At 43.4% G+C, this 67,261-nt stretch overlaps 2 protein-coding genes and 1 pseudogene across 10 annotated transcripts in view; 2 read left to right on the top strand and 1 right to left on the bottom strand.

The window, feature by feature from the left end:
- The window catches only part of ASL (argininosuccinate lyase), an 8,951-nt gene extending 2,412 nt beyond the window's left edge, over positions 1 to 6,539 (bottom strand). The window contains exons 1-10 of the mRNA XM_019718520.2: positions 6,443 to 6,539; positions 6,200 to 6,254; positions 3,189 to 3,383; positions 2,746 to 2,829; positions 2,413 to 2,469; positions 2,169 to 2,266; positions 942 to 1,019; positions 784 to 861; positions 330 to 382; positions 1 to 35 (exon numbers count right to left, since the gene is read on the bottom strand). The exon at positions 1 to 35 is cut by the window's left edge and continues 28 nt beyond it. Of these exons, the coding sequence (XP_019574079.1) occupies positions 1 to 35; positions 330 to 382; positions 784 to 861; positions 942 to 1,019; positions 2,169 to 2,266; positions 2,413 to 2,469; positions 2,746 to 2,829; positions 3,189 to 3,383; positions 6,200 to 6,211 (690 nt within the window). The 5' untranslated portion in view covers positions 6,212 to 6,254; positions 6,443 to 6,539. The remainder of the gene's footprint in view (positions 36 to 329; positions 383 to 783; positions 862 to 941; positions 1,020 to 2,168; positions 2,267 to 2,412; positions 2,470 to 2,745; positions 2,830 to 3,188; positions 3,384 to 6,199; positions 6,255 to 6,442) is intronic.
- A 16,525-nt stretch (positions 6,540 to 23,064) lies between these two features.
- On the top strand, positions 23,065 to 58,278 carry CRCP (CGRP receptor component). 9 transcript variants are annotated; one of them, XM_019718515.3, is made up of 6 exons: positions 23,117 to 23,407; positions 32,279 to 32,315; positions 34,763 to 34,861; positions 37,845 to 37,939; positions 50,771 to 50,828; positions 56,264 to 58,278. In XM_019718515.3, exons 1-6 carry the CDS (start codon positions 23,400 to 23,402, stop codon positions 56,411 to 56,413), a joined length of 447 nt encoding a protein of 148 aa, XP_019574074.1. In that variant the 5' UTR covers positions 23,117 to 23,399; the 3' UTR covers positions 56,414 to 58,278. The 9 variants fall into 9 exon arrangements, with proteins under 9 accessions (XP_074184589.1, XP_074184590.2, XP_074184588.2 ...); XM_074328490.2 differs by having other exon boundaries at positions 23,128 to 23,407; positions 34,763 to 34,965; XM_074328488.2 differs by lacking the exon at positions 50,771 to 50,828 and having other exon boundaries at positions 23,065 to 23,407; positions 56,245 to 58,278.
- On the top strand, positions 46,651 to 50,762 carry LOC141570459 (DAZ-associated protein 2 pseudogene; annotated as a pseudogene).
- Positions 58,279 to 67,261: the final 8,983 nt, after the last annotated feature.

Genomic DNA, 67,261 nt, shown 5'->3' with positions numbered 1-67,261 from the left:
CATGCTGTTGACAGTGATGGCCCCAAAGTTCAGTGCTGGATGAGGGGAGGGTGGGGAAGCAACAGGGCTGGGCTGGAGGGCAAGGAGGAGCCTCCTCTACCTGACCCAGCTGCCCAGCGCAGCATGGAGAGGGGCAGGTGGGGGAGGGTCTCTGGTGCAGGTCCCAGGAGGGAGGCAAGAGCCCTGAGTCTACCCAGGGCCATCACCCTGCCACAGGCCTCCCTGACCTCTCAAACTTCAGTGTCCATAGGTAATAGACGGAGGTTTCACCCAGACCCCTGCCCTCTCTACCAGACCTGGTGGGATCTCCCAGGGGGGCGGGGGCTCACCTGCTCGGAGCAGCTCCCGATCCACACCCAGAGGATTGCCTGCAATGGCCCCGCTGCAGGGACAGGGGTTCTGAGTGACCAGGGCTTCGGGCAAGCAGGCCCTGGTACACACACACATTCACACCCAGAGCTGAGCCCAGTCAGCTTGGTGCCCGAAAATTTGTCCCCATGCAGGGGACACGGCAGGCTATGGGCAAATGGCTGGCTGTCTGGAGAGCTCTGACCCTGCTCTGACACACTTGTTAGCTCAGTCATCCACATTGTAAAGAGAACTGGGAGTCCATACAGGGTCCTGTCTGCCCATGTAGAAAACCCCTGGATGAGGAGGCAGGTTACCTGGTTTTCTACTCCCCTCTGTCCTTCCTGGCGCCTCTTCTGTCAGTCCCCAAGGGCCATGCTAACTCTGTGGCAGCAACCCTGGCCCCCACCCTTGGAGCACTGGGACCTCACTCACCTCCCTAGAGGCAGAACATTGATCCGCTTCTGCACCTCCAGCAGCCTCTCAGAGTCTCTGGTCAGTGCCACGGCATGGCTGTGGGGAGCCAGGGACAGGAAGGTCAGGGCAGCCCAGGGGCCCTCCGTCCACAGTCCCTCCATCAGGGCCCGGCTCACCTCAGGATCCAGTGGCTCCAGCGGATGGGCTGAGCCCTTTGCAGGTGTGTGTACCCTGGGAAGAGGATGTCACGTTCCCTGTGGAGGAAAAGTAGGGGTAGGGGACCTGAGGGGTTCAGGAGGCTCGAGTGAGGTCTGCCTGTGACACCTGGACCCTGCAGGCTTGGGCCCCTCCAGGGAAGAGCAGGGCAGGCCTAAGAAGGATCGGCCTGCACGAAGGACCGGTGGTCTCCTGGGGACAGACACGTTGTACGGGAAGAGACCAGAAGTGGGGCAGTGTGATCCAAGGCCTGGGTCAGAGCTGTGGGGCCTCCGTGGAGCGAGGCCTGGCCAGTACCAAGCATGGATTACACCCTCAGCTTGGGTGTCTGCATCTGCAGCAGCTCTCAGCAGGGGCCAGGGTGGTGGGGGGTAGGGAGAAGGAGGCACCCGGTGGGGCTGTTTGTGAGCAGGTGGGAAGCTCCCCAGAAAAGCTGGGGGCACTTCAAAGTAGGTAGGGTGGAGGCAGAGGGGCTGTGGTGGTGGTTCTGGTCTCTTTTTTTTTTTTTAAGTCAACAGCTTTACTGAGATATAATTCACCCATTTAAAGAGTATACTTCAGTGTACAACCATCACATCAATTTTCGAACATTTCACTACCCCCAAAAGAAACCCTGTCCCATTAGCAGGCACTCCTTATTCTGCCCGCCCCTCCCCAAAATGGTGCTTGTGCCCATTTCCCCCAGAGGGTGAGGTCTGTGAGACACGGGTCATGGGGAGTAAGGGAGGAGGTGGGGTCAACCCTGTCTCTGACAACAAATAGGAACACCTCAGCAGTCGGGGCACAGAAGCCAAAGCTTAGAAGGAGGCTGGTGGGAGGCGTACTTTGGCTGTCCTTTCCTGGCCATGCTGGGTGGGGTGGGGACGTGGGGCACATGCGGCTGCCCCAGGCACCGGCAACCCCATCTTCAGGCTTCAGAACACCTGCCAAGTGCCTCGGCTTCTTGCTTGTGGATCCTCGTAGTGGGGAGCTTGCCCTGCCTGGCTAAGCTGGCACAGGGGAAGGGGACATTGCAAGAAACGCCCCACTCCCGGATGCTCTGCAACTCCGTACCCCAGGCCTGGCTCCTCTACCCTCTTCATCCCTGCTACTGAGGTCTGGCACTCAAGCTGCCTGTATCAGGGGAGAGGAAACCCTGGCTGCCCTCCTGGCCTGCTCTGCCACCGGGGTGTCCGCAGGGGACTCACGCCTCTGCCCGGTCCACCATGGTTCTGATGAGCTCCCAGAGGAGAGCAGAGAGTGTGGAGCAGTTCTGCCGCATCCACAGCCTGAGGTCTGTGACCACCTGTGGGAGGAGGAGGTGGCACTCAGGGAGACAGAGGTGTGGCTTCCCTGGAGAGCCAGGACCACTGCACAGCTCCAAATCTGCTATCTGAGACCCCCAAGGTTGGGAAGCACTGGGCGCGGGGTAGGGAGGGGGGCTGGCAGCACCTGGTCATTCCGACTTCGTCCTGTGTGCAGTTTCCCAGCAGTTTCCCCAATGAGTTCCTAGGGGTGGAGAGAGGCATGGGTTGTGGTCTGCTGCTTTAAGCCCAGAGGGGTCTGCTCAGGTGAGTGCACTTCCTCCCTCCCTGTGTGTAGCCCCCTTCCCTGCCCCAGGGCCCCTGGTCCTGCCCAAGCCCTGCCATCTCTGTCGAAGCCTCTTGTTCTGAGTTCCCACCTGTACTCTGCCACTGACGAAGGGAACAGAATGATGGTGCCTATGCTCAAAGTGGCCCAGGGCAGGCGGCGTGGGCACGCCAGGGGAGCGGGAGGGGGTCGTACCTTCAGACGCCGCTCATTGGCCGTGTGGATGTCCTCATCATTGGGATTTAGCTTGAAGGTGCCCTGGGCCCACTCCTCAGCCACCTGTAGCCGATGGCAGTAACCTGGGGTCAGGTGGGCAGGCACAGACAGCCGAGAGGGCCCTGTCCCCACCCTTGCCCTGGTCCTGGGAGAGCCACAGGAGGATCCCATGCAGCCCACATCCGAGGAAGCATTTCAGGCCCGGCGCACTTCTGCCCATGAGCTGTGGGGCCATGGGGTGATAAAGGACACAGAGAGACGGTGAGCACAGCACGTGGGTAAAGGGCAGCTCTCCAGGCACACAGACACCACAGGGCAAATGAAGGGCTTGCAATGACACTGCAACATGCACCTGGGGATCTGGTGGGAGCTGGGGGCCACAGGGAGGGGCCGCTGGGTGGGCGTCGAGGCACGGGAAGTACCTTGTCCAGGCCTCGGAGTATCTGGTCCGTCTCAGTCTTGGTGAGGAGCCCTGCCTTCTCCAGGCCCCGGCTATAGGCCTTACTGCCCTGAATGTCCACTTCCCACAGGTGCTGGTCGTAGGTGATGGACGAGTTGAACTTCTCCATGATGGGGTCCACGGCACCCACAAACCGGCCGCCCCACAGCTTCCCGCTCTGGCCAGGAGAGCAGGAGCAATTAATCTCCTTCTACCCCGCGAGGACAGTACCCCTCACAAGGGGCCCTCAGGAGAATGATCAAGTGTGATGGCAGTGGGAACCAGCAGACAGAAGGAAAGTGAGGCTCAGAGTCAGGAACTTGCCCAAAGTCACTCAGGGAGTGAGTGTGTGAATGTGGGCGTGCACTGAAATTACGGCTCTTTTCCACCACAAGAGACTGCCCCAGGGAGATGGTAGCAGGGTACAAGGCACTCTGAGACCACAGCAGAACTCCTGGAGCCTTTCCTGCCACTGACAAGGTGGGAAGTCACTCCAGAACCCAGAGTCTGAATCCAGCTCTGATGTACTAGTGATGGTAATACTGGCTATCACGCACTAAAGTCTCCCAGCTTGCTGGGCCCTTTTTCATCGCTTGCATGTACTGACAGCAGCCCTCTGAAACAGATACCAGTACTCTGCTGCTACAGAGAGGGAAGCCGAGCCCAGAGCAGCTCTGTAGCTTGCCCTCTCAGGGAGGGAGAGCCAGGACTGCAGCCCAGCCGTCTGAAGTCAGAGCTCACGCTCTGAACCCCACATGCTGCCAGGACCTCTGTGCTGGCTCTTCTGTTCTGAACTTTTGCTGTAGGGACAGGCAAGGAGGCATCTGAGGGGCCCCATCAGGCTCAAGTTACCTGCACTGCCCTCCCATAGCTTGGGGCAGAGCATGCAGGCTCAACCCCCACCACTCCTTTGGGGAGCTCTCCTGACACACCCGTGATCACTAGCCTTCTAGGAGGTGACTAGCTGACCCTCTGCCCCCCAGGAGCCAAGGGCAGAGGGATGAGATAGAGTCACCTCTGTTTTGAAAGAGGGCATAGGCCATGGGACAGATGGGGGAGGGGTGCAGAACTCGTGCGGAGCAGTCTAAGCACCCAGAGTGCCAGGGACTAGGAGAGTAGAGTGCGGCATGGAGAGTGCATGGTACTTCACTGCATCTCTTTGTGGAGGGGCATTTAAATGGCCACTGGGGACTGTTCTCCTCTGTCCCCCTGCAACATCTCATACCTCTGTTAGCCTCCGGCCCATGGGCGTGTTATACAACCTCTCCAAGCCTCAGGGTTGCATCTCTGCCCATTTGATAAAATTTGCTAAGTACATACATAGCACAGTGCCTGGCACTCAGTAAATTCTAGGTATTACTAAGGGAGAGGCCGAGGGCTGCTGGGGCCGGGAGTGCACCACGAGACCTCCACCACGCTCCAGCCACAGGCTGTGAGCTGACCACTCAGTGCCCAGCATTGGCCACCAGAGGACTCTGCCCTGCATCAGCAGCCTCCACCCCCCTCAGCCTTTGAGTCAGGACTGCCCTTAGCCCTCTGCTGCCCCAGCAAGCCCAGATCTTCAGCAAAGCACCACTTGGGTTCCCGGTCCTGACTACTGGGGCCACAAGGTCAGGGCCAGCCAGTAAGGATAGGGAGCCAGTCTGCTCCTCAGCCAGAAGCCTGGCATTCTTCCCCCAGCAAGACTCCCTGCCTGGGTTGTTAGTAATAACTACCTAACGAGCGGGACCGTAGCCAAACCAATTAGTGCCGACACACAGGACAGCCTGGGGGAAGCAGAGCTCACCTGGCGCCCCATTCTGCATTGGGGCCAAGCTCCCACCCCCCTAGCAGGCTTAAAAAGACCCCAGGAAGATGTCAGAGTGAGATGCCTCCACCTGGGCACTGAGGTGATGGGGAGGAACAATGTGGTGGGAGAGGGCACTGCTCCAAGCCAGGGCACACCTGGGCCAGAACAATCCCTTTGGGGCAAGAGGCAGGGGCACGGGGCGGGGGGCTGAGATAAACGAGCAATAGCCCTTGAGAATGCACAGAGAATACCCTTTGTTGCTGTTGGTACCATTAGCTACCACTTACTGAGCACCTACTATTGCTTAGCCCTGTGGGAGACATTCTATGTGTTGTTACAGCCTCCTATGAGGTGGGCACTGTCACCCCTATTTTACAAAGGAGGAAAGAGGTCCAGGGTGTCAAGTGACTGCTTCAGAAACCAAGTCTGTTTGACTCCAAAGTCTAGGCCCTGCCCCTGGCCCTCCACCATGACCCACGCTAGCAGGGCAGGCATTCTTATCCCATTTATTCAGATGAACAAACTAAGACCCAGAGAGAGGAAGTGATTTGCCAGCTAATGAAAGCCAGAAGGGACTGGAACCCAGACCTACTGCTTTCCAGGCCGGTTGACATCAAGCAAACAGCCCCCTTTTTACTCAAAGGCTTCAAAGCAATGACCTCATGACCCAGTACTTTACAGAGGGAGGCAAACAGCTATTATTATCCCCATTTGCCAGATAAATCAACCCAGGCCCAAGAAAAGCAACCTGTGCCTCAGACTCTCGCCACTCAGTGGTCAGGAAGAGAACCCAGGAGTCCTCGGTCTCTAAAGAAGAGAGGCCAGTGAGACAGGAAGCTTCTGGGCACTAGGGCCACAGGGCACAGCCTTCTACCTCCTGGATCTTTCCGCACAGCACAGTTATATGGACTCTGCTACACACAGACAATTGCTACAGCAGGAGGTCAGGTCAGGACCACCTTCCCCAGCAGAATGCTTTGATGGGTTTGCCACACTGACTGCCTGGGGAAGAGAGGGAGACGGGCAAAGATCTCTCCCGGGAGTGCCCACCGCCTGGAGCCAGGAAGGACAATCACCCGGAAGGCGGCCGGAGGCAGGTCTGGCACCAGGAGATTCCGCGCAGAGTCACGACCCGGCTGGCCCCCAGGGCGCACCACCCCTTGTTTGGAAGCTCGGAGGACCGGCGTCCCTGAAGTCCTACTTACCTCCGATGCCATGCTGGGTGGTTCCTAGTCGTCCGGGAGCCTCGATCCTCCGGGTCTGGAAGACAAGACCAGACTGAAGACCTCTTCGGCCGCCGGGCGGGGTCCCCAGGGCGGGGCCAGCCTCCGGCGCCAGCACCGCACGTGGCGGAACACCGCCGGTGGGGAGGCGGACGTGGGCAGCGCCTCGGTCCTCCGCGTCCTGCGCTCCCGCCAGTCCCCAGCGTCAGGCCGCCGCGCACTTACCACCCCTGGCCGCTCTGTCTGTCACGCCAGCCAGCCCGCGGGGCTTTTCTGGCGGAGGGTGCGTCAGCGGCAGCTGGACCTGTCCCCGCCTCCTGGCGACGGCCGCACCAATCCCAGGAGGCCGGGCGAGGTGGGCTTTGCCTCCGCCCTTCAGCCTCGGCTGTGGGCGGGACGGTCTTCAACCCGGCTTCGCGCCGAGCGGCCCCAGGGGGTGCGTAGGGAACGCTGAGGGTGCTGCCTGGGAGCAGCGCTCTAGGCAGCAGATGCTCCGGGCGCTGGACACACTGACGAAGGGTAGAGGCGAAGACGCCGGGCCGGGCCTGGCGGGCCCACAAGATATAGTACAATGTGAAATGGCATGCCCGGTCATTCATTCGTTCATTCACTCATTCAACAAACACGAACTGGACACCTCCTATGTACTAGGTACACAGATACTGAAGAAAAAGAAATAAGCATTAGAAATGACGCGTGCCTCAAGAAGCTTTAACAAAGCACGGACAAGGTGTGCGGGTGGGTCACAAAGAGCAGCGCAGAGCAGACGGGGTGTCTATCTAGAATACTCAAGGAAGATTTCCTTGACATGATTTATTAAACAAAAATAGCAGACTGTGTTCTACACACTGGGGGGGACAGCCTCGAACTCCTGCCATGGAACGGCTTCTGGTGGAGATCCAAGATGGGGACTTGGAAGATGAGAGGGAGTTAGCTCAGTGGAGATTAGCATATTCCCTGCAGAGGGAGCAGCCTGGGCAAAGGCCTACTTGGAGAATTCCAAGCCTTTTTTAATGTCCTTCCCTGTGCCTAGAATGCCCTTCATTGCTGTCTGTCTTGCTACCTCCCGTTCGTCCATCAGCATTCTAGCCAAGCATCATCAATGTTGGGAAGCCAGTCAGCTGATCCAGGTGGATCCTGGATCCAGGTGCCCCCAAGGGATCCTGAGCACAGGCGCATCTAGCAGCCTTTTCCTCAATTGGGAGCATAGCAGTTGTGTTTCTGGGTCTTCTCCCCTACCCAAATGTGAGTTCCTTGGAAGCAAGACCTCAGACATTTTACCCCTGTGACCCCCAGCAGGCCATTAGGTGGACAGGAAAACCAGTGAGATCAGCTATGAGCCATGTATGTGGTCCTGAAAACTGAGAGCATATGGCAAGTCCTTAGGCTCTACCTGTTAGTGTATGAGGCCAGACATCCCGTCCTGAGAGGCAGTGTGAAAGCCAGTAGTACTCTGCAAAATGAGATCACACTCCTGAATATTAATATACAGGAGCCAAATCCTTTGGCAAATGAATTCAGATTCGAAAGGGAGTTGGGGAAGATGTTTGAGAGCAGGGCTGTAGCAACAATACCAAATGCAGGTTCCAGGCTCTGCGCTAAAGACTTCACATGATTAATCTTATTTCATCTTCAGGACAGTCCTGTATATAGATGAAGAAACTGAAGTTGTAAGGGGTTAGGAGTTAGAGGATGTGCCTATGGGCACCCAGTTAGAAGGGGACAGTCTGGCTGCCCACACTGCACCACATGACAGAAGTGTCACCCCAGTTTTGCTTGCGGCAAATAGCAAGCTTGGCCTGCATGGTGGCCACTGCATGGTTGGGAAAGGGAACTCAGGAGAAGGAGGAAGACAAGGAGGCAGTATAAAGGCTTGTAAAGAAAAACACCAGACAAATCAAAGGAGTCTGCAGCTAAGGCCCTGACAGTATACACTAAAGTGGGCATGCCCCTTAATCTTGAAGAAATGTGCTTAGCTTTAAAGACTCATGGGAGCTGATTAGCCAAGTTCCCTCTGAAAAGGCCGAAGCTCCTGAGCCAAAACCTCTGGGAGGCTATGAGACACTGGGAAAAGTGTGCCTGCCAGTGGTCAGTCTGTTACCAGTGCAGGGAAGATGGGCAGGTCATCTCTAACCACCAGGAGGGCACCCTTTGTTGTCTGTAGTCCATGGAGAGGTCAGAAAAAAAGGCTGTCTTAGGCTTTCAAGAGGCAACACTCAGCCCATATAACAATTTAGTGCTCCTGCTCCAAGTGGAGGTTTAGGTGGATGCTGGATTTGTTGTGGGAGGACGACTGGAAGGAAGACTGGGCTCTCGGCCACTGTGGGAAGCAGTTGCAGGTATCTCATTTTCAAGGACCTCTTTGATCACCATCAGACCCAGTTCCTCTTCAGATTGTCAAGATGGGGCTGCTGGGATTTGGGGACTGGGGTGAGTCTATTCCCAGGGAATTGCTAGAAATGTCTGAATCCTATAATGCAGCAGAAATGGTAGATGGGATTGAGTCAAATTCTCAAGACTTATTAAATGACAGATGGCCAAATTCATTGCCAGGAGACCCAAACTGCAATAAATGCTGAGGAAGCTCTTCAAGCTGAAGGGAAATGACATCAAGAGGAAGCTTGGGTCTACAGGAAGAAATAAAGAGCATCAGAAAAGACAACTCTGTATAGAAGACTTTTTTCTTTCTTCTTAATTTCTTTAAAAAACAAATGACTATTTAAAACCAGTACAATGAATTATTAGTTTTATAACAAGTGGAGAAGGATACTAATGGAATTATACTGTTGTAGGGTTCTTACATTGTACATGAAGAAGTATAATATTAATTCAGGGCAAACTGGGATAAGTTAAGGACTCATATTGTAATTCTTAGAGCAACGACCAAAAAAAAAAAAAAAAAAAAATCTATGTCTAAAAACCCAATAGAGAACATAAAATGGAATTTTAAAATATTCTCAATCCAAAAGAAGTCAGGAATAAAGGACACAAGTATAGATAGAAAAACATAGCAAGATGATACAAAAACAACTACAGTTGACCCTTGAACAATGCTGAGGTTAGGGGTGCTGACCCCAACACAGTTGAAAATCCACATATAACTTTTGACTCCCCCAAATCTTAACTCCTAATAGCCTACTGTTGACTGAAAGCATTACTTATAACATAAAGTCGATTAACACACATTTTGTATGTTGTATTATATACTGTATTCTTACAATAAAATAAACTAGAAAAAATAAAATGTTATTAAGAAAATCATAAGGAAGAGAAAATACATTTACAGAACTGTATGTATTTATTGAAAAAAATCTTCATATAAGTGAACCCCCGCAGTTCAAACCCATGTTGTTCAAGGGTCAACTGTATATCAATAATTCCACTAAATGTAAATGTATTAAACACTCCAATAAAAGACAGAGGTTGTCAGACTGCATTAAAAAAGTAAAGTCCAACTATATGCTGTTTGTAAAAAATCCATTTAATACATAAAGACAAGTTAAATGTAAAAGGATAGAAAATATACCATGTAAACACTAATCATAAGAAATCTGGAGTGGATAAATTCATAACAAAGTAAACTTTAAGGCAAGAAATATTAACAGAAATAAAGAGGATCATTATATAATAATAAAAGGACCAATTAATCATTAAGTTCTAATAATCCTAAATGGGTGCGCTCCTAATTACACAGTTTCAAAATATATATGAAGCAAAGATTAACAGAACTAAAGGGATAAATAAATAACCCAAAATTACAATTGAAGATTTTAACATCCCTATCTCTATAATGACAGAACCAGTACTCAAAAAAAAGAAAAGAAAAATATAAAAGATCTAAACAAAATCATGATTCAACTTGACTTAATTGATATTTATACAACATGTCACCCAACAATTGCAAAATAAATTCTTGGTGACTTTTGCAAGCAGCTGATAATGATAATAAGCTTTGGATTTAAAAATGATCCATAAAAAATATTACAGCGTAAATATATACCATGGACATAGCAGTGATAAAAAGAAATGCAACAACTTGGCTGAATCACCATGAAATTTTGTGCTTAGTGGGAAAGAAAAAAGACAATCCCAAAAGAAGCAAGTAAGATTGATTCTACTAATGCAACATTTTTGAAATGACAAAATTTTAGAAATGGAGTACAGAGTAGTGGTTGCCAGGGATTAAGGGTGGTGGGGCGAGGCAGTTATAAAAGGGCAACGTGAGGGGTCATTGTGGTGTTGGAACTGTTCAGTATCTTGATCATGATGTATCTTGATACATGAACCTACACAGGTGATTAAATTGTGTAGAACTTAATACATATATAGCCACACACATAAAAAGTGTACAAGTAAAATAGGGATATGTTAATAAGATCAGTTGATTTTACCAATGTCAATTTCCTAGTTGTGATATTATACTATGGTTTTGCAAAATGTGACCATTGGAGGAAACTGGGCAGATGGTAAAGGGATGTCTCTGTATTATTTATTACAACTGCATGTTAACCTAAAATTATCTCAAGAAAAATGTCAATAAAAATATATTACAAAAGCCATTTACATTCACTCTAGAAAATAACTACAATAGATAATGTCATAAGGTTACGTTTTTTAAAAAGTTCTTATCTTTTAGAGATTCATATTGAGGAATTTTTTGGGTGAAATTATATGATATCTGGGGTTTATTTTAAAATGCCACAAAGACAACAACAAAAAGGAATGAAGTGGGTAAGATAGAAGATTTGTAAAATATCAATAGTTGTTGAAATGGGTATGTTTGAATATTTCCAAGTGTTAAAAAAGTGTTAATAGGAACATTTGTGACAACATGGATGGATCTTGAGAGTGTAATGCTGAGCGAAATAAGTCAGACAGAAAAAGCAGAGAACCATGTGATTTCACTGATATGTGGTATATAAACCAAAAGCAACAAAAGAACAAGACAAACAAATGAGAAACAGAAACTCATAGACACAGACAATGGTTTGGTGGTTGCCAGAGGGTAAGGGGGGTGGGGGTGGGGGGTGGGAGATGAGGGTAAGGGGATCAAATATATGGTGATGGAAGGAGAACTGACTCTGGGTGATGAACACACAATGGGATTTATAGATGATGTAATACAGAATTGTACACCTGAAATCTATGTAATTTTACTAACAATTGTCACCCCAATAAATTTAATTAAAAAAAAAAAGTGTTAAAAACAGTCCCACTGTTAAAACCCTAATGGACCCAAATGAACCTATATGTGTATGTGTGTATGTATACATATGAGTATGATACATATCAGCTGTATTGAGATATAATTGATACACAATAATATACAAATATTTAAAGTATACAATTTGATGTTTTAACATATGCATACACCCATAAAACTACACCATAATCAAGATAGTGAATGTATCTATCATACTTAAATGTATCCTTGTGCTTCTTTATAATTCCTTCCTCCTGCCTCTCCCCATCCACCCCCAAGAAAATACTAATATGCTTCTTGTAACTATAGATTTGCATTATATTTGTATCTATCTATATAGATATAGTTTATACATATATGAGTATATGCATGTCTGGCCTTCCTCAGCATAGTTACTTTGAGACTTATCCATGTTATTACATGCATTAATAGTTCATTCCTTTTTATCCATAAGTAGTATTCCATTGTATGGATATACAACTTTTTTTTGTCCAACTGCCTATTGGTGGAAACGTGAGTTGCTTCCAATTTTTGGCAATTACAAATAAAATATGCATGTACAAGTCTTTCTATGGACAAATGCTTTCATTTCCCTTGTGTAGAGTAGAATGGCTGGATCATATGGTAAATGTATGTTTTACTTTTTAGGAAATTACCAAATAGTATGCCACAGTGGTACAATTGTACTTTTCCCATCAGAAGTGCATATACAATAGTTTAAGTTCTGCACATCCTTGCCAACACTTAGAATGGTCAGTCTTTTTAACTTATTCACTCTTTTTTAAAAATATTTTTTATTTTTCAATTATGGTTGGTATTAATATATTAGTTTCAGGTGTACTAACTTATTCACTCTTACAAGTGCATACTGGTATCTCGTTATTGTTTTAATTTGCATTCCCTAATGACTAGCTGAGCTTTTTTTTTTTTTAAAAAAAAAAAGGGGGACGCAGCTCACAATGGCCCATGTGGGGATCCAACTGGCAACCTTGGTGTTATCAGCACAGTGCTCTAACCAACTGAGCTGCAGCTGAGCTCAAGGTGCCATGTTCAATCTTAGTTGCGGGGGGGGGGGGGGGGCGGGGGGGCGGGGAGCCCACCATCCCTTGGGGGACTCCAGGAATTGAACTGGCAACCTTGTGGTTCAGAGCCCACTGGCCCATGTAGGAATCTAACTGGCAGCCTTCGTAGTTAGGAGCACAGCGCTCCAACCGCCTGAGCCACTGGGCCGGCCCCTCCCTCAGTAACAATTTCTTGAGCTCTAACTGTGTGCCAGGCACTACGTATACCAAACATCTTATATACAAGGTGTTGTTTACCTCCTAATATCCTCACAACTGCCCTTTGTGGTCAATGTTGTAATTACTGATGAGGATACTGAGTCTGGGAGAGACCAAATGACCTGCCCAACAACACCCAGCTAGGAAGTGATGAAGCTAGGAATTGAACCTAGCAGCCTGGCCACAAAGCCTTGTTTTGCCCAGGGCACCAATAACATCCATATTGGTGCATGCCAAGAGGTTGATTTATCAGAAATTAATTACCCGAGGGATCAAATTAAGAACAACTGGCTAAAAGCATCATCACTGAATCTCACGTCACAATCAACTTTCCAGTCCTTGTGGTGAAAACAAAAGTTGGACAAGGGGTCTTGAGGCTATGTGGGTTGCTATACTTTTTCATACGCTGAATTAAGATTGAGAGTGCAGAAGCTATCCTGGAAGAGTGTTGCAGGGGATGGCAAGAGCCCCAGTCCTGTTAGTTATTCATGGAGACAGTTCTTGGTGACTCAGCCTGGGTAGAGGTCTCACAATGGGCTGGCCACATTTTAGAAGGGCTCAAGCGACAGTTACCATACTGAAGTATGCTTCCTGACAGGCTCTTAGAGTCGTAGGAGCCAGGGCTGAATCTCAGCCACATTTTTTTGGGTGTGATGTCAGGTAAGTGACTTAACCCTTTGAAGGGTCAGTAAAAAGGGGATAATGATACCCAGGCATTGAGTGGGGAAGAAATTGTATATGTACTATGTCTGACTTATACTAAGTAGTCAATAAATGGTAGTGCTATTATTCATAAAGGAAGCCCTTGTGGACCAGGACGATGCTGGTTGGAAATAATTATAATTAAGACTACTATTTATTCAGTGCTTTTATGTGCAAAGTGTTTTAGGTGTATATCAGTTTTCTATTGCTGTGGAACAAAACATCCAAAATTATAAAACTGTCATAATTATTGTTACCTTTGGTCATTATGGAGGTGGAATACATTCAGCCAGGAGGTTCTGGCTTAGGGTTTCTCAGGCTGTTGTGCTCAGACACTGGCTGAGGTTGGGTTCATTTCAAAGGCTTCCTCAGTTACATATCTGAGGCCTAGGCTGGGAGACTCAAATGGCTGGGGCTGCAATAGTTGGCATAACTGTGTGGTCTCTCTATGTGGTCCTTCCAGCATGGTGGTTTGAAGGTAGCTTAGCTTCTTACAGGGTGATTCAGGGCTCCAAAGACTCATGGGGGGGGGGGGGAGAGAGAGAGAGCTCTAGGTGGGAGCTGGATGTCTTTTCTGCCCCAGTCTTAGTAGTCATGCAGTGTCACTTCCACTGCCTTCTGTTCAGTAGAAGTGAGTCACTAAGGGCAGCCTGGATTCAAGGGATTCAAGGGTGATGGGTTACCTGCCCCCATGAGGGAGGAGTGTCAAAGAATTCACAGACATGTTTTAAAACCACTGCCTGTTTATTAGCACATTTCATCATCTTAAGAGGCAGGCACAATTATCACTCTTTTACAGATAAGGAAATTTAGAAGATTAAATGGTTAGAAGATTAAGTGACTTGCCCAAAGTTATAAAGTTAGTAGGTAGTGGAGCCTGAATCCAAACTAAGGCCAGCAGTCTGACCTGAGAATTTTGTGTTCTTAATACCTATGCTCTAAAAATGAGGCTAGACAAAGAACATAAAATACATGGAATATTTGTTTATAAGCTCTCTTGTGTAGTGCTTACTGCATGTCAGGCACCGTTCTAAGTACCTAATAAGAAACTAAGTAAGGTAAGTGAAAGAAGCACAGAGAGACCCCAGGAGCCAGGGTCGGGCTGACAGGGCCAAGAGTGGAGAGCAGGCCCACCCAGGACCAAGAAGCCGCTAGGAAAAGCTCTGTCCCAAGAGTGCAGAGTGAAGGCTCTGCTTGGTTGGAAGGCAGGAGGATTATGCCTGTCATTCTGCACGGACTTCAGCAGCCAGAGAATGAAAATAAACTAAAGGGGGCCGGCCCGGTGGCTCAGGCGGTTAGAGCTCCGTGCTCCTAACACCAAAGGCTGCTGGTTCGATTCCCACATGGGCCAGTGGGCTCTCAATCACAAGGTTGCCAGTTCAATTCATCGAGTCCTGCAAGGGATGGTGGGCTCTGCCCCCTGCAACTAAGATTGAACACAGCACCTTGAGCTGAGCTGCCTCCCGGATGGCTCAGTTGTTGGTTGGAGAGCGGGCTCTCAACCACAAGCTTGCCAGTTCAATTCCTCGAGTCCCGCAAGGAATGGTGGGCAGCGCCCCCTGCAACTAGCAACGGCAACTGGACCTGGAGCTGAGCTGCGCCCTCCACAGCTAAGACTGGAAAGGACAACAACTTGACTTGGAAAAAAAGTCCTGGAAGTACACACTGTTCCCCAATAAAGTCCTGTTCCCCTTCCCCAATAAAAAAATCTTAAAAAAAAAAGAAAAAAAAAGAAAATAAACTAAAGAAGCCCAAGGCGCTGCAACAATGGTATCAGGCAGGAGGCATGCCTCGGGGACCCAGGAACAGTGGCAGCTTGCCCTGCCACATCAAGACAGCAGCCATCACTGCAAAGAGGCCAGTGGCAGTCACCACAGGGAAGCCCGCAGCTCTGGGTGTGTTCACGCCTACATGTGCACAGGACACCTTGAGATGGTGCGAATAATAACGCGCACACTTGATAACGAACGGACATGGTTGGATCGAATATGAATTTTAACAGATGTACTTATTGCACTCATGTGAAATAAAGAAACATTTTTGTGGAACAAAATCTTAGATTCCGTGGAACAAATTTACTATCTCACAATTCCAGAAGTTAGAAGTCGCACATGGGCCGCCCTGGGCTAAAATCAAGGTGTCAGCAGGGCTGTAGTCCTTTCTGGAGGCTCAGTGGAGAATCTATTTCCTTGCCTTTTCTGGTTTCAAGAGGCCACCTATATCCCTTGGCTCCTTCCACTATTTTCAGAGCCTGCAACATTGCATGTCTCTGATCATTCTTCACACCTGACTCTGACATCAGCTGGAAAAGACTTTCTTTTAAGGACCCATGTGATTAGATTGGGCCTGTCCAAATGATCTAGGATAATCTCAAAGTCCGTTTGGCCATGCATGGTAACACTCAAAGGTTTGGGGGGATTAGGGTGTGGACATCTTTGGGGAACTATTATTCTGCCATATGGAGAGACACCGGGAAAACATCCCTAAACAGGGCTGACCACTCGTTCCCACTCTCACCTCCCAGGCCTGTACTGTCAGGTGACACATTTTCTTACCCACTGGAGACCTCTAATCAACTCATGTCAACTCTTCTGAGGTAAGGTGGGTAAGGAAGGACTCCATGATTTTCCCAGAAAGATGGACTGTATATCTGCAATGAGAACTAGATGATATGCAAGTATCACCTTATGCTTAAAGCTTCCTTTATTCAAAATCTTATTTCTTTGCTGTGGATATAGGAGGATAATAGTTAACTTTTTCTTTCTTTCTATGCTTCCCACTTGCCAAGTGCTATTCCAGGCACAATAAGTCTGTAAGGGAGGTACTGCTATTATTGTTTCACAAATGAATTAACCAAGACACAGAAAGGTTAAGAAACCTGCCTAAGCCACACAGTTAGTGAGTGATAGAACCCACATTGAACTCAGACTGTCTGGCTACAGAGCCCATATCTATAATCACCACACCTGACTGCCTCATTTCTGCGTATCCCCAGGAATATAACCCATGAGTGGATGTCACCAAGGGTCTATACTTCCTGCTCCTGGGATGGTAAAAAAGGGACCTCAACCCCATTATACTTTGCTGGTATTTCTTTCAGGGTCTTGGCCATAAACAAACTTTCTGTGTCCATCCTCATGTCACCTTGAGAGTCCAGAACTGTTCAGACAATGGACAATGCCCATTTTTAGTTGAGGGCTGATGCTGTACAGGATTTATCTGCCTCAGAGGAGTGAAAACTTTGCTTGGCCTCTCCCCTGAAATTTCTACTTTGGTGCATCAAAATAACTGAGGAAGTGTCTAGTATAGTGCAGAACGGGGAGGTACCCCTAACGTTGGCAGGCTCTGAGACTGAGAGGTAAAGTTGGGGTGGTGCTGCTGCACATAGGCTCTGGAGTTGGCCAGAGAAGAGGACAACCCTAGTTCTGCCACTTCCTAACTCCTCTCTGAGCTTCACTATCCTCTCTAGGAAATGGGCTGGGCATATTAAATGACGAGCAGGGAAAACAAAGGAGTACCCACACAAGTTAAAAAAGGTTTTAGTGTATATATATTTACCATTGATCAAAAATCACTTGGCTAAATATACAAAGAAAGTGAATACATAGGGCGCATCCAAAAGCAATAATAAATTCTATAGGATAGCAACTATTACAGTAGATGTCAAAAACTCATCAAACCATGGGGAAGCAACACTGGAGAGGTTGGGAACTGATCAGATTTCACAAGGTCTGCAACTCGAAGTCAGGGTGTCTCTTGATACTGCAGGCTGCATACAAGTTCCCAATGCCAATGCTGAATGATGACGAATGACGAAGGTACTGCCAACTGAGGTCTTTCTTATATATCTCTTTAGATGTATTTTTGAGTCAAGTTTCTTGTTTCTGCCTCCCCCCACCCCCCTCCACCCTCAGGGAATGGTCAGTTCTGGGAGGGTTCAGCAGTTACTGTGATAAAAAAAATATATTGCTTATCCGGCTGAAGAGCCAGTTCATGCGGACAAACAATACCTACTGTTCTCGCCTGGGACCATTGGTCCAAGGCCTTCCAAAGCCTGGCAACGTGACTGTCACATCACTCTGATATAACTTAGTTACTTCTTCACCTCATCTGCTGATGTGGGCAAAACAGACAGAAAGCAACATCATCCCATATCTCTCCTGCCCTCTGCCAGGGTTAAGAGGGAGAATTTTCTTAACCCTGAGCTAACCATCACCTCATGTGAGGGAACAAAAAGCTAACACACAAACCCTAACCATCACCTCACATGACGGAAAAACAACAGCATCTCATGTGAGGGAACAAAAAGCTAACAGACAAAAGTTAACATCAGCCAATGAAGGTGAATTTTCTTAACCTAACATCTTCCTAGCCTAACATCCTTCCTACATCATAGTGCTTAACTCCTAGACCTCCAGAGAGAAGTAAATGAGACTATGCCTGGCACATACCTTCATGGAACTTTCTTAAGATTAAAAAGTACACACATGCGAAGAAGTTAACATATTCCCCTGAAAATAAGACCTAACCAGAAAATAAGCCCCAGTATGATTTTTCAGGATGCTTGTAACATAAGCTGTACCCCAAAAATAAACCCCAATAAAGCTCTTTAGCAAGATGGACACATTTAGTATGCCTGTTGCAACACACAACGGATGTATTGAATTATAAAATAATATTAATATATAATTAAATATAAATAAATAATACTATTGACATTAATACTTAAAATAAATGATAATATAAATTATAATTAAGTATCTATAAATACCCAAGCGAGTGCCTTTGGATGAGAGGCAAATGCCTATGTAAACAGATAAACTTGAGACTTATTGCCAAATGGCCAATCGGAGTACAGGCACAACGCACGAATAACGTGCGCACTTGATAACGAATGGACGTGGTTGGGTCTAATATGAATCTTCAGAATTCAACACATCGTGTGTTGTAACGGATGTACTTACTGCACTCATGTGAAATAAAGAAACATTTTCTGAATTTTGGTGGCTGCAATTTTTCGTCGCTTTTGTGTGGACCATCATCTTAACGGTCATCATTTTTGTTGCCACTCCTGTCTCGTAAGTCTTCAAGTAACACTTGATTTAATGGTAGATTTAAAGGGAATAATATTTTGACCCCCAAGCAAATTGAGTGCAAAACGAAAGAGCTATTCAGTCGAGTACAAGAAAGGAATCGTGGGGGACTCCCGGGGCAAGAATCTTAAGGCTTTCTGCAAAGAGAATAAGGTGGATCTCTGAATGGTCCAAAAATGGCGAGCAGAGTACAATAACCTAAGTCAACAGGTGGACGAGGGAAACGCTAAGAAGTGCAAGTGTGGATCAGTTCGATAATCATAATTTCCTGAGCTGGAAGACATCATCTGTGAATGGATTGCTGACAGGAGAGCAAAGGCTTTGGTTGTGCACAGGGCTGATATTGAAGCATTTGCCCTTGTAGTGGCACCACAGTTAGAAATATACCCAGAAGAATTCAAAGCCTCACAACACTGGCTGGATGTCTTCCTTCAGCAATAGGAACTGTCTCTAAGATTGACAACACTGTTCAAGCTGGAAGATACTGAAGTTATTAAACGTGCACTTGCATTCAAGTCCTTTGTCGATGGCAATGACTTTCTAAATACCAGCTCGCCAACATGATTGTTATGGATGAAACTGCAGTGTTTATGGGCCAAGGATCTCAAATGACAGTTGATCAGAGGGGTGCCTCGTCAATCTACATTCCCTCCACTGGTTACAAAAGTGCATGTGTTACCTGTACTTTGGCAATTCTTCTGGATGGAAAGAAAGCCCCACCTCTAATCATCACTAAGGGCAAGAAAGATAAGTTGGAACATGTTTCAGGCATTTATGTTCTTGAAACCGAAAAAACCTGGTGCACACAAGCAGTTATAAGGAAGTAGGTCGATTTAACGCTGCCACTTGTTTTGCCAGGTGGCCAAAGAGGTCTGCTAGTCTGGGATTCAGCCAGCACGCACTGCGCTAAAGACATGGAGAACTTCCTTGCAGAGAGAAGAATAGATCAAATAATTATTCTTGCAGGAATGACTGCCTGTCTCCAGACTCTTGATATGGCAATAAACAAGCCATTCAAGGACCATTTGTGCATGGTAATCAATGACTACATTGAAAATAGAATGGAGAGAAATCAGCGTGGAAACTTTGTGAAGCCTAGCCTGCAAGAGGTGGTGACTTGGGTGAAGACTTCATGGGATAAAATCACTGACAGCTATGTTGCCAGTGCACTACAAGCGGGCTACATGGACAAGAAGGGCTCATTTAAGGAGAACTCTATTGCTGGACATGAGAGATTGGGGCCAATGGTTCTACAGGAAATGGAGTCGTAAGAAATTCAAGCCGCAATTCGGGGTTTGGAGAGTTATGACGATGTTCCAGAAGAAGATGATGACATGACTGTATTTGAATAAATGTGGATTTTTGTACATTAATAAATGTAGATTGTTGTACATGAAAAGATAAGACATCCCCTGAAAATAAGCCCTGATGCGTCTTTTGGAGCAAAAATTAATATAAGACCGGTCTTATTTTCGTAAATATGGTAGATCAAATCTCTGGCACCTGGTAAGCAATGAGTCTTACTCTTCTAGACCTTCCCTGGGTGACTTAACTTTAAGGCTTCATTTCTGCTTCAAAAGCTTTATTTCCTAATTTTCTTCTGAGCTCTAGACCTAATAGTTTCAGTGTTCGACAGAACTTTCCACTTGGAAGACATGCAGACTTTGCTCAAATTCTGGGCTTTTGTTTATATATTTGCTACCTCTGCCTAAAGTCCAGTTGTTGAAAAATAAAAATAAAAAGACACTTACTAGGTTTGTGTGCTTTGGGTGGCAAAGAACAGGGACTCATTAGGCATCCTCAAGTTAGGAAAGCTGCAGGGAGGCCCTGCCTGGAGCCAGTCCAGGTGGGAGTTTCAGCCTTTGACTGGCCCAGCTTGTTGGCTGGGTTAGCTCATCCTGCAGGATCCTTTTGGGCAGCCTTCCCCTGGGAGAGGGTCTCACTTCTGACTACAAAGCTGCCCCTAGGGAATAAGTCGGGTGACTGCATGTGATTCCCAATGTCTTAGGGTGGCCACCCTTGGAGTAGTTGGAGCTCAGCCATTTTATTGTGGGGCCCACAGAGGCACTAGCCTCTCTCGTATGGAAGCTCATTCCTGCAGCTTTGGTGCTTGTGTGCTCCTCCCCTCACCCAGCTCAAACTCCCTGGGTTATGATGCCTCTACACCTCATTAGTCATTTCCTCTTCTGCTCCTTGTGTCTAAACACAACATATTGTAGTTATCGATATCCAGAGCTGGTTCCCCAACTAGGCTGTCAGCCAGGCAAGAAGTATACATTGTTCACATTTGTTTCACCACCGCCACTGTTTGCTGAGTACAGAACACACTTGCGTCTTTAGCACTGCTGGGGCCTGGGATGGCGTTTTATTAAAAAAAAAAATTAAGTAAATTAGTGGCTTTTAAAATAATATTTTTATAATTTAAAAATAACATGTACATTGAAAAATATTTTTAAAATTCTGAATGTGTAAAGTTAAATGTTAAAAATTCCCCTCAGTTCTCTTCTAATCCAATACCCATAGGCAAACACCAGTAAAACATTTTTTAACAGCTTTATGGATATTCAATTCAGATACCATGCAATTCGCCCACTTAAAGTCTACAAGTCAGTGTTTTTCTTAAGCATATTTATAGGGGTATGAAACCATTACTACAACCTAATTTTAGGACATCACTGTTTCCCCCAAAGAAACTCTGTATCTATTAACTGTCATTTACCATTGCCTCCCCTCTCCCAACCCTAAGCCACCAATGATTAACTTTCTGTCTTTATAGATTTGCCTATTGTTGGACATTTCATATAAATGGGATCATAAAACATCTGGTCTTTTGTGTCTGGCTTCTTCCACTCAGTATGTTTTTGAGGGTCATCCATGTAGTAGCATGTAGCAGTAACTCCATTCCGTTTATTGCTAAATATAGCATTGCATTGAATTAATATAGCACATTTTACTATCCAATCATCAGTCACTATTAACAATTCAATACAACTCCTGTATTTGTTCAGATTCCCTGGGTTTGAATCCCTGCTGGGCAAGTTCTTAGATGAGTGATCTTGGGTGAATTGCAATCTCTCTAAGCCTGCCTCTATTTCCTCAATAGTAAAATTTGAATAATGATGGGACTGACCTCATATAGTGTTATGGTTGTATTGTCACAGTAATTAATATTTGTTGAGTCCTTACTACATGCCAGGTACATTATAAGGATTACCTAACAGATCTATGATTTTCAGATTAGGGAATTGAGGTTAGGAGAGGTTATGTCATCTCTCAAGGTCAAACAGTCCCTAAGAAAATGATGGAGGTAAACAGAATCACAGGCTGTCTGACTTCAAAGCCTGCACAATTAACTGTTAATATCATGGAATAGCAAAGTGCTTAGCAAGGGCCTTACGAAGAGAATGAGTTTAGTAAATGATAACTCATAGAACTATAAAAAAGAAAAAAATAGCAATTGACTCATCATCTAAGGACACCTGCCACTGTTAATATTTTGGCACATTTCCATCCAGTCTTTAGGAAATATTTCAGATATATATATATATATATATATATATATATATATATATATATTCCAGAAAATAATAGACATCAACCTCCAACCCGTTTTGTATATGTGCTGCGGAAGCGAGCACAACCTCCAACCCTTTTTTTTTTTTTCTAAAAGACTTGAAATGTGGTAGATTAGGTTGCTCTGCCTCCCAAACCCTTATTTTTTCTATGTGTGCATTATTTTTCCTTAGGTTAGGGTCACACCACATCATTTTCTATCTTTAAAAAACCCTATCTTGAGCATTTCCCCAGTGTACCTAATATGCTACATCACCTGTCATGGCTGCATATTATACTGTATGACTGAAACATGATTCATTAATTCCCCAGTGTTGGGCATTTAGACCATCTCCAAGCCAAAACATCACTACACATTCATCTTTCTTTTTTTTTTTAATTAATTATTATTTTTTAAAAGACTTTATTGGGGAACAGTGTGTACTTCCAGGACTTTTTTTTTTTTCCCCCAAGTCAAGTTGTTGTCCTTTCAGTCTTGGTTGTGGAGGGTACAGCTTGGCTCCATGTCCAGTTGCCCTTGCTAGTTGCAGGGGGCGCTGCCCACCATCCCTTGCGGGAGTCAAGGAATTGAACTGGCAACCTTGTGGTTGAGAGCCCACTGGCCCATGTGGGAATCGAACCAGCAGCCTTTGGAGTTAGGAGCACGGAGCTCTAACCACCTGAGGGGGGTGGGCCCACATTCATCTTTCTTAAAGCATCTGATAATTGCCTTTGGATAAGTTCCTAGAAAGGCGGGAAGATCAGACTGTGCTTGACGGTTAGGCTCTTTATGCGTACTTTTTTTTTTTTTTTTTTGCCAAGTCGTTCTCAAGGAAGAATGGAAACAGGGAGAAGGAAGGATGAGATTTTTTTCCCTTTTAAAATGTCTTGTTCAATTAAAACATATATACAGAAACGTGGACATAAGTGTACATCTCACTGAATTTTCAAAAACTGAACACACCGCGTACCCAGCACTCAGCTCGTGAAAGGCTCATTTCCAGCAGCCCAGAGCCGCCTCACCCCCAGCCATAACTGTCCGAGGGGTGCGATCTTAACGTCGCAAAGGTTTACTAATGCGGTGACGTCTTTGAAGTCTTAACTTGAGCTAAGTTCTGTAGGCGAACGCTTCGCAGGCTGACGTCAGGCTGGGTGAAAAGCACCTACACCTGAAAGAGAGCGCAGCCGCCGTAAGGCTGTGCGGCCTGGGCCGCAGGTCTCCCGGCGTGCAGCGCGGCGCTCCCGACGTGCACCGCGGCGCGCGGAGTGGCGACCTGGCGTTCGGCGCCGTTGGCGGTGAGGTTTGCGGCTGTGTGTGTGCTGGCGGCCGGAGTCCACGAGGCGGGGTCGGCATGGAAGTGTAAGCTGCCCGGGGCGCGTTTCCGGCTGTGGGCCGAGGCTCATGGCGAGGGACGGCTGCATGCTGGGGGCCGAGAGGCGGGGACACTGGCGACCCCTAGCCCGGGCTTGTGGGAAGAGTGACGCGGCGGAGGCGGGGAAGAAAGAGACTCGCTTTGCCCTTCTGAACCTCCGCCCGCACTCGCACCCGGTGCGTAGGACTGGGGCCAAGTGCCTTTCGTGGTGCCTGCCTCCTCCGTCATTCATTTACTAGCGTCTTCTAAGTCACAATAGGGAGCCCGGCCGGGTGTCCGAGCGGGGACTCAGAAGGTAGAAAGCCTGGAGTCCGCCCTGGCAATACCTATGGGAGAGACGGATAAACTGTCCGGGGCAGTGGGCCCCTGGGCGGCCCTGACTCAGGAGAAGTGCCACCCGAGTTTGGTGAGGAGCAGTTAACCCTGGGAGGGAAGAGGCGAGTTTTCTGGGAAGAAGAAAGTGCTTGAGCCTGGATTGTGACCACGGAAACACCAGAGGAGAGAGAGAGAGAGAAACAGCCATTCTGACAGTTTAACTCCACCTGGTCTTTTCCATGTTTGCTCATTGTACTACATGCAAAAATGGAGCTTTTGCAGCTACTCTGCATGTGGGTTTTCACATGGTTGACATTAATTCGTACGCATACCTATATTGTGTCATCTTTGGCACTGATTGTTTAATACATTTTTCTTTAAGTTCTTTGCCTCATGTTTAATGGTTATATGTACTACTATTGTTCAAACTTAAAAAAAACACACAATATGTGTATGTACCTTAAGTGAAAACTTCATGAAACAACACTCACCATATGCAGTACACTTTGGTATTGTCAAAGCTACTGAAAAAGAGTCAGGAAGCTCTGGCTAGAAATAAATGAATAAAAATATTTAAATAAAAAGATTTATTAAAGGGTCTTAAGAGTTTCCTAACTGGAAGCACAGCTAGGCAAAACTGCCGAGAAGTGTTCCGAAGAAGAAAGAAAAGTTGAGTTCTTATAGTAAAAGTCATATCCTTGAGAATAAACAGTCCTGCATTTTAGGCCCTCTGGTTGGTTCAGGACAGTTATCAGTCAGATGTCAGGTGGTCTGGATGATGGATGCCCATGGTCTGGAGGATGAGTGCCAAGAGGTCTGCTCTGAGTCCTTTGGGGTAGTCAGAGGGTTATCTGCAGGTTTGATGTATGTCTGGGCATTGACACTCAACAGACTGGTATATATCCAGGTATTGATGCAGGACTAGAAATTTCCAAAGTTTCAGGTCCAGGACTAGTTAAGAAAAGACAAAGAATCGTTTTCTCATACTTCAACCTTCATAATGTTAATTAGCAGCTTGGTTAAAGTGACTCCATTTTATATTTTCCCCATCTTCATTCTTTTCTCAGTTTCTTCTCATTTATTAAAAATGAATGTTGACCCACTAAATTGATTTCGCTATTCACTAATGGGGTTTAATCTGCAACTGGAAAAATGTTCATATTACTCTACCTCAAACCATCATTATTAATTAATTTTCCCCTGTTTACTGAGCATTTCCTGTCAGCATACAAACCTGCTTTAATTTATCTATATTAAAAACTTCCTTGTTTCCACATTCATGTCCACTTACTGCTCCATTTCTGCTTCCCATCATTCCCATCACAACAAAACTTAGAAGTGTTGTGTATCCCCTCATTCACTCAATCATTCTGTTAGGCTTTCATCCTCACCAGTCTACAGAAATGGGTCTGTGAAGATCACCTGAGCCCTCCGTGTTGTCACTTCCAAAGGCTGATTTTCTGGCCTTAACTCTCTTGATCTCTTAGCAACAGTTGGTACAGAAACTAGAAACTCTCTTGGCTTTCTGACGTGCTTTCTTGGATTTCCTCCTGAAGACTGTTTCTCAGTCTCCTTTCCTGGCTCCCCCTTCCTCCCTTTCTTGGCTTCTAAATGCTGAGGTATCTTAGGGCTCATACTGGGACACTTTTTCTCTACACTCTCTCCCATGGTCATTGTACCCATCTATATGCTGATGATTCCCAAAAGTACATTTCTAGCCCTTTCCCCCCATCATTCATCCAGTTGCTTAGACCAAAAATCTAGCTTGTTTTTTTAAGGAGGTCGCAGTTCACAGTGGCCCATGTGGGGATCGAACCAGCAACCTTGGTATTATTAGCACCATGCTCTAACCAACTGAGCTCACTGGCCACCCCAAGAATCTAGCCTTTTTTCCTCACCCCTAAATCCAGTCCATCAGCTAGTCCTGTCATCACCTTCAGAGTATATTTTAATGTAGTTGCTTTTCACTATGTGCAATACTAATTTTCTACTCCAACTCTGATCTGGATTAAGCAGTAGCCTTTTTTTTAAATTAGTTTCAGGTGTACAAAACAATGTAATAGTTAGACATTTATCACTTATATCCCTCACAAAGTGATAACCCCCCTCCCCCCATCCACTATCCCTCTGGCATCGCACACAACCATTACATTTCCACCATCTCTATTCCTAATGCTGTACTCCACTTCTTGTATATATATATATATATATATATATATATATATATATATATATATATATATATATAAAATTATAGTTGACGTTCATTATTATTTAGCTTCAGCTTCAGGTGTACAGTGCAGTGATCAGGCATCTACACCATTCGTAAAGTGGTCTCCGTAATAAGACAAGTGTCCATCGGATACTCCATAAAATCTTTATAACATTATTGATTATATTCCCTAAACTGACTTTCCTATCCCCGTGGCAATCTTGTGGTTACCGATTGTGCTTTCTAATCCTCTCATCCTTCTCCTTTATCCCCCCCCCCCCCATCTAGCAGCCCTCAGGTTTTCCTCTATGTCTCTGAGACTGTTTCTGATTAGTTTGTTCGTTTATTCTTTTCTTTAGATTCCACATATAAATGAGATCATATGGTATTTGTCTTTCTCCGTCTGACTTATTTCACTTAGCATAATGTTCTCTAGGTCCATCCATATCATTGCAAATGGTAAGATTTCATTCATCTTTATGGCTGTGTAATACTCCGTTGTATAAATGTACCACAGTTTCTTAATCCAGTCATCTACTGATGGGCATTTCGTTTGTTTCCATGTCTTGGCTATTGTGTATAGTGCAGGCAGTAGCCTTTGGCTTTCATTCTTGTCCCCTCCTCCCCATCTTGCCTCCTCCTCCCCTGTTCTATTCTCCACACAGCAGCCAGAGTGATCTTAAAATGTTAATTGGATGAAGTCACCCCCACCTCCCCCACCAAACCCTTCATTGGCTTTCTGTTGTACTACATTCCTTATTAGGACATTTAAGATCCTTTATAACCTCACCTTCTCAACCAACCGAAGCTCTTGCCACTGTCCTCACCCCCCCAGAAATACACTTTCCACTGGCAGTTGGGTAGTTTTTGTAATCTTCCAAGCTCTTTCCTACCTCAGGACCTTTGCATTGGTATACTTTTTCTCTTGTCCGGCCCTCTTCTTATCCTTTTGATAGCTCTAGTTGAGTCTCCCTTTTCAATATTGCCTTTCCTTTTTGTTCAATGCAAAATAATGCTGCTTTTTGTCTCTTTATAGCACCCTGGTTCACTTTTCCCTTAAATAGTTACCAGTTATACTACATGTATGTTTCATGCCTTGTCTCTGTCACGAGAGTGTAAGTACTATGAAGGCAGGGAACAATGTCTGTTCATCTAGTGCTTAGCACGGCATCTGGCACACAGTAGGCATTCAGCAAATATTTCTTGAATGAAGTAATAATACTTCATTAATTCAATAAATGTAAGTTAATTAGCTAGCTTCCTAATTGCTAGGTATACAGATTTTTCTGATTTTCCTAAGTGAAATGGTTTGAATCAAGAGTTTTTTCTTCTGTAGCAATCTCTCCACTTCTCCCAAGGAGTTCTTATTGAAGCTAATCAAAAATTTTGAAGCTAGCAGTTTATGGGAAAATGAGTTTTTCTGAGGTGGACATGTGATTTGGGAGTAGAAGCGCCCCTTAAATGGAAAGGTCTGGAGGCCTAACTTCCAGTTCATGCCTGGCCTCCAACCTGAGGCGCAACCTCTGGCTTGTGGTCCCTAGGATCTTCGGTAGAGCCCTGAGTCTCTGAGAGGGCAGACTTACTGTACTTCCGTCACTCCTAGGACCTGGAGCAAGAAGGCATGAATGGAAAACTCCCCTGAGTTATTACTACTTTTTTCCTTCAGTCACTGAGTAAATAACTATTGGATAAATAATACATACTAGACATACACTATAATTTTTTCATAGGAATATTTATGCTTTATTTGGTTGAATGACAGAATTTAAAAATAAAATCTTTTTGACTATCATTTGGAAACTTATCTTCCTCAGGTAAAAGGATACAGAATTTTCATAGCAAAATTAAGTATTTATGTACTGTATATAAGGTATTTGCTTTTTGTCTAACTTTATCTAAGGCCTTAGGATTATTTATATACCTGGAAAGCTTATGTTCACTCTTTTATTCTTGAACTTAATATGCATAGGAAAATGGGCTCTACTTATCTTCTGTACCATCTCTTTGAGAGACTGTCAGAATTTCCTTCATTTTATAGCTGAAAATACTGAGGTTTAAAGAAATTAACTAATGAGTCCTATAACAATTCAGTAACAGTACTGGAAAGAGAATACTTATTTGTTAGCTCCCAAGAGAAGCTACAGGTTAAATTGTTCATTGACTTGGACGGCCACCCAGTTTTCTTGTACCAGAGTTTAGTTTTTCCGAACATGATTTGAATAGATAACATAGGTTGAACATAGGAGAATTTGAGCAATTCCAGTCGTCATGGCTTTCGTAAGAGTTAGCTATGTGGCAATTAGTAGGTACTGTTTGCATGGGCTTTTTGTGTATGTGTGTGTTTCTAAGGAAAGTCTGCCAATAGATCATTCTGTTCTGTTTTTCAGAATTCGGTTTTAGAAAGTAGTTGTTTACATCTGTTAAATTGATTCAGCCAGTTAAGCAAAATTTGCAGGTTAAATTTCAAACAGCAAGTAAACTTCAGTCAATTAATTCATTACTTAAGGAAATTAAGTGACTGCCTGCCTATAAGTATAGATTTAGACAATCTTTAAAATTCACTTGGTGTATTTGCTTTAAACACCTGTAAAAAAAATCAGTAATAATCCAAGTCCTACAAGAGAATATGGAGTTTTGGGTAGGTGGGCAGTTACTAAAAGTCTGAATGTTTGTAAATATATTACATCAGGGGTGTCCAAACTTTTTCAATGTTTTTCACCAAGGGCCATATGCAGTAAAATACACGAACAGTCGGGCCACTCACTCGAGGTAAAGTACGTGTTGCCTCCCCTGGTTTATTAAGTAAACTAAATATATTTTTGGAATTTGCTGCGGGCCAATTAAAAATGGATTGCGGGCTGCAGTTGGCTCGCGGGCCACAGTTTGGACACCCCTGTATTACGTGATATTGAAATGTTAGCTATAGAGCAGACAATTCCTGCTAGGTAGGGATCAACAGCTTGTAAATATAATTGACAGAGGTGGTAACTGACGGATTCTAGTTACCCTAAAAAACACTGAAGGAAAATCATTTTATGTCCTCAATTATAAGTTATACAAATGTTGCGTGTTTAACCTGGTGGAATGCTTTTGTTGTACATTTTTACTTTTCTCAACATGTTACCTTGAAAAATTTCAAATCCATGCAACAGTTGCAAAAAGAGTACCACACTGACCTTTATACCCTTTGCCTAGAGTCAGCATTTGTTAACATTTTGATATATTTACCTTACCTCTCTTACACGTGCGCATTTGCTTTCTGGCTCCTGCACACACGTCACTGAACTATGTAGATATTGTAGATAGGTCATTTTACCTAATCTTATAAAGGCATTCTCCTGTGTAACTACAATACCATGATCGTACCCAGGGAATTTAGCACTGATACAACCACCATTGCTAAAATAACAACCTGTGTTGACATTTCTCCAGTTGTCCCAATAATGTTGTTTTAGTTGGTTTTTTTTTTTTTTTTAAACCGATTTAGGATCCAGTCAAGAATCACACATTGCGTTTAGTTGTCATGTTTCTTTAATCTTTATTCTAAGAATAGTTTCCTAGCCTTTTTTGTGTGACATTGGCATTTTGACAAACGACATTGATATTTGAAAAATCTAGGCCAGCTGTTTTGAAGTATATTCCTGAATTTGAATTTGTCTGATTATATCTTCATGGCTAGATTCAAATTAAACATATTTTGACAGGATTGCTATAAGGAGTGTCTCTCTCAGTCCATCACGTCATCATTGTTGGTGCTGTTAAACTTGATTGTCAAATCTTACCATATCCTGTTCCCAACAACCTGCCACTTAGTGGTGCTTACAGTAACTTCTTTAGGATAAAAACTGCCTTAAAAAATTTCCCTGTACACACAGTTCATTTAGGACTTCATAAAAGGTAGATACTGTACAGTTATTGACATTTTACTAAATAAAGGAAGGCCTAGCATATATTGGCATTTACTACATTAGTATTTAGCTGGATTAAAAAAATAATTCTCTTCCTAATAAAAGGATCAATGACTTAATCAGCTTCTGCCAGCCAGATTCTGCAGGATACGGTGCTATTTAAACATCCATTGTGCTCCTGGCACCAAAACAGAGGTTCATTAAAATAAACAGAGAGAATTTCCCTTCTTCAGATATTGGTTCTAGAAAAGGCAGGTGATGCTCTTTGGATTCTTGCATTAACAATATTGACTTGAGCAGTGAGGTAATAACTTGAAAGAGCCAGGGACAGATTTCCCAAGGCATGGAATATTCTGCATGACCGTAGGAACCATGATTTGGAAATGAAGTTGTAACAATGGCACTTGGGATAGATCCATTAGCCTTGAAGAAAAATAACATTTGAATTTTTCCCCCAGTTTGTTCCAGTCAGGGATGTCTTAGTTGCTGTGTATTGTAGGGCACCCAGGGACTTATAACTCAATTTCTGCCAAAGATGGGAGGAAGCCTTGTGGGCTGACTTCCTGATTATGCAGGCAAAGATGACATGTGGTTTGATTTGTCATTTTCAATTTTAAATGAACCATATCAATACACTGATTATGCATTGTCCTTCCTATGGTAGATTCCTTTTAAATATGACATTCTTTGTGACCTGAGTGCACTTGTGGTCATTTGGGCAAAGCAGCACTTCTGTGAAACCCCAGCTATTTGTTGAATGACTGGTAAGCTTCTCGTGCTGATAAGGCCTCGGTCACGTCCTATCCTTACGTGAGCCACCTAGTAGTTTCGCTTTATTTATTGATGGGGGAAATCACCCATCTATTTTATCCATATTTTTGAAATTTGGTATCATCATTTTCATTATATAGCCTCACTCTTGGTTTCAGAACATACAGTAGTCTTTGTTGCACATTATGTCAAGTCCAAACTCCTTCCTGAATTTTCAGGTTTCTGCATTACCTCCGGTTTCCATTTGTCCAGTCCTGTCTAATTTTTCACAATTCCATAGTTACCTTCCACTTCAGTTAGGCTTCTTGCTGTGTGACCTTGAGCAGGTGTTTAACTCTGAGCTTCAGTTTCATCATCAATAAAGAAGAGATCATAATAGTTTCTACATCACAGGATTTTTAATGAGGATTAAGTGATATCTTTTAAAAATAGTATCCTTCATTTAGGGAGATCTTAATAAGTACCAAGAACTATGCTACACTTTAAAAATTTGTGCTCTCTTTTCATCCTTATAATGGATTCACGAGGCAAGAACAAGTGGTGGTGGTGGCAGCACAGGAAGTAATGACAATAGATGGCATTTACGTGCCACTTTCTGTGTTCAGGTACCTGACATATTTCAATGTAATACTGTAAACAAGCTTATGAAGTTGGTACTATAATTGCTACTTTATAGATGAGGAAATTTAAGCATAGAGAGGTTAAACTACCTGTCCAAATTCACATAGCTAATGTACAGCAGAGCTGGGTTTAGAATCCAGGCTATACTTCTAGGTACTAGTTTGTCTCCATTTCTTTTTAGATGGAGAAGCTTAGAGGGGCTAATTAACTTACTAAAACTCATATACCTCTTAAGTAGCAGAGCTGGAATATGAACCCAGATTTGTCTGATTTCAAAATTGTTCATAATTATCATACTATACTGCCTTCAGACTATTAAAAACAATAAATTCTGATATGATATTGTAGAACGGATCGATTATAATTTAATGCAAGTCGCACTGCTCTTTTCATTCATCAGTGAACGATGATGTTTTGCCTTGATTGTTACACAGGGCTGCCAGGCTTTTGACCTCTGCTTGACACATGAACTGTACCTGCTGAATTGATACAGAAGACAAACATCTTAGTAGTTTTGTGGGTGTCTGGCAGGAGTTTTGACATTGCTGGAGTTCCCAGTGGTGATGTTCGTGTTTCTGCCCGAGATGTCAATGGCTGGTGAAAGGCAGCCGGTACTGGGGAGAGGTCATGGCTGTGGGATGAGCCAGCATTCTGTTTCTTCAGCTAATTCCAGCGCCGTCATACTGTTTATAGACCCCCCCACCGCCCCTGGTGTTCTTCCTGTAACTAAATCCTCCTGGATATCTGACTTCTCTGAACTTCTGGCTCCATAGACTACGGATAAGTAGAGTATTTTAATCACGTGTGTGGTAATAGATGTATGATATACTCTGGCTGTGAAAAGGAAAGTATGTTCTGGAATTGTCCATTACCAGCTAAGCCAGTAGGGCCTCGGACATTTCTTTTAAGGGTTGTAGTCACTAAATCCTGAACTGGATGACTAAATTTTGACAGAGGAATTATTTTACAGATGTTTAATTCACACAAATGGTTGTGAGCCCAGACTATGATAATTTTCTTTTCTTTTTCAGGAAGGACGCCAATTCTGCGCTGCTCAGTAACTATGAGGTAAATACCTTTGAAGTGGACTTTGTATTTTCCTTGCTGACCGACCGTTTGCTCTTTGCCTCTGAAGATTATTGAATCAGTTGTGGTTAGAAATGACTAAATTCATTTGGATTTTCCACTTTAAAATAGGATAGGTGGCACCATCTGGTGGACCTTGGAATATTCTAAGCTTAGTAAATTACATAGTAATTCAGGGAAGATGGGACGACTTTAGTGTACAGTAGGCAACTTTCCTCAGATCCAAGAATTTTAGATCTTCATTTGGGATGTCTTCATGGGATGAAAGCATCCATTTTGCAACTGTTCCTGTCTGCAAAAGTTTCTATTAAAATATGTGTGTATTTTCCTAACTACCACTCTTTATCTTTACCTATAAAATGCTTTTATACATCATTACTGTGATGCTCATAATAGTCTAAGCATCAAAACCTTCATTTTGAAAGTGAGAGCTTAGTTGACCTACCATTATGAATAATTTAGTAGGAACTAACATTTGGAATTTAGGGCTGCTGGGGAAAGGGAGCAAAGAAGGAAAGGGGTTGGAGAGAGGGGAAATAAACATTAATTTTGCCTACCTTCTGTTTTGCCTGGATCTTGTTTGATGCTAGCAAAATCATTTGATAGGTTAATGCCAGGTGTAGAAAGAACCATTTATACAGTCATTGTTGATTTTTCATATTCCAGAGACTAAACTCATGAAGTCTTGCAGAAGATTTGGTTCTCCACTGTGTGATATGTCTAGAAAGTAGTAGAATTAACACAGTTGGCCATATTCTTCTCTTTCTTAAACTTTACCTTAAATGGTTGCTGCTTGTAACAGGAAAGAAATGGTTGTTGGTCAAGCCAGGGAACCTCCTTGTTCAGTTTGGATTCTGCTAGGTATTTTATCCATTCGGAAAACATTGATTGCATTAATGGGGTCTCATCCACTGTTTCTGAAAAGGATAGGCAGGGGAGGGTTGCATTGTATCTAGTAATGGTCTGTGAGTATATACTTCCCTCAGTTCTCTGGAATAATCTCTAAAGCAGAAAGAGATCTACTCCCCACACCCTACTTAGAGTTAATGCACACGTTTCTCCCTCTTGGGGAAAGTTTACTTCAAAAGTTCTATAGCATTATTTCCTTTCCTTTTTTTTTTTTTGGAAACTATATTTTAGCACTTGCCTCATAATTTCTCTTTTCCAGAAATACATTATACTAGACTTTTATATTAGAGGAGTAGAACCTTTTTTAAATAAAAAAAAAAAAAGATTTATTTATTTTAGGAAAATTTATTATTTATTTTAGGAAAATTTACTTTTAAACAAAATATTTTTGAGATCAGAGATGCGGTGTATATTAGTAGGAAATATTTGAAATATTTGAAGTAAACTAATGAATTTGAATTATTGACTTAGATAAAAGAGCATTTTTAAAATGTCACATACATACAAATGGGAAATAAACATATGAAAAAATGCTCAACATCATTAATCATCAGAGAAATGCAAATAAAAACCACAATGAGGTATCACCTCACCCCAGTTAGAATGGCTATCATCAACAAGGCAAATAATAACAAGTGTTGGAGAGGCTATGGAGAAAAAGGAACCCTCATACACTGTTGGTGGGAATGCAGACTGGTGCAGCCGCTATCGAAGGCAGTGTGGAGGTTCTTCAAAAAAATTACGAATAGAATTACTGTATGACCCAGCAATCCCTCTCCTGGGTATCTACCCAAAAAAATCTGAAGACATTTATCCATAAAGACAAGTGTGCTCCAATGTTCATTGCAGCTCTATTTACGGTGGCCAAAACATGGAAACAACCAAAATGTCCTTTGATAGATGAGTGGATAAAGAAGTTGTGGTATATATACACAGTGGAATAGTATTTGGCAGTAAGAAAAGATGAAATAGAACCATTTATGACAACATGGATGGATCTTGAGATTATTATGCTGAGCAAAAAAGACAGAAAAAGCAGAAAACCATATGATTTCACTGATATGTGGTATATAAACCAAAACAACAAAAGAACAAGACAAACAAATGAGAAAACAAAAACTGGTAGACACAGACAATAGTTTAGTGGTTACCAGAGGGTAAGGGGGAGGGGGATGGTAGATGAGGGTAAAGGGGATCAAATATATGGTGGTGGAAGGAGAACTGACTGGGTGGTGAACACACAATGTGATTTATAGATGATGTAATACAGAATTGTACACCTGAAATCTACGTAACTTTACTAACAGTTGTCACCCCAATAAACTTTAATTAAAAAAAAAAATCTCAAAAAAAAAAGTCACATACTTGTTGGATTCATATTTGCTCTAATGCTAGAGTTGGAGGGAGGGTTTGTGGGAAGAAAAGAGGTACTATCTTATTTATCCTTTGAAGTCGTTGACCTTGGAATAGATACATTTCTCAAGTGTTTTTATAAAAATCTTTCATATATCTCTTCCTAGGTGTACCAGTTACTAACTGATCTGAAAGAGCAGCGTAAAGAAAGTGGAAAAAATAAACACAGTTCTGGGCAACAGAACTTGAATACTATCACCTATGAAGTAAGCCTAGGCTTCTGGAGGATCTGCCTGAACTACCATTGAGGGGGTTGCTTTGTTCTGCTGCTGACTGCCACCAAAGCAATCATGACTTCCTGTCACCTGATGTGAATAGTTTTACTATAACCCAATTTTTATTCTGTTTATAAAAGTGGAAAGAATTTGGCCGATTGGAAGATTAGCCAACTACAAAATTAAAGGGACTAGTCTATAAGACTGCCCTCACTCTTAACATCAATTTCAAGTCGGGGATCCCAGGACCACCCTCAGATTCAGCAATCCACTAGACGTACTCACAGAACTCACTGAGAGCTATCATATTCACAGTTACTGTTTATCACGGGGAAAGGTTACAGATTAAAATTGGCCAATGGAAGAAGCAAATAGGGCAGATTCTAGGAGAAATATCAAATGCAGGACTTCCCTTGTCCTCTTAATGTGGACTCAGCACACGTTTGTCTTGAAGTTTGTGTGTCACAGTATGCACAGAGTATTGCCAACCAGGGAAGCTCAGTTCTGTTACACAGGCATGATTAATGATTAATTACCCATGTAGTTAATCTCAGCTTCCAGGCCCAGCCATACTGCATGAACCAAAGCCTCTACCTTAAGTTACATTGTTAAGAAAATCCAGGATGATCTCAGGCCCCAGACAGAGATATTCCTGTTACGTATAACATTCCAGGAGTCTGGAGATTTCATCCAGAAGCTGAGGTTAAAGGCTAGACCTTCTTGTTGGGCAAAGTCAAACTCTTTATTACACAAAAAGCGATACTTTTTATTGTAGAAAACCCAAAACATACCAAAAAGCATGAAGAAGAAAGCAAAAGTAGTTAATAATCTTAATATCTAGTGGACATTTTGCTGCCTTCTCTCCCAACCTCATTCTCTCCCAACGTTATGCTTTGTCCTTAAAAAAGTTTAAGCCATTATGTTTATTATAAGTGATGTTTGATTTTGTATCTGTCATATTAATTTGTTTTCTTGCTATTTCCTTCCAATTCTGATTTTTGTCTCTATAGAGAATTTGGTTTTAATTTCTTTATATTTTCAAAGAATTATTAAATTTGAATTAAGTTATCATAATCCATTTTAAGGGAAATAAGGGGGTTAGCACTTTTGTCACCATCCTTCCTCATCCAGTTTTGTTCATTTAATCATGTATTTAAAACCCTATCATTCATTCATTCATGTTCTTTTACATTATGTAGTTCATTTCTTTCAAAGAAGAAAAAAATATTTGTTGGTAATTAGTTTTATAAACAAATTTTTAAACCATCAAGTAATTTTTAATTACACACTTAATTGTTTCAGCTCATTGACCTCTTTAAATTCTTGCTTTTAATTTATGGTGCCTTACGGAAAGTTGTGGTACTAAATGTTTTGAGACTTTCTATACCTGAGAATATATTTCTAGTGTTCGTAATGTGAATGACTACTTATCTGAATATGGAGTTCCTGGCTTCCACTTTTACTCTGCAGGGTTCTATACACATTACTGGGTTTATTAGTATTTGTTGTTATGGAGAAGTGTGAGACCACCCTGATGTGTGCACTTTTGAGAGAGTCTTTTCTTAGATGCTGAGGTTACTGTTTATTTTTTCAGGTTTAAAATTCCTTTCAAAATATGTCTAAGTAGGTTCCCTCTTTAAAAAACAAATGAAAACCTTTTGTTTTGAAATAATTTTACTCCTACAGAAGATTTATAAAGATAGTGCTGAGATTTCCCAAGTACCTTTCCCCTGGTTTTCCCTATGTAAACCTTATATAACCATGGTACAATTATTAAAACTAAGAAATTAACATTGGTACATATTATTAAACTAAAGGTTTTATTTGGAATTTCCCAGTTTTTCCACCCATCCCCACTTTTTTCTGTTCAAGGATCCAATCCAGGACACCATTTTGCATTTAGTTAACATGTCTCCTTAATATCTTCCAATATGTAGCAGATCCTTAGTCTTTCCTTATCTTTCATGACCATGACACTTCTGAAGAGTACTGGTCAGGTATTTTGTAGAATGTGCCTCGATTTTGGTATGTCTGATATTTTCTCATGACTAGATTGAAGTTATGGTTTTGGGGAAGAATACCACTGAGGCTGTGTGCTCTTCTAATTGCATATTACATGCATGTTACATGATACCATGCATGCTACATGATGTCAGTGTCTTATTACTGATCCTGTTAATTTGGATCACTTGGTTAAGGTGTTATCTGCCTGGTTACTCCACTGTAAAGTTGCTGTTTTTCCATTTCCATGTTCTGTTAGAAAGGAGTCACCAAGTGCAGCCCACATTCAAGGAGAAGAGAATTAGGTTGCACCTCTTGAAGGGAGGGATATCAAAGAATTTGAGGACATGTGTTAAAACCATCACAGTAATTTAATAAATGTTTATTAAAAAGTGTAAATAACAAGATGCTTTGAGGTTATGCAAATATCCCATTTCTCCTTCAGCTTTTACCCATTAATTTTAGCATTCGTTGGTGTGTCTTTCATGCAGTAATTATTACTATGGTAGGACAGCCTAGTGGTGATTTATTTTCCTCATTTTTTTTTCTATGTTTAATACCTAGAATTCTTCTGTAAGAAAGAGTTGTTACTTCTCATCCACTTATTTATTTTTCAGTCATTTATATCCATATGGTTTTAGGGCTATGTATTTTATTCTTTGGGTTCCTCGTATTTTAAAAAAAAATTAAACTATAATGCAGTTGTCAGATTGTTTTTTCTTATTTTGTTTTTTTAAGATCAAAGTTTTCTTCTAAAATTTCATTAATTATTTTTCCTGTTCCAGCTACTGTTTTGTTTTGTTTTTTTAAGGAATTCCTATTATATGAAGATTGACTCTCCTAAAGGCATTTGTTTTATAGAAGGTTTTTGCAACAAAATTTTAGAATACTAAATTATAGCCATTGCCTTCCCTTTTTCTCATTCAGGGTTCTTGGTCTTATGCTTGCTTTTTCCTTTTTTTATTTTTTTAAGACATTAAAATACATATCAAAAACACCATGCAGGCACCAGACTCCTGAGATTGTCAGAGAATTTCTCACAGCAATGAAAAGCCACAAGTTGACCAAGTAAGTAAAAATTATCTTGTAGGAAGAGTGACACATAATGAAAGTAACTTATAAAAGCTAACTTCAGCAACTGTGTATTTATATTTAGTTGGGTTTTGAATTGTAATTAACACTCAGTGTGCTCTTTTAAAGTAGTGTTATAGTATTGTAGATGAATCAACTGAAACTTAGACATAGGGATCCTTCTAGAAGAAAACTAACTCTAGGCTTTTAGAATTAATACCAGAGTTGATAAATCCCAAAAGCTTTTGTCATTCCATTCAGGATAATCAATAATTGTATCTTGGAGGAACCATTGGTATTATTTTTCAGGCACACAGTTGGTACACAATCAGTAAACTAAGTGCACTTCTCCCCTTGCATCTCTCCAGATCAACTCTAAAGACAGACATCTTTCAAATGTGTGTACCTATGTGTCTGTGTGTGTGTCAAGTTTGTTATATTTTTAAGCGTGGTAAAATGCACAACATAAAATTTATCAATTTAATATTTTTAAGTATACAGTTTATTAGTGTTAAATATATTCACATTGTTGTGCAACCAATATCCAGAACTTTATAATCTTGCAAAACTAAAACTCTGTACCAATTGAACAACTTGCCATTTCTCCCTCACCTCAGCCCCCAGCAGCCACCATTCTGCTTTCTGTTTCTATGAATTTGACTACTCTAGATACCTCCTATGAGTGGAATCATACAGTATTTATCTTCATAAAAATCAAAATATTGTTTTATATATTATTATTTTTTTACCGTTATAACCTTTTTTTTTTTAAAATAAATTTTTATTGGGGAATATTGGGGAACAGTATGTTTTTCCAGGACCCATCAGATCCAAGTCAAGTCGTTTTCAATCTAGTTGTGGATGGTGCCCCTCAGCTCCAATCTACTTGTGGAGGGCATAGCTCATTGGCCCGCGTGGAAATCGAACGGGCAACCTTGGTGTTATAAGCACTGTGCTCTAACCGACTGAGCCAATCGGTCGCCCCGTTTGAACCATTTTTAAGTGTGCAATTCAGGGGCATTAGGTACATTCCCGTTTTACAACCATTACTGCCATGCATCCACAGAACGGATTAAACAGTGTCTCCCCATACTCTTTGCCCGTTAGCCCCTGGTAACCACCGATCTTTCTGTCTTATGAATTTGACTGATCACCTCCTGTGAGGGAATTGTATAGTATTTGTCCTTTTGTGACTGAAGACATTTAACATAATGTCTTCAGGATTCATCCATGAATATGTGTCAGATTTCCCTTCCTTTTGAATACTGCACAGTATTCCATTTTATGTATCTACCATATTTTGTTTATTTGTTGATTGCTGTACACTTGGGTTGCTTCCGCCTTTTTTTTGGTGTGAATACTGATGCTGCTCTGAACATGAATTCACAACTATTTCTGAGATCCAGCGTTCAGCTCTGAGTATATACCCAGAAGTCATTGTGGGGGTCATACAATAATCCTATTATAAATTTTCTGATGAACTGCTGTACTGTTTTTCCTGGTGGCTGTTCCATTTTACCTTGCTACCAGCATTGTGCGCGGGTTCCAATTTCTCCACATCCTCATTAATACTTATCTTCTGTTTTTTTGATAATAGCCATCTTAATGGGTATGAAGTGGTGTCTCATTGTGGTTTTGTTTTGCATAATGTTGAGCATCTTTCATGTGCTTATTGGCCATTCCTAATCTTACTTGGAGAAATGTCCTTTCAGAGTCCTTTGCCCATGTTTGAATTGGGTTTCTTTTTTCTTGTTGAATTTTAGGAGTCATCTGTATATTCTGGATCTTAATCCCTTATCAGGGATTGCAAATGTTTTCTCCCATTCTGTGGGTTGCCTTTTTACTCTGTTGCTAGTGTCTTTTGATGCACAAATGTTTTTAATTTTGAAATCCAGTTTGTTTTTCTTTTGTTATGTATGCCTTTAGTGTCATATCCAAGAAATCATTGTCAAATCCAATGTCATGAACCTTTTCCCCTGCTTTCTTCTGAGAGTTTTATACTTTTATCTCTTGTGTTTAGGTGTTAGATCAATTTTGAATTAGTTTTTGTGTGTGGTGTAAAGGAAGTCTCCACCTTTATTCTTTGCATGTTTATATCCAGTTTTCCCAGCTCCATTTGTTGAAAAATTGTCCTTACACACTGAATGGTCTTGGTACCCTTGTCGAAAATTATTGACGGTATATATGTGAGTGTTTATTTCTGGGCTCTTTATGCCATTGGTATATACATATGTCTGTCTTTATGCCAGTACTACACTCTTTTGATTACTGTAGCTTTGTAGTAAATTTTAAAATCAGAAAGTGCGAGATAGCCAACTTTGTTCTTCTTTTTCAAGATTGTTTTGGCTGTTTAGGGTTCCTTGGGATTCCATATGAATTTTAGGATGGATTTTTCTATTTTTGCTAAAAATGCCGTTGGGATTTGGATAGGGATTGCATTGAATCTGTAGCTCATCACTAGGTACTATCGACATCTTAACAAGATGAGGTCTTTCAGTCCATGAACATGGGATGTCTTTCCATTTATTTGTGTCCTTGCCTGGGCATTGAGAAGGAGCTTTTTCTTCTAGGGAAAAGAACAGATACTCCCTTCCAGCAGTCAGGCAAGGGAATTTTTCACCCTAGAAATTTTGAGTCAATGCTGGACTCGTACAAATATTTCTTTTAAAATGATTTATCATGGCTTTAGTATACACAAGCAATTCAAGTATACTACAGTTCTGCCACCACCAGAAATTACCTATTCTTTTGTAATCCCTTCCCCTGTGCCCAGTGCCTGGCAACCGATCTGTTTTCTTTTCCTATAGTTTTGTCCTTTCCAGAAAGTCATGTAAATGGAGTCGTTCAGTATGTAACCTTTTGAGTTTGGCTTCTTTTGCTTTGCCTAATGCATTTAAGATTTATCCATGTTGTTGAATGTATCAGTTTATTTTTATTGCCAAGTAGTATTCCATTATATGAATGTACTATAGTTTGTTCATTCACTCGCCAGTTGAAAGTTATTTGAGATGTCTCTAGTTTTTGGCAATTGTGAGTAAAGCTATTATAAACATTGCGTGCAGGTTTTTGTATGAACGTAAGTTTTCATTCTCCTGGGTAAATACCCAGGAGAGTCATTGCTGAGTCATACTGTAAGAGTAAGTTTAACTATAAGAAACTGCCAAACTCTTTCTTAAAATGTCTGTACCATTTTGCATTTGCCCTAGAATGTGAGTTCCACTTATCCATATCCTCCCTAGTATTTTTAGTATTTTTACTTTTAGCTGTTCGAATTGGCTTGAAATGGTATCTCATTGTGGTTTTAATTTGCATTTCCTTAATAATGAATAATGCTGAGCATTAGTCTTATTTTGCTTATATTCTTTGATAAAGTATCTATTCAAGTATTTTGCCCTTTATTTTTTTATTATAGGGTTTAAGAGTTCTTTGTATATTCTGGATATAAGTTCTTTTTTCAGTATGTAATTTGCAAATATTTTCTCCAATTTGTTGTTGTCTTTTCATTCTCTTAACACTGTCTTTCTCAGAGCATGTTTTAATTTTAATAATGATGAAGGCAAATTTATCCTTTCTGTTTTCTCTTATGCATCCTGCTTTTGATGTTGTAAAACATCATGTAAAAACTCTGCTGTGCCCAAAGTCACAAAGATTTTCTCTTATATTTTCTTCTAAAAAATGATCCACTTGAAGTTAATTTTGAGGGTATTGTGTGAGACGGGGTTGAGATTCATTTTCTGTGTATGCAGATTTCATACTGTTTTAGTACCATTTTAGTACCAAAGACTATCCTTTTCCCATTGAGTGGCCTTTGTAGTTTTGTAAGAGATCTGTTGAGTCTATTTCTTCATTCTATATTCTGTTCTATTGATCTAATGTGCCTGTTCTTTTGCCAGTACTGCACTGTCTTGATCACTGCACTTTATAGTAAGTCTTGAGATCAAATAATATGAGTTTTTAAGCTTTGTTCTTTTTCAGCTTGTTTTGACTTTTCTAGTTCCTTTGCCTTTTTATATAAATTCTTTAAAAATATTCAACTACAGTTGCTTTTTTTTTTTTAACCCCCTTCACCCGTTTTTCCCACCCTCCTTTGGCAACCACTAATCTGTTCTCTGTATCTGTAAGCTTGGGGGTTTTTGTTTGTTTGTTTGTTTTTGTTTTTTTAAGATTCTTCATAGAAATTATATGGTATTTGTCTTTCTGTCATATTTATTTCACTTAACATAATGCCCTTTGGTCCATCCATGTTTTCACAAATGGTAAGATTTCATTCTTTTTATGGCTGAATACACACACACACACACACACACACACACACACACACGACAAGGTCAGACAGTTAAGTTTGTGAACTCATCCTAGAAAAAGTGCTACATCCCTCATTGCTGAATATCACTATGTTCACTTTCAAAATACTCCCCTTGGGAAGCTATGCACCGACGCCAGGGCCTAGTCCACTCTTCAAAGCAATTTTGGAACTCTTTTTCTGGAATGGCCATCAGAGCTGTCATCGTATTACCCTTGATGTCCTGAATGGCATCAAAATGTCTTCCTTTCAATATTTCCTTTAGCTTCAGGTAAAGAAAGAAGTCATTGGGGGCCAGATCAAGTGAGTAGGCAGGGTGTTCCAATATAGCTATTTGTTTACTGGCTAAAAACTACCTCACAGACAGTGCCGTGTGAGCTGGTGCATTTTTGTGATGCAAGAACCATGAATTGTTGGCGAAAAGTTCAGGTCGTGTAACTTTTTCACGCAGCTTATTCAGCGCTTCCAAATAGTAAAAACTTGGTTAACTGTCCAGTTGGTACAAATTCATAATGAATAATCCCTCTGATATCACAAAAGGTTAGCAACATCGTTGCAACAAGTTCATGAACTTAATTGTCACACCTCATATGTAACGTAAAATTGACCATCTTAACTATAAGTGTACCATTCAGTGGTACTAAATACATTCATAATATTATGCAACCATCATAACTGTGTTCATAACTCTTTTCATCTTGCAAAACTGAAATGCTATACCCATGAAGCAATACTCCCCATTCTGTCCTCCCCCCACCTCCTGGTTTACATCCTAAAGTTATAACACTGTTAATTTGAATTTATACTTTTTTAGCTTCAATAACATACAAAAATTCTGCTCCCTTACAGATTCTTTCCCATCCCTTTCATTTGTTGAGAAAACAAAATTATTTATTTATACATTGTGTATCCCAGAACGTACCGTATTTTGCTGTGTATAATGCACACCCACTTTTTGGCCCAAACTTTCCAAGAAAAAAATCTTTCGATTTAATTGTTTAATTCAATTTTTTATTTGTTTACATTTCGGTACTTGTTCTTGTATTATAAAGGAATTTTAGCATTTGTTTTTTAACATATTATGGTACAAGAAATTATATGTAACAAATACAAAACACAAGAAATTTTATGTACCGATGACAAAATTACGATATTTACGCATCATAGAAGGCCAAGAACTCTTTATCATTACAAATTCATTACAGGTTTAACAAAATGGATTATCGGATTCTAGGGTATTATTTTGCATACGGATATCGTTATTGATTTCTGGAGTTACACTTTTAATGCATAAGCATAAATAAAAGAATTAAAATCATTTATATAGATACGGAATTAGTACTACCCAATATAATGTGCATCCTTATTTGTCCCTCATAAATTTGGGCAATGAAGTGCACATTATACACGGCAAAATATGGTACTCATAATTATTTTAAGTTATCTTAAATTAGGTTGAAAACAAAACCATTGTTAAAGTGGGTGGCTGGATGGCTCAGTTGGTTAGAGCGCAGCATGTTAATTTTCTAAAGCATTTGGTGGTTTAATCATTTTAAGTTTTTGCTTAAGGCATTTCTTAGAACTGCAGCCCCAGACTTCATCCTGAGATCTCCCTAAGGTATACAGCTATGACTGGGACTGCCAGGAATGGAGGAAGGACTTGCTTTCGAGACCCAGTTTATGTATGCCTCTGAATAACTTCAGTCCCTGAAAGCGGCTCTTCTGTACACAGATTACTCTTGGGATTTGGCACCATATTTGGGGCATTTACCTGTGAGGCCAGCAAAACTCAAAGTAGATGGGTGGCTTGTCAGGTTTCCCTGGTGTCTGGAGTGTGGTTACCCTGTCTGCTTTCAGAACATGGAATCCTGCCCCGTGTCTCCCTAGTGTTAACAGTTGTCTCTCCCTTGAACTTCTGCTGGAAGTCAGTGCTACCCTAGCTCTTTCTTTAATTTATCCTTCAGATTACATTTATCTCATGCCAGCTTTGCCTCAGTTGTTGGGGATACAAAGATATGAATACATTGTAAGTGCTATGTGGGGACATACTAGAGAGACACTGTAGGGTCAGAATTTGAGTATATCATTTTGTCTATAGGAGTTGGCCAAATGCAGGTGAATTAGTGCTTTCTAAGTAGAAAGATCATGATGTGCTAAGGCGTGGAATCAGGAACTAGCCCGATGCTTTCCTGTGTAGAGTTTGCAGTTTCATTTAGTCCTCCCTTATCTGAGGGGGATACATTCCAAGACCCTAGTGGATACCTGAAACTGGTGATAGTACTGAATCCTATATATCCTGTTTCCTCCTGTACCTACATATCTGTGATGAAGTTTAAGTTAAGAGATTAACAGCAGTAACTAATAAGAGAGCAGTTGTAACAACATAGTGTAATAAAAGTCCTGTGAATGTGGTCTCTCACTCTCAATTACCTTACTGTATGGTGTAGACAGCATGGGTACACTGCACAAGGGGAAGTTTCATGGCCTGGGCAGGATGCAGTGGGATGGCAGGATATTTCATCACATACTCAGAATGGTGTGCAGGTTTAAACTTATACATTATTTATTTCTGGAATTTTCCATTTAACATTTTTGGACTGTGGTTGATTGAGGGTAACTGGACCATTGGAAGTGAAACCGCAGATAAGGAGGCTACTGTAATTCAGGTGTGAGTGCTTAGGGAAAATGAAGGCATATGAACCTGGGGAGACTGACAAAGACTGGATTTCAGTGGCTTCTGGAGGCTGAACTAAAGGAATTCAAGCTCACACCAAAACCTGTGGGGACAGCAGGAGGATTATAAGCAGGATAATGAAATGAGCAGATTTTCATCTTTTAAAATAAACTTTATTTGTAAGAGTGAAGATAGATTGAAAAAGTGGCAGACCTCTGAGGATAGACTTCTAACCAGGAAGAATTCAAGTGGCTGTAGAAATGGGGAGAGGGGCAGATATCTTGAAAAAAATATAATCAGTAATTTATGTGATTTAATATGGGCAGTGGGTGAGAGGGAAGAGTCAAAGATAACCCTCGGGTTTCTGGCACAAGCGTTTGGCTCCTCACCAAGATGAGAAGTACAGAGAGAGGAGCTGGTTTGTTGGGAGGGATAGTCAGATTGCTTTGGGATGAGTTGAGTTTGAAGTGTGTCTGAGATGTTTAGGTGGCAGTGGTTACAAAGGTCTGGAGCTCAACTCACATAGCATGAAAACATGGATTTCTTGGTTAAATCCTATAATAACAGATAAAATTGTGAGGTTTGGATGAGGAGCACAGAACAGGCAGAAGATGGCACTAGGGGACTGCTACAGAGGCAGCAGAAGAAGAGAACCTCGAAAGAGGTGAAAAAGGAAAGATCAGAAAGATAAGAGAATCAGGAAAGAAGGGCAGTGTGGAAGCCATGAGAATAGATAGTGTTAAGGAGGGAGTGATCAGCAGTGTTAGGTATCAGACAGGGCAGAGCAGGACAGGAATATCCACTGGAGTTGTCAATGTGGTGAAAACAGGTTTGGTGATCACCTGGGACAGGAGCTGAAGTGCGGCGGGTTAAGAGGTGGACGGAAGAAGGTAGGGATGATAAAAGTAGGCTTGGTTATGAAGTCGGGGCATGTCTGTAACCCTCCTCCCAAAACTGGAGCCTCCAGTGTACTTGGTGTTGGTCTTACTCCAGTGCTCAGCCCCTTGGGTGTAGGAGCAGAGGCTGGTTTGTTGGCTGGACCACGAGGTGGTGATTTTTAGGGAGCAGCTGTGAATGTTTTGTTGCTAGAAGACTTGCAAGATCTGTTCTGTAGCTGTAGGAACAGTGCAGCAGGACCGAGCCTGGCAGGATAATGACTGCTCTGTGAGCTGAGTTCCGTTCCTTTAATTGATTTGTAGCTGAGGTGTTTGTTTACTCACTGTATCTTTTTTCTGTTCCTGCTCTCTCTAGTCTTTATTTATATTGTTGGATGATGGTTAAAATAAATTTTGGTTTTGGGAGGGTTCATATTTTCCAGCTCATTTGGGCCTTCAGAACTGCTTGCTGGTATCACCTCTTGTCCCCTCTGTTGATTCTCTGCAGCTTTTAGTCCTGTCGTCCCTTTTCGTACCCAGACCTCTCAGACGGTTACTTCCCTTCTGCTTCCCTAAGAAAACTATCCAAAAAGAACCCAATTCTCTCACCTCTCCTCAGATCTGCTCTCTTTTTCCGCATTGCTGTGGTCTCATTGGAGTATGACCCCTTCACTGCAACCTTGGACCGTTTTTCTAAGGGTCTTTCCCTCTCTCACTTGTAATTTCAGCCTTTCCACATGCTTGTCTCCTTAGCTGGCAGACATGCTCCAGTCTCCTTCCAGAACCTACGCTTCTCAGGCTATAATTGCTTTTTTACTTCTATCCTGTCAAGAGGTTATTTTGGGCTGCAAGCTGACCCACAGCCACCAGGAACAGCAAAGGTCAGTGTCCGACACAGCCAGCCTTTCCTGCACAGCCTCCTGGGAATGCAGTGTGCCCTCAGACCTTGCCACCTGCCTCCTCAGAGCTCTGTCCCCTGGCTTTGTGTACCCAGGGGCTGCCCCAGGCCCCACCGTGTCAGCTGCTTTTCCTGGCGCCTCACTGTATGTTCCCATGGCCCAGTCTGTGGTTGTTGGCCCTGTAGGTTCCACAGTCACCATGGTTTATTGTCCAGTTGGCCCATCTGTTCACCTGTGCTGGTGGAAGGAGGGTATGGTGGAGTGCCAGGTTTGGAGTGGGGGCTGCACTCGCCGCATTCCTCTCCACCCCAGAATGTCCTCCAGTGCTGCTCAGCTTGCAGTCATGCAGGAGCCAGTGTCCCCGTGACTCAGCGGGAGGAAAACTCCTTCATGGGTGGCTCAGATGGTGGCCGTGCCATCTGGTGAGGAACCAAGGCCACCTCTGTGCCAGGAAAGACATCATGTAACTTAAGTGCTTCTCACAATGTAAATGCTTTAACCACATTAACCTGAAGTTGTAATTCACACACATATTGGGTGTCTTCCTGATGCCCAGACCATTAGGCACTTTTCATGTAAAGGGTAGAAGTACCTCCCTAAAGCATTTTGAAGTAGGGGAGTATCGATTTATGAAATGAATGGGGAGGAGGCAGCCCTAAGGATCTTATCGTCCTTTAATTCCTCAGGAGTAATAATACTGCACCATACTGGTCTTTGCTTTTAATACTGTGTTTCCCCTAAAATAAGACCTAGCTGGATAATCAGCTCTAATGTGTCTTTTGGAGCAAAAATTAATATAAGACCCAGTATTACATTATGTTATATTATATTTTATTTTGTTTTATATTATACCCGGTATTATATTAGATTATACCCAGTCTTATAATAAAATAAGACCCGGTCTTATATTAATTTTTGCTCAAAAAGACACATTAGAGCTGATTGTCCAGCTAGGTCTTATTTTTGGGGAAACATGGTAAGACATCAAATTAGGTTTGGAAGGAACTTTGATCTTCCTAAGAATTAAAGTTGCCAAATTATTTTGATGGGTCTTTATTAATCTCCTTTAAGTATTTAATTTCTGTCATTTATTATAAATGAAACATTCTTTGTCTGCCTTTTCCTTTCCATCCTTTGCCCCACGTGCCCCTCTCAAACCTAGTCTTCCCGCCAGTCTCCACTGGATCAGTGGTCCAGGACAGAGACCCAAGCACACTAATGCCTCCTCTCTTTGCCCTCTCCCCACTTGTCAGCTTTTCCGTAGTCTTTCACAAGGATCTTCTGAAACCCCTTGTGCCCCAAGCACAGACTCCTTTACCTCTGCTATTGCGTCTCGTCAGGCAGAAGTGGAGGGTGCTTTTTGGACTTCCTCATAGGTTGTCTCTTCATACACCAACCAAACCCAGATTTGTTTGGGTGCCAGAAAAACTGAACTTTGTTTGAACGAAGGATATCAGTACAGACAGTACTTTGCAATACTATTTGCACAGCAGTTTGTTTAAAATATGAGGGGCAATGAGGAGGCTGAATTTCAAAAGCCTGATGACATTAGAGCCAAATTAAAGGGAGTTTTTAGGTCAGAAATTACCATTTATTATTTAGAGAGCCTGATGCAACCACTCATGGCTCTGAGAATTCCTAAGCTGAGTGAATAGGTCATATTATGACTGCCTCACTGAAAAGTGACTTGAGGCCAGTGAAATCTCATTGGGGTTAAGGATATTTTGGGACCCTTAATATTTTGATTTTTGTTTTGTGAAATTTGATTTTATAATTTCAGTTCATCTAAATTTTGTGTTCTGTCTATGCGATGTTTGACTGTATTGTTGACTGTTAGGGAAGTTCAGCGTTGTAGGTTTCTCTGGGCATTGTGGTGCACCTTTGTGAATTTTTTTGTACTAAAAATGTAGAATAAAAACTATTGTGAAGATTTGAATAAAATGAAGACATTGCGTTACAGAAAAAAGAGGTTATTTCCTCTGCAGTTATCCCTCAGTGTCCACAGTCCAGCTGTCACCACGATGTCGTCCCCCTGAAGTGCTTGCAGGTTACCAGTGCCCTCTTCTTTGGCAAATCCAGTGATTCCCTACTGTCAGCCTGCTGTCCTCTCTGCAGCATCTGACATTGTTGCTAATTCCCTGTTCTGAGCTCCTCCCATGGCTTCCCTAACACTACTCTCCCGGGTCTTCTTTTTCCCTCTCTGCTCCTTCTCATTCCCCTTTGGCCCATTAAAGGAAGGTGCTTTATGGTGTTATCCTGGGTCTTTACTTACTCTGCTGTTGGTGTCTGGGCTCTGATATCCACTGTCAAGGTTTCACATAAATCCTTGCTAATAAATCCAGCTCTGGTTTTTTTCTTCAGTTTTAGACCAAACTAGAACTAAAACTAGACAATGTGCTTGACAGAAACCTTTTCAGTATAGTCCAAAAATACCACAAACTCAAAAATTTCAGTTAATATATTTTCCCCAAACAGGCTACAACCCTGACAGTAAACCTTGACTCTTCCCTTTCCTTCACCCCTGCCCCACCGAATCTGGGCAGCTGTCAGGTTGACTGACTGACCCTGAGGGTGACCAGCGGCATTTCATATGTCCAGACTCTCGTTGCCATCCCGCTGCTGCCGCCCAAATTCACGGCTTTGTTCTCTCCCCTGAGCATTCCAGTGTCTGGCTCCATTTTCTTAAGTCTTCCAGAATTGCTACAAGTGTCGGACCAAGCATGGTAGTCCTTTCCTTGGTTGTCCTCCAGTGTCTCCAAAGTAGCATCCTGCCTGTTGGTGGTCAGGGCCCTTTGGAGTCTTCTCCCAGATAACTTTTTCAACCTTGTGTCACAGCTTCTCTAAGAGCCATTTCCTAAAGCTCTGTGAAGTTCTGTACTTGTCCTGTTCCTGCTCTGACTGCCCGTTCTTTTTTATCTTTCCACCTAGAAAATCCTTCAGAGGCCAGTGTAAAGTCTTCTTCTCTGTGAGGTCTTTGTATTTGAGTCTAGATGTTTATGGGTTTACAAGGAGTAGAACTTGACTATAACTTCCTTAATAATGACTGCCATTTATGGAGAAATTACAGTATGACAGCCCGCCTTATGTACACTGTGAATACTAGAAGCAGATGTTTAAGAGCATGTGCTTTGGGGTTCGAGTGCCATCTCTGTCATTTACTAGCTCTGTAACCTTGGATAAGTGATTTACCATCTCAGTGTCATTTAAGTCTGTGGGTTAAATGTGTTTGCCTGATGGAATGTAAGTGACACATGGTAGCTGCTGCCACTATCCGTGATAAGATTTTCATCCTTCCTCACTCTCGTGAGATAGTAAACACATTATCCTGCCTGTTTTACAGATGATGAAACTGAGGCTCAGGGAGGCTGGGTAACTTGTGCTGCTTCTCCAAATACACAGACAACTCTGGGAATTCTGGCTGACTCATCTTTTTATTCCAGAATACCTTTCAACTCAATAAACTATTTAATTGAATTGAAAGATGAATCTGGAGCTCCAGTGTCAGATCGAGAGAAAAATTTAGAAGTTATTCCTTGCACAGGGGTGGCAGTTGAAGCCATTCTCTTTTAAGTCCTGTCATCTTTGAGAGTCCCAACATTTCAACCACCCTTCAGCAATGAGTTGTATATGACAGATGGCAATTATTATCTTCAACTATTACTTAAGTCTTTTGTACAGTTTGCGTGTATTTGTCTTTTCCCAGCTGGGTTGTAAGCTCTTTGAAGGCAGAAGACTGCACATTGTCCTACTTTACGAGCACCTGCTGTAATTTGAATTAAAAAACATTATTTTCTTCACACTTTCCAAATGAAATGTATTACAGCTGCATTTCTGTTTGCTCCATTTCTTACACTCCAAGCCTCTGTATCCTACAGGATTCTCATAGTTCTAATACACATTTGGGCCCTTGAGGAAGTCCCTGTTCCTGTTCCCATCCTGCCATCTTATACTTGGAGGAACTGAGGGCCACGTTCCAAGTCGTCCTCCCCTGACAAAGTGTTCGCTGAACAGCGTGGTCAAGACTCAAGATCCTCAGGGTATAAAACTTTTAAGTGCTTTGTGCTTTTCTTTTGACAGAGCTGAAAAACTTCAGCTGCTGAATCACAGGCCTATGACTGCTGTTGAGATCCAGCTGGTGAGTGAAGGAGGCCTGAACTTGAGGGCGGTTTCTGGGTATGAGACGTAGGACGCATGCGGAAGGCTGAGAACAGACAGCCAGGAACTGACATTTCTTGAAAAGACTGCCAGACCACCCCATTTTATAAGTGAAAGGAAACCTCACCAATTTGATCCGAGTTAGTATAGACCTAGGGAAGGTGGAAGACTGGAGGAAATGTGATTCCTTCTATAGGATTTGGGCCTGTCACTTGGTAGCGATTTATCTCCCCTGATGTCCTCCCCATTCTGGCCAGTGCTTCCCTGTAGGGTTATTGCCAACCCAGATGTTGCATAAAAACATTAGATTCAACATGACTCTGGTGTAAATCACCCCCCACTCCCACCCTTTGACCTACTCTTCCTGAGTTCTTTTCTTGGTCAGTGGAGCATCTGTGCACTTTCCCACGTGCTCTCTTTCTCGCTCACCCTCCTGGCCCCGTCTCCCAAGCCAGAAGCCATTGTCTTCCCATTATCTCATATTCAGTTAGTCCCCAAGTTATGCTTCTGTCTCCTCTTAGTCTTTCTTCTCTCCCTGCTGCACTGTTATTTTCTGTCATCATTTCTCAACTCAGGTCTCAGAGTTACCCTCTCACCCTTTCCCTGCGCCTGTCTGGCTCCTCCAGTCTATCTTCTACACCACTCCCATAGTTCAGTTTCTAAAACCACACATTTGATTATCTTATCTCCCTGCATAAAACCACTCAGTGGAGCCTCATTGCTTTGGAAGTCTAAATTGCAGCCATGGCACAAAGCTTCAGAATTATGGGAGGCAGCTGGGGTGGTGTAAGTGGCATGTGAAAATGAGTCCCAGTAACAGACTGAATGGGTGACCGCATTGGCACACTTGGCAGTTTCCTTCTGTTGTACAGAGCAGAGAGCATCACTAAGCTGCATGTACTAGGCAGGCCATTTAACTACCAGTAAGAAACTGTGGCTGGAGAATTAAAATGAGAATAAAACTGTTTCCAAAGTCAGTTTTAGAAGTGCACCTAAATACAGCTCTTTGTCAAATTTCCTTCAGAAAAGTATGGAAGAAAGTGGCCCAAAACACCTTGATCTTTAGAGTTGCTTATAAACAAACAAACAAAATACCCTTGAGAGGTCATGGTATCTCCCCTGCCAGGTAAGTAAAGGGTGATGGAGTATGTAATTTTTGACCAGAACTTACTATCTTTGTGGTGGGGTTTCTACCCTGCAAAATGCATTCAAAATTAAATTTGAAGAATTCCTTCCACAAAGCGTGCCTTTCTGGGAGAACTGGCCTTTAGACTACATAGAGATTCCTTTTTGTACCCTCATTCTTCTGATGCTTTTGACTGTTGTGGAGATTCCACTTAGAAAAGAGGAAAAAACAAAACAGCAAGAAACTAATCCATGTCCCTCTGGGTTAAAGATCACATGTCGTGTCTCCTCTTCCAACTTGAATCAGCAACATATGTTATTCATGACTTAATGACAGTTGGAGAGAAGAGATGCAGAAGGATTAGCGTGATCTCATCCCAGAGCCTGTAGAAAGCTCTGTCATTGCCTGGTGAGATTAGCTGCTATGAAGAGTGCCTGCTGTATGCCAGATGTAGTGTGGGTTTTGTATATGTTGTCCCTAATGCCATCACCATAGTCTTGGCCAGTGAGAGTCTGATTCAAAAGTCTAACTGTGTCCCTCCAAGCAACGTGCTTTTCCATGGTGAGGAGAAAGGTGCGTGTGGCGTGCCATCAGACTGTTCATTCCCGTCTTCTTTCCTTGGTAATAATGGTGTATGTTGTTTCCCAGTAGTTGGACCATTCATAGCCAGATTTTTCCCAGCCTGGGATTTGACTGTGAAAGATAGCAAGTCATTTACCAAGGCTTGTAGCAGTATCTCTTCCCACCAGAACGAGATAAGAAGTTAGGTTTTCACATAGAGCAGAAAGTGCAAAGGACCTGATAATTTTCCCTTAGGAACTTAACAACCATTTATTCTTCCTGGGTCCAGAAGTAATCCCAGCATCTAACATTTGTTAGTATTTAGTTTTTGAGGCTGAAGCCTCTCTTTTCTAGTTATACCTCAGCTATGATTTGTTGTGATTCTCAGACGCATATGTGACTGCTGTCTGTGAAGAAATGAGGAAGCCATCCAGCCTCTGTGACTTCTGCCATCCCCTGTTGTGTTTTCATTTGGGACAGTTTGGGAGCCCTCTGGTTATTAGACAGGACAGTGAACCCCATCATCTCACAGGCCACTGTTGTGAACAGCACTACCCATCTGTGCTTATGAAAATTTAGTGATTATAACAGGTCTTGAATTACAGAATTTTATGGCTTACAAAACACTATAATGTGTATTTTCATTTGGTCCTTACTATGGGCATTACTTAATTTTACCATGTTCCCCTGAAAATAAGACCTAGCCGGACAATCAACTCTAATGTGTCTTTTGGAGCAAAAATTAATATAAGACTCGGTCTTATTTTACTATATAAGACTGGGTATAATATAATATAATATATAACACCGGGTCTTATATGACATAAGACCGGGTATAATATGATACAATATAATATAATACTGGGTCTTATATTAATTTTTGCTCCAAGAGACGCATTAGAGCTGATTGTCTGGCTAGGTCTTATTTTAAGGGAAACACGGTATATTAAAGGAAATTGAAATTTACAGAGGTTAAGTGAACTGTTCTGGGTCTAAGAGCTGAAAGTGTTGGTAGCTATTAGATTTTGAGATGTTTTGAGGAAAGCAGGAGGTTAGGCTTGGCAGCATAGAATGAGAAACAACCATTTTGGGAATACACCAGCTCAGTTTGGCAGCCCCTGGGAATTGATATAATCTTTGTATATGATTAAAAACACTTATCATTTATGTTGACCTCGTGCAAATACTTTGGATTTTTAAATTTCATTTGCCTTTCTATTCTGAACAGCTTGAAACCTTTGGTATCTGAGAATGTTGAGATGGTGTTTTGCACTTCTTTATTTGGGCTCTGTTTCTTATGTATTGTGAAGAAAAGGTGAAGAATTACCCTAGTGATCTAAGTGGGTTAGTAAGTTTTTGGTTTCTGAAAGTTTCTTTTAGCATGTATTTCATTTTGCTTAATGCAGGTTAGGTTTTCTTCTTGTGACTGGAAATCTTGGCTTGAAAACAAATTATCCCTGATTATCCCTGAGGTTTCTGTACTAATCACAGCTTCTGCTCTTGGAGAATTTGGCAAAATAAAAAGCACATAAGCCCTGTTACCAAGAGCACACCTAGCTGACACCTAATCTTAGTGTTGCATCTGCCACATCCAGAGATGAGGATGTAGGAAGGTGGACTGTTTGGTGTTCTGAAAAAGAAGGCCCCTCAGTCGTCAAAAAACCAACTCCTTTCAACCAGTGGGCTCTAGTCTGCATCTAGACTGTTTGGTGAGAGGAAGTGACAGAAACCTCCTGCTGGAGTGCGTGGTGTCCTAGAAGGAGCTGGGATGCAGAGGCAGGAGGCCTTTCCCTGCTTGCTGTGAGGCCCAGTGTTCCTGGGACGGGGAGCCTCCACCTACCTGTAAATTGTCCTTGGTGTGCAGCATTCTCGAGAACCTGGTCGCTGTGGTTCCGGTAAAGCCCCTGGTGAACTGTGGGCACAGTACATCCTGGTGGGAGTTCGGCCCCGTTCTAACAATGGCTCAGCTCTTCTTTACTCTCTTCTCTGCCACGGGAAGCAGTTTCACCAGTGACTGCATGCGCCAGTTATTCAGACACGTGGAGACATTCTTCTCAGGTGCAGATGATCCTTTCTCAGGATTAAACCAAACTGGACATGTCCCTCCTTCCAACTCCTTCGTTCTTTGGAAGCAGTCTGTGTGAGATTACTGCCTTTTACAAACCCCAGTTTTGCATGTCTGGTTTTTAAAATGGGGCTTTGAGGATTATTTCTTGTTCAGTAGAGAAGTTTTGCTGAGCCTTTGAATCTTTAGAAAGTGGTCATTTATTTCACAGCACGGTGGGATATAACTCCCACCATTAGCTCACTCAGGTCTTCTCCTCACCCTAGAACACTCAGGGCTACCCAGGGCTGTTCTCTACCGTGTTTCCCTGAAAGTAAGACCTGCTGGACCATCAGCTCTAATGCGTCTTTTTGAGCAGAAATTAACATAAGACCCGGTATTATATTATACTCGGGCTTATATTAAAATAAGACCGGGTCTTATATTAATTTTTGATCCAAAAGATGCATTAGAGCTGATGGTCTGGCTAAGTCTTATTTTGGGGGAAACACGGTAGTTCTGGAAACATCTTAGGACTGAGATGAATGAAGAGACCAGCGTTTACATATGATCTTGGATGTGTCACTTGACTTCTTTAGCTTCTGTACTATTTGTAGAGTGAGACAGGCTGATTTCAGTATTATAAGCTTAGCCTTTCGTCCTTCTGTACTTAAATCTGCCAGGATTTCTTTCTAAAATTCCTTTCGGTCTTAATTGCCAGATGTCAGGGATTGCTGTGAGAAATGCCAGAGAGGACCCTGGATACCTTTAGCTGAGAAAGCTGTTTGTGAGAGACGCCGATGCCACCAAGTGAATGTGCAAGCAGCTGACTGTCCGCACACTGCTTTAAAAGGTGGCTGGCTCTGTGTTACCTTTGTATTCATTAACACCTTGAGAATTGGAGGCGAGGTGGAGAAAACTGGCCTATCACTGTGGCTGTGACCTTTGTGTTCATATTTCCAGAGCCATGTCAGAAACCAGACTGGTGAGGCAGTGTGGGATTGTTTCCCAGCTGTCACTCGTCTCACTCCTGCTCTGCCTTCCCCGGAGGGGACCAAGGCCCAGTGACATGCTAGATTGGAGGCATGGGAGTTAGGCAGGCCTGGCCTGGAATTCTGGCTTTGCCCCTCGCGGGGCTGCTGGGGGCGGGCAAAGACTAGTATAAAGTGCAGGGTGCAGCGCCAGGCCTATGAACTCCCACAGGGCTGTCGTGAGCACCGGGATGAGTGAGGGTTAGGGAGCTACAGAAGTCACCTGGCGCACAGCGGCAGTCATTAGGTGAGCTGTTGATGCAGTTCCTGAGTTACAGGTATGCTGGCTGAAATACAAGCGTGTTTAAAGCACATTTCACTCCCCAGAGGTGAGTTTTCTTTGCATATACAACATATTCACATGCACACAAGTATAGAACTATTAGGGTTTTCTTTTTCTTTATAGAAATTTGCTAACCTGCATCTCTTTTGTTTTCACTGCCCCATTTTGAGCTGTCACACTGGCTTACCCTGGATTTGAGCTGGCTTCTCCTTCCTGTGAAGCCACGGTAGAAAGGAGCTAGAGACCTGAGGTGGCTCAGTTGGCCCCCAGCTCTGTGCCTAAGAGGCTGGGCTGGGACTGGGACCCACATGGGTGACCCAGTCTCTGAGGCTCATTGGTAACCCCCTGGAGGGTTTCTTTCCTTCTGCAGATGGTGGAAGAGAGTGAGGAACGGCTCACAGAGGAGCAGATTGAAGCACTCCTCCATACTGTCACAAGCGTTCTGCCTGCAGGCCCTGACGCTGAGCACAAGACAAATACCAACTATGATGGGACAATGGACGAAGAGGACCCTGCATAGAAGAGTACGGCTGGCCCATGCATCTCAGGACGTTGAAAGGCCCAGCAGCCATTTTGCAGACATCGAAGATTGTTTTGTTTAGTTTTACCCCCTACGCCAACAAACCATTTCACGGTTAGTTGGGTAAATCCCCAAAATAAGCCTTTCTCAAAAATAAGCTGAAAAGAAATACTTTGCCTCTGGGAGAAGAAACCTGGTGAAGACAGGCTGAGGCTTTTGGGACAGAGAGCTAAAGAAGAGAGGACAGTCAGAGGACAGTGACTGTGGAATCCTCTGGTAAAAACGTTTCTTCCCTGGCCTTTGGCACAGCTGTGGGGACGTTCCTGTACACAGCTGATAAAATACTTGCATTGCTTTGGATGAGCTGTGTCCTCATTAGTTTCATCTGCTTCCCTAGGACCTTCCCAAGCAGGGGCACAGAGTGCTGTTGGGGTGAGAGCCAAGGTGTGAGAATCCCATCAGGTGGTTAAAACTCGCAGAGCAGTGCCTGGTTAAAATGAGCCACTCAACTTGGCTTGCCTTCAGGAATCTTCCTGGAGACCAGCAGAGGTCAGAAAAGAACAGGCCTGGCCCACCCGCGGTCAGGCCTGAAGCCGCCCCGCACAGGCTTTGCTTACTGCTCACTCCTCAGTCTCATGTAGGATGCAGCTCATTCCAGCTGCAGGAGGCGCTTCCAGCTGAGTGCCTGGCACCCGCAAGTCACACGGTACTGGATGCCTTTCTAAGTGCCCTCAGTTTCCTGCCCCACAGAAATCCAGGGCAGGCACCGCCTGTGGAGACCTGCTGAGCTTCATTTGCATAACGGGCAAATCATTTGAGTCTTTAAAAAGGGCACAGTTATGTACCTCTTTTCATAGAATATGTGAGAACTAGAAGTTGATTAATAAAAATTTGAATCGTTGGCTGTTGCGAGGTTGGTTCAGTTTTTTAAGTTTAAACTATTAGGATAATTAACTCCATGAAGAGTTTGTTAATACTCAAACATTGGAGAGTTTAGTAGCTCCAGATACCTGGTTGCCTTTGGTCCTAGGAATGTTGCTAAAAAATCTAATTTCTCACATTCACTCTGCTCCCTATTTGGGGAAGAAAATGCCCAAAGACATTGATTTTCCAAATTGTTATTCTTTTTGTCATATGATTACCTGTTTTAGTGCTGCTGTTAATTGGATTACTTCCCACTTTTTTTTTTTTTTAAAGATTTTATTTGGGAAGGGGAACAGGATTTTATTGGGGAACAGTGTGTACTTCCAGGCCTTTTTTCCAAGCCAAGTTGTCCTTCAGTCTTAGTTATGGAGGGCGCAGCTCAGCTCCAGGTCCAGTTGCTGTTGCTAGTTGCAGGGGGCACAGCCCACCATCCCTTGCGGGAGTCGAAACCGGCAACCTTGTGGTTGAGAGGACAGGCTCCAACCCACTGAGCCATCCGGGAGCTCAGCGGCAGGTCAGTTCAAGGTGCCGTCTTCAATCTTAGTTGCAGGGGGCGGAGCCCACCATCCCTTTGCGGGACTCAAGAAATTGAATTGAACATGGAACTCTAACCGCCTGAGCCACCAGCTGGCCCATTACTTCCCACTTGTGATTCCTGGGTTTTCATACTCTCTTCCTCCTCCCCTCCCCTAAATTGTAATTATGTCAGTTTTAACCTCATCGTCTAAGGATCAAGGGAGATCCGCTGCTGGCAACATTGAGATTAACAGGACATTTATTTTTACATGTCTCTTGAGTACTGGGAGTTTTCCCAGGGGCCGTTGATTTTAATAAAGGCACACATGTACCTGTGTATTGTTGTTTCATCTTAACCTTGAGTGTATTAGATTCTTTTGCTTGATGTAAATCCATCAATAATAAATTATTTCCAGGTGACTGCCCACTTGTGATATTTTTATAAATCTTTGAAGAGTTTGTTTTGCCATGGATAGAAATAAAGTGAAATGTGACAAAGTTTTGGCGACGAAAAACACCCAACCTAAGAGAAAACTTGTAAGAGAGTATTTGAGCCAAACCGACAATTGCCGGGAAACAAAATCTCAACAGATTAAAAATACTCCACGAAATGGCTGTTTGCAGCTTATTTTATACATAAAATCAAAGGAGGGAGGGTTACATGAAATCCATTGGTGATAGATTAAGGGGGTGGGAGAAAGCAAAGTGGGGCAATCCCTGGGATTGGATTAAAGTAAATTGGAGAGACAGGTACTTCTTTTACACAGGAGGGTGCAGGACAGTTAACAGTTGACTTTTTACACCACATAGAGATGGTAATCATGAGACTAGCATAATAATGAGGGATTTTGCAGTTTCCAGCCCTGGTCCGGAAAAAGGATTGCTGACATTCCAAAGATGTTATTTTCGGTGCAAAAAGACAACAGACAGGCCCACTTACAGGCACAGATTAACTTTATGAAGGAAGCTAAAGATGTGACTTCCTGCCATGGCCCATTTAGTTATGAAATTTTTTATGTTCACGCCACCTTATGTGGTTATTTTCAGTCTCCTGAGCTTGTCAGATTTAATATGTGGCCCCTTTACTGTCCACAGTTTAAAATGTGTGATTTAAAAAAAAAAGTGAATCTACTTAGAGCGGAATTCTGTGTTGGATTTCAGAAAGATTTTCAGTTTCTGTGTTTGGGATATGAAGGCAGACTCAGTTTCTGTAAATCAGGCAGGCTCCGGAATACTTCACCTTTATTAGAAACATTCTGTGTAATATTTTTGTCACAATAATAAACATTTTAGAAATGTCGGCGAAAAAAGATTCAGCCTAAGAGAAAGTTTATGAGTTTATTTGAACCAAACTGACGACAATTGCCGGGAAGCAGTCTCAGTGGATTGAGAAAATGCTCTGGAAAATGGTGGTTTGCAGCTTATTTTATATGTAGAATCAAAGGTGGATGAAATCCATTGGTGGTAAATTAAAGGGGTGGGAGAAAGCAAAACCGGGAAATCTCTGGGATTGGATAAAAGTAAATTGGGGAGATAGGTACTTCTTTCACATAAGCACATACCAGTAGGTGGGTACAGGATAGTTAATAGGTCACTTTTTACAGCACATAGTCAGTAATCCGGGGACAAGAATAACTGAGGGATTCTGTAGTTTCCTGTTCTGGTCACTGGGGGCAAGGGAGGGATTACTGACATTCCAAGTATTACAGGATTATGGTGCCCCCAAGACGTGGTCTCACGGTACCGGAAACTGGGATGCCCACTGGCTAAGGCAAAAGGCTCTTATTTTTATACTTTTTCTTGTATGCTTGTGGAAGGGAGCTGGTGCCTTCTAATGGAGTCTATCAGATTTGCTGTTTGTCCAGCCTAATGGAATTTACAAAATAACCCATTTATCATGCTGTCTCACAAGGGCATGCTATCCTAGATGCAAAAAGACAATAGACAGACTCACTTAAGGTAGAGATTGACCTTTGTCAAGGAAGCTACAGGCCAAAGATGTGACTTCCCGCCATAGCCACCTTAGTTAGACATTTTTATGTTCACGCCATCCTATGTGGTTATTTTCAGTCTCCTGAGCATGTCAGGCTTAACCTGCGGCCCCTTTTCCATCCACAGAAATAAAAAGGAAACAATTTACACAAGAATTGTTAGGCACGGCCAGAGGAATGAGTCGCAGGAGACCAAAATTAGTCTATTAGAATTTATTTGGTGTGTTTGAGGTGCGGGAGGTCAGGCTAGAAAAGACCATCACCTCCCTGAGCAAAAAGGTGTATGGAGTTTTATAGGAGGGGTAATCAAGGTTGTTTCCCCTTCAGCGCGTCAGGGGGTTTCGTTGCATTGTCTCTAGCAACCAAGGGTTTCGGGGCATGACCAAGCCCTCCAGCTCCACACCCTGGCCTCCAGGCCTCCATCTGGACTGCCCAGACCCGCTGATCACAAGCCCCTAGGAGACAAAGTCTACATTCTAGGTGGGTTCTCCAGGCCTAAGGCAAACACAAGCCGGCAGGTACAATGTACAAATCAAGACAAGATGGCTTTTAAGATAAGGTTCCTGTTCCTGGCCTAAATATGGTCTAACAAATTCCCCCCTCTGGGTTTGGTAACTATTCTTAGGAAAAGGAGCGGTGGGACTCCTTTTCCTGTAACTGTTTCCTGCTGAGCAGGGGCGTGGATCAGGGTCCCTAATTAGAGTTTTGGGTGAGGGGGCTGTAACGGTGTTGTTGTAAGAGCATGGTGAGCTCAGTTGGTGTATAGTCCATGAAGTCCCCCTGTCAAAGGCCAGTTCCCAGGCCGGCACAGTGGCCGAGGTAGTTGGAGTGCTGTACTTGTAACACTAAGGTCACTGGTTCGATTCCCACATGGGCCAGTGAGCTGCACCCTCTACAGCTAAGATTGTGAACAATGGCTCTCCCTGGAGATGGGCTGCTGTGAGCAGCTGGAGGTCAGTGTGTGCTGCCATGAGCGGCCAGTGGCCAGCATGAATGGCCGGCAGCCATCGTGAGCAGCCAGCAGCCAGTGAGAGCTTCCATGAGCTGCTGTGAGCAGCTGACCGATGACCGAGTGCCTCAGCTGGGAGGAGCGTAAAACTCATAATACCGGCATGGGCCAGGGAGATGTGTCCTACACAACTAGACTGAGAAACCACAGCTTGAACGGGAGTCGGGGGGTGGGGGGGTACAGAAGGGAGGGGGGAAAGGCCAGTTCCCAGAAACTTATCCAGCACATACCTGTGAGGTCTTGTCACTCATGTGGTCTGTTGAGAATCTAGGGAAGCCAAATAATTAAGGCCTGGCTAAAAAGATGGGGGCTACCCCTAAAGCCTTGGGGAGGACTGTCCGGGTTAATTTGATCAGGATCAGTCCAGGTAAAGGCAGACAGGTCCTGGGAATCGGGTTGTAGAGGAATAGAAAAGAAAGCATCCTTAAGGTCAAGGACAGTAAAATATTGAGTGTCAGGAGGTATGAGGGATAAAAGGTTACACGGATTGGGAACTACAGGGTAGAGGGGAATAACTGCCTCATTTATAATTCAAAGGCCCTAAACACAGTGTTATGTCCCATCCGGCTTCTTGACTGGGAGAATGGGAGTGTTCTAAAGGGAAGAAGCTGGGCAGAGAATCTTCGCCTGGAGGAACTTAGATATTACAGGTTTCAGTCCAAGGAGGCCTTGTCAAGGAATAGGATATTGAGCTTTAGTGGGGAAGTGCGTGGGATCTCTGAGTGAGATAGTAAGAGGTGGGTGGTGAGTGGTGATAACGGGTTGGGAGGTATCCCATATGGAGAGGTTAATGTCAGGTGGGTTAGAAAGGGAAGAAGGGGTGGTTTCTGGGGGTGATTCTGCTAGCAAACTGAGAAAAGTGGTAGCGGAAGAGGGGTATATAGAGTAACGGTGAAATGAAACTTGGAGAGAGTGTCCCTCCCTAAAATAAGAGTGGGCAAGACGAGGCAAGACTAGGAAGGAATAAGTAAAAGGTGTCCCTCTATGGAACATAAAAGGGGTGGGGTAGCCATGGGGTGAGAAAGTATCCCGTCGACCCCCACAATCTAGACGAGAGAGGGAGAGAGCTTGCCTGAAAATTCAGGGAGTGCCAAGTAAGTGGCCCCCCGTGTCTAGAAGGAAAGAAATGGCCTTACCGGCAACTAGGAGAGTTACCCGAGGTTCCGTCATGCGTATGGTGGAGGTGGAAGCCTGTGAGGGGACCGGGCCTCTTCAGTCTTCATCGGTGCCGAGGATCCCCAGGAGGGAAAGATTAGTTCCATCTGCTGGTACCGTGGCACGCTTTTTGTTTGGCCATGGCCACGAAGTGGATGTTCCTGAGGCTTGAGTGCAATCCGACTTCCAGTGGCCACCATGGCCGCATAATGGGAGAGGCTTAGTAGGAGGCCTTGGGTTAGGGCAAGAGCGGCTCCAGTGTCCTAGCAGGCCACATTTAAAGCAGGCACCTGGTTAGTTAGGCTGCGCAGAGAATTGGGGTCCCTGTTCTTTCCTTTGGGGCCTGCCCAGCCTAGCGGCCTAGGAAACTGCTGCGGCTGCCATCTGTAAGGCCTGAGTATGGGCCTGTCTACTCTCCTCATCTTGATTGTTGAAGACTGTCATGCGGGAGACCCTGCTCGCGGCGCCATTTGTCAGGCGGGGCGGCCTACAGGGTCTCTGCTCTCGCTCCCCACACAAGCATGCAGGATATGGTGAGGCCGAAAAGGAACACCCACGGAGCCATAGGTAGGGGAGTCATACCACTATGGTCTCACTGGAGGCTGGGCCCACCGGACGTGCGACCTGCCGTCCGCCTTTCCGCCAACCGACTGACCGATGACTCTTCTCCACTCTCTCCTCTGTTCCTCTCTCTCGGCTCTCCTCTTCCGCTCTCCTCGGCTCTCCTCGGCAATCCTTGGCAGTCCTTGGCTCTCCTCCGTAGCCGCAGCAGTTATACCAGCAGCCAATCGGCTAACTGGCCACAGCCGACGGCCAATCAGCCACAGCCGATGGCCATCCACCACCCGAGCCAGCACCCTTCCACGTGAGGCCAAGAGCCTGTAAACTACTTTCTGGGGCTCTGTCCCCACAAGACCTTAAAGACCAGTTCTAAAAGATCTGTTTAGGGGGGTGTGAGGACCTTCTCTAGTTTCTGAAGCTTCCTGTGAATATCAGGGGCCGTCTGGGAGATGAATGCATGGCTAAGACAGCTCTGCCATGCAGAGAATCAGGATTAATGTTAGTGTACGTTTATAGGGCCTCTGAAAGGCGGGAGAGAAAAACAGCTGGGTTCTCCTGGTGGTCTTGATAGATTTCCCTAACTTTTTCATAATTGACAGCTTTCTTAATGGCTGCCTTCATGTCCTGAAGGAGACAATTAACCATATGGTCCTCTTTAGGTGGTTGGGATTGGGTTGGGGGTGAGTCTGGTAATTCTAGTTAGGATCCTGTGTAGGAACGGCGGTCTCCCCAGGGGGACCAGGTATTATTTTGGTGATGCATGGAGTCTGCTATTTCCCTAGCTTTTCGAATGATACGATCCTTTTCATCAGAGTTAGTACATGTGGAGAGAATAATATAGATGTCCCGCCAAGTAAGGTCATAACTAAGGGTGAGGTATTCACACTCTTTAGTAAAGCTGGGGGTGGGGGGACCAGAAGAAAAGGAACCCAGCTTAGATTCAATCTGACTCAGGTCCGTCATCGGTAAAGGGACATGGACCCAAACAGGGTCCTCAACGCCTGCCATTTCCCTGAGAGGCATCTGGGTGACTGGGGGTGCATAAGGTTGCCCGGATTGGATATGCGGGAAAGAAAGGTAGGGAGCAGGCGGGGCAGTAGTGGAGGAAGTATCGAGTGGTGACGCAGAGGCAGCAGGCTGATCCAGTGGAGGGATTCGAACTAGCAGAGGTTGGGGAGGAGAGGAAAAATCAGGAGGGTCAAAAGGATCCAGATCAGGATTGGGGGGTGAGGGCTCTGGAGCAGAGGGAGAAGAGGCTGAAGCCAAACCTAAGAGACGTGATTCGCCCGTAGGTGGGAAATGGGACAAGTCCCGTCACAGCTCCAAGAAAGCCAGGAGGTAAGGGACCTCGCTCCATTTACCCTGCCAGCAGAGGAGGTTGTCCAAATCTTGGAGAACATCAAGGTCAAGAGTTCCAGTAGGCGGCCAGAATTTGCCATTATCAAGCTTATATTGTGGCCAGGTAACAGTTGAAAATGTAATAAGGTGTTTAGCCTCTAAAACGGGGTAAAGTCCTCTCTTAATGCATCCAAAAGCATCTCCAAAGGGGAGTCCCTGGGGTAAGAGGAGGAGCCGGAGCCCATAGTAATGAAGGAAGGGAATAGGGGGCAAAAGGACGTAAAATCTACACCCTCTTAATCACCCGGAGGACAAGGGAAAATGGCAGGGCGTCCCGCTGTCGGTTTCCTCAGGTCTGGCAGAAGGGAAGGGTGCAGACAGACGGGGCAGGCGTACCCGCCGCTGGCTGACCTAGGGGCCTGGCCCCAGGACACGGTCAGGTCTAGCCTTAGGATTTGTATGGATGGCAAATCTGACTGAGTCAGAGGGTGAAAGAGGGAAGACTTACCTAAGTTGTCTGCTGAAGGGTAGACGAAGGCGGCTCCCTGTACGGGCCACCAAATTGTTAAGCATGGCTGGAGGAATGAGGCTGGAGGAATGAGGCGCATGAGACCGAAATTAGTCTATTAGAATTTATTTGGTGTGTTTGAGCTGCGGGAGGTCAGGCTAGAAAAGACCATAACCTCCCCGAGCAAAAAGGTGTATGGAGTTTTACAGGAGGGGGTAAGAGGTTGTTCCCCCTTCCATGCTTCAGGGGGTTTTTGTTGTGTTGTCTCTAGCAACCAAGGGTTTCTGGGCATGACCAAGCCCTCCGGCTCCACACCCTGGCCCCCAGGCCTCCATCTGGACTGCCCAGGCCCACCCAGGCCTGCTGATCACAAGCCCCTAGGAGACAAACAAAGTACAAAGCAAGACAGGATAAGATGGTTTCTACATTCCAGGCGGCTTCTCCAGGCCTGAGGCAAACACAAGCCTGCGGATACAAGGTACAAAGCAAGAGAAGATGGCTTTTAAGATAAGGTTCCAGTTCCTGGCCTAAATATGGCCTGACAGAAACTTAACCAGGAGCACATCTGGGAAGGGAACTGGGGAGTCCAGCAGACTTGCTTTTCATTTTACATCCTTCTGTACAGTTTGTTTTTGACCATGTGACTGTCTTTGAAAAAGAAGTCTGTCTGTTTCCATGTTGTTCTTGGCCTCTGTGAAAGTTTTTGAAGGTGTAGTTGTGTTATGAATACCAGTACCGCAAAGAACCCAAGCGGCACTCAGAGAGGAAGGTCAGCTTTATTATGCCAGCAGGCTCAGCGGGATCTTTCCCAAAATACTGAGCCCCTAGCAAGGTTTTGAGCAGGTTTTTATGGGTTGGGGATTTCCTGGAGTTGGGGAACGGGTAGGTGTCGTCTGGTGATTGGCTCTGGGTGTGGCTTGGAGGGGGTTATGTGTAAGTGGGCTGGGGCTTAAGCTGGGGACTTCTCTCTGCTCGGACCACCATTTTAGGTCAGTTCTCCCGTCAGTTGAAGGTTAAATTATGTCTCAAACATGGGGACTGACGCCCAGTTCAGTCACCTGTAGGGGAGCTGGGACAGGCTCTGCAGCATGAAAGAGAAGAATTCTGAGATGTCCTAATTACCTTACAGCAGGCTAGAAAATGGGAAAGAAAGGATGTTAATTGGTTAAGAGCTGAAACTAACACAAGACTGTTCGTATTCCTGAATGTGTGTTGAAAATGACACAACTTCAGGCTGCTCTTTCAGCTCTTATCCAGAGAAAACAGCCGACCGCCAGACGCCACATCTCGTTTACCAATGATTTTGGGACTGGCCCACAACCAGTCCAAAAGCAGCAAGTACTTCTCATAGGCTACGCACCCATCCCTGAACTTTCTCCACTTCATCCCCTCTCCCCTTGTCTATGGCTGATGTCAATTCTTTCACAACAGCTTAAGTCTTCCTTCCCCAAAATTGTTATATAGAAGAATTCCGTCAGCCCCAGGACGGTGGACATGGGGTCTCCATCCAGCCCCACTGTGGGTGGTTCAGACCACATACCCCAGGACCTGGTGCTTTTCCAGGCAAGGATGGATAATCCCTTTCAGAAAAAACTTGTGGCCCCAAAGGTGGTTGTTTAACAAACAGATAAGAAAATCAGCGTTGTGAGAACTAAGGCCAGCATCAGAACTAATGACTGCAGCTAGATGGATTTCTAGGCCTACCAGCCTTTGTTATTTTCTTATCCTTAGGAGTTGAATTGTTGGGTCACATGGTAAGTGTTTAACTTTCTGATTAAGCACTAGGCTTTTTCATACCACCTGTACCATTTCATGTCTCCACCATGATGAAATCATCATCGCATGATGAAATCCAATCTCTCTCTCCCTCTCTCTCTCTCTCTCTCTCTCTCTCTCTCTCTCTCTCTCTCTCTCTCTCTCTCTCTCTCTCTCTCTCTCTCTCTCGTAATTGTCCCTCTTATTGATTACAGCCATCCTAGTGGTTGTGAAATGCCATCATTGTGGTTTTGATTTGCATTTCCCTGATGGCTATTGATGTTGAGCACCTTTCATGTGCTTACTGGCCATTTGCATATCTTCTTTGGAGAAATGCCTGTTGAAACCCATTGTGCATTAAAAAAATTAATACACTTTATTTTCCTCAAGGAGTTTTAGGTTTACAGAGAAATTGATCAGAAAGTAGATTTCCTATATAGCCCTTTGTCCTCGCCGCCCTCCCCCCCACAGTTTCCTCTTATTAACATGTAGTGTGGTGCATTTGTTATAATTGATGAGCCAATATTGATACATCATTACTACTTAAAGTCTGTAGTTTACATTAGGATTCATTCTTTGTGCTGTACATTAGAAAGTGCAGAAATGCATGCGTAGAATGGGTTTTCACAAATATATGTATCCTCCACTGCAATATCAGAATATTTTCACTGCCCTAAATACCCTGTGCTTCACCTATTCACTCCTGCCTCTCTCCTTCCAAATCCTTGGGAACCACTGATCTTTTTACTGTACCTATAGGTTTGCCATTTTCAGAATATATTGTTGGAATCATACAATATGTTTGGATTTTTCACTTAGCAGTGTGCATTTAAGGTTACTCCGTGATATGGCATGATAACTCATTTCTTTTTAGTGCTGAATAATATCCCATTGTCTGGATAGACCAGTCTGTTTATATATTCACCTATGGAAGGACATCTTGGTTGCTTCCAAATTTTGGGAGTTATCAAAATATAGCTGCTACAAACATTTGTGTGCAGATTTTTGTGTGGACGGAAGTTTTCAACTCTCGGGTCAATACCAAGTAATGTGATAGTTGGATCATATGGAAAGAGTATGTTTGTTTTCGT

This window comes from Rhinolophus sinicus, chromosome 3 (assembly GCF_057876585.1).
Source record: "Rhinolophus sinicus isolate RSI-liver-muscle chromosome 3, RSI-T2T, whole genome shotgun sequence".
Lineage (NCBI taxonomy): Eukaryota > Metazoa > Chordata > Mammalia > Chiroptera > Rhinolophidae > Rhinolophus > Rhinolophus sinicus.
The sequence above is the reverse complement of the archived record's forward strand: the minus strand, read 5'-3'. Positions and strand labels throughout refer to the sequence as shown.

Excerpts from the sequence above, each read along its gene's own strand:
- CRCP (XM_074328487.2), top strand. Across the intron at positions 34,862-37,844 it reads TGAATACTATCACCTATGAA|ACATTAAAATACATATCAAA; the intron begins GTAAGCCTAGGC and ends TATTTTTTTAAG. Across the intron at positions 37,940-56,263 it reads AAAAGCCACAAGTTGACCAA|ATGGTGGAAGAGAGTGAGGA; the intron begins GTAAGTAAAAAT and ends TTCCTTCTGCAG.